At 44.2% G+C, this 72,089-nt stretch overlaps 1 long non-coding RNA gene across 1 annotated transcript; it reads left to right on the plus strand.

Moving 5' to 3' along the window:
• The first annotated feature begins 21,713 nt into the window (after positions 1-21,713).
• On the plus strand, positions 21,714-45,334 carry LOC149984174 (uncharacterized). The gene is made up of 2 exons (XR_016495486.1): positions 21,714-22,281; positions 44,043-45,334. It is a non-coding gene; the product is annotated as an uncharacterized LOC149984174 (long non-coding RNA).
• Positions 45,335-72,089: the final 26,755 nt, after the last annotated feature.

Here is a 72,089-nt window from a genome sequence, read left to right on the forward strand (position 1 = left end):
TGTAAACATATTTTTCCCATGTCAATAAAGCCCTTTGAATTGAATTGAGAGTTCCAGCTAAGCGTTCCAGCAGGATGGGAGGGAGGGGGGGGGGGGTGAGGGGGGCTGGGCAGAGCCAGCAGAACCAGACAGTGGTCTGAAGGGTTAGTTTGTAAGGCTTCCTAGCTCCAGGTCAGGTCAGATAAACTGACAGGCATGCCAATAATGTCCAACACAAACACATGGCTCGCATTACCTCCAAGTGGCTTACTGGAGACCTATCAAACCAGGTCTGTGTTCGAAATGGCATCCTATTCCCTATGTAGTGCACTACTTTAGACCAGAGCCCAATGGCACCCTGTTCCCTATGTAGTGCACTTCTTTAGACCAGGACCCTACTGCACTACATAGGGAACAGGTTGCCATTGGGCTCTGGTCTTAAGTAGTGCACTACATAGGGAACAGGGTGCCATAGGGCTCTGGTCTAAAGTAGTGCACTACATAGGGAGCAGGGTGCCATTGGGCTCTGGTCTTAAGTAGTGCACTACATAGGGAACAGGGTGCCATAGGGCTCTGGTCTAAAGTAGTGCACTACATAGGGAGCAGGGTGCCATTGGGCTCGGGTCTAAAGTAGTGCACTACATAGGGAGCAGGGTGCCATTGGGCTCGGGTCTAAAGTAGTGCACTACATAGGGAGCAGGGTGCCATTGGGCTCTGGTCTAAAGTAGTGCACTACATAGGGAACAGGGTGCCATTGGGCTCGGGTCTAAAGTAGTGCACTACATAGGGAGCAGGGTGCCATTGGGCTCTGGTCTAAAGTAGTGCACTACATAGGGAACAGGGTGCCATTGGGCTCGGGTCTAAAGTAGTGCACTACATAGGGAGCAGGGTGCCATTGGGCTCTGGTCTAAAGTAGTGCACTACATAGGGAATAGGTTTGCCATTTCAGATGTAGGAGACCGGCCCTGCCAGTATCACCATGTGAAATTACAATCTGGAGCGAATGGATGGTAAGTGGAGAGCTGAAGTAGGGAGGCTCTGTCTGAAATGGCACACCATTCTCTCTATAGGCCCTGGTCAAAGAAGTGCACTACAAAGGCAGTAGGATGTTATTTTGGACACACATGGGAGTTCAACGAGCGTAGTGGAAACATGGAATATATATATGGAAGTCAGTGTCATGGTCGATTTCGGTGACCTTGGCAACGGCAAGGACTGGGACCCAAGTTCTTTCATACAGTATGATATGAATTACAAATATATTGCTAAATATAGCTTTCGATTAAACTCACACATTCAATTACAGTACGATAGTATGACCATTTTTGTTGACTTTTTGTTAATTAATGCGTGTACCGTCTGCACTTAATCCCAACTCCATCATACAACATGCTGTTCGAAGGCAACACTAAAACAGAAGCACTGAGGCCACTGGACACTAATGTTATTGAATCAGGCAAAGTAGCCACCCTCTGCCTTGATGACAGCTTTTGCACACTCTTGAAATTTTCTCAACCAGCTTCATGAGGTAGTCACCTGGAATGCATTTCATTTAACAGGTGTGCCTTGTTAAAAGTTAATTTGTGGAATTTCTTTCCTTCATTTTAGACAATCAAATGTGTTGTGACATGGCAGGGGTGGTATACAGAAGATAGCCCTATTTGGTAAAATACGAAGTCCATATTATGGCAAGAACAGCTCAAATAAGCAAAGAAAAATGACCATTACTTTCATCATTACGTTAAGACACGAAGGTCAGTCAATCTGGAAAATGTCTAGAACTTTTAAAGTTCCTTCAAGTGCAGCCACAAAAACCATCAAGTGCTATGACAAAACTACCTGTCATGAGGACCACCACAGGAAAAGAAGACCGAGAGTTGCCTCTGCTGCAGAGGATAAGTTAATTAAAGTTAACAGCAACTCAGATTGCAGCCCAAATAAATACTTCACTGTAACAGCTTTTTTCTGTGGACGAAGGAGAGGACCAAAGCGCAGCGTGGTTAGTGTTCATCATGTTTAATATAGACGATAAACGTGAACACTACTAAATACAAAACAACAAATGTGGGAAAAAAAACTAAACAGTTCTGTCTGGTGCAGACAGACAAAGACAGAAGACAACCACCCACAAAAACCCAACACAAAACAGGCTACCTAAATATGGTTCCCAATCAGAGACAATGACTAACACCTGCCTCTGATTGAGAACCATATCAGGCCAAACATAGAAACGGGAAAACTAGACACACAACATAGAATGCCCACTCAGCTCATGTCCTGACCAACACTAAAACAAAGAAAACATAAAAGAACTATGGTCAGAACGTGACATTCACAGAATTCAAGTAACAGACACATCTCAACATCAACTGTTCAGAAGAGACTGTGTGAATCAGGCCTTCATGGTCAAATTTCTGCAAAGAAACCACTACTAAAGGACACCAATAAGAAGAAGAGATAATGGACATTATACCGGTGGAAATCTCTCCTTTGGTCTGATGAGTCCAAATTTGAGATTTTTGGTTCCAACCGCCATGTCTTTGTGAGACGCTGAGTATGTGAATGGATGATCTCTTTATGTGTGGTTCCCACAATGAAGCATGGAGGAGGAGGTGGGATGGTGGGGGGGGTGCTTTGCTGGTAACACTGACTGTGATTTATTTAGAATTCAAGCATCCTTCAGCGATACGCAATCCCATCTGGTTTGGGCTAAGTGGGACTATTATTTGTGTTTCAACAGGACAATGATCCAAAACACACCTTCAGGCTGCGTAAGGGCTATTTGACCAAGGAGAGCGATGGAGCGCAGTATCAGATGACCTGGCCTCCACAATCACCCAACCTCAACCCAATTGAGATGGTTCGGGATGAGTTGGACCGCAGAGTGAAGGAAAAGCAGTCAACAAGTGCCCAGCATATGTTGGAACTCCTTCAAGATTGTTGGAAAAAGTATTTCTCATGAAGCTGGTTGAGAGAACGTCAAGAGTGTAAAAAGCTGTCATCAACGCAAAGGGTGGCTACTTTGAAGAATCTGGGGTTACTACATGACTAAATATGTATTATTTCTATTATGTCTTCACTATCATTCTACAATGTAAAAAATAGTAAAACAAAAACAAATAAAAGCCTTGAATGAGTAGATGTGTCCAAACTTTTGATTGGTCCTGTACATGTAACTATGAGAGGGGAGAAAAACTACTAAAATATGTCTGCAGTTAGAGTCCCCATCACTGCCTATCCATCCTGTCCACCCTGTCAGTACGTGTCTGTAGTTATAGAGTCCCCATCACTGCCTATCCATCCTGTCCATCCTGTCAGTACGTGTCTGTAGTTATAGAGTCCCCATCACTGCCTGTCCATCCTGTCCACCCTGTCAGTACGTGTCTGTAGTTATAGAGTCCCCATCACTACCTATCCATCCTGTCTATCCTGTCCATCCTGTCCATCCTGTCTATCCTGTCCATCCTGTCAGTACGTGTCTGTAGTTATAGAGTCCCCATCACTGCCTGTCCATCCTGTCCATCCTGTCAGTACGTGTCTGTAGTTATAGAGTCCCCATCACTGCCTGTCCATCCTGTCCACCCTGTCCATCCTGTCCACCCTGTCCATCCTGTCTATCCTGTCCACCCTGTCTATCCTGTCCACCCTGTCTATCCTGTCCATCCTGTCCATCCTGTCCATCCTGTCCATCCTGTCCACCCTGTCTATCCTGTCCATCCTGTCTGTAGTTATAGAGTCCCCATCACTGCCTATCCACCCTGTCAGTACGTGTCTGTAGTTATAGAGTCCCCATCACTGCCTATCCATCCTGTCCACCCTGTCCATCCTGTCCATCCTGTCCACCCTGTCCATCCTGTCTATCCTTTCCACCCTCTCCACCCTGTCCATCCTGTCCATCCTGTCCACCCTGTCCATCCTGTCCATCCTGTCCACCCTGTCAGTACGTGTCTGTAGTTATAGAGTCCCCACCACTGCCTGTCCATCCTGTCCATCCTGTCCACCCTGTCCATCCTGCCCATCCTGCCCATCCTGCCCATCCTGCCCTGGGAACAGAATGTTGAAACAGGTTACATTCTTCACCAGAGGAAAGTGAGGTTGTAATTTGGAGCTGCCAACTTCTATTGCATTGCATGTTTTTCAAACAGTGATTTGTGACTTGAGACAAATGTGGCTATTAATTATGTTGATGAGTGTTGATTAAACAGTGCTTAGCTTTCTGACAGGAAGATGAAGATAAATGTGTAACAAAGTATCTGTAAGTGGACCTCACGGTTTCACTGGGAAGTTTCCCTCTGACATGTCTCCAGCCTCACCACAGAAACAAGACGGGCCAGACTTCCTCTTAGTCAAGGACTAGGGTTAATCTGTGTTCAGGAAATAGGCCCTATACTTTGAAAATATATCAAATGAAACAGACAGTGCAAACAGAACAGAGCAGTACAGAAAATAACAGAGCAGTAAAGAACAGTACAGAACAGAACAGAACAGAACAGTACAGAGCAGTACAGAGCAGTACAGAACAGAACAGAACAGAACAGAACAGAACAGAACAGTACAGAACAGAACAGAACAGAACAGAGCAGTACAGAACAGAGCAGAACAGAACAGAACAGAACAGAACAGTACAGAGCAGTACAGAGCAGTACAGAACAGAACAGAGCAGAACAGAACAGAACAGAACAGAACAGTACAGAACAGAACAGAACAGAACAGAACAGAACAGAACAGAACAGAACAGAGCAGTACAGAACAGAGCAGAACAGAACAGAACAGTACAGTACAGTACAGTTGAAACTGCTAAAAACAGATTGTGGGAGAAAATTTGAGAAGACACTTAGTTCTGCTCTGGGTTATATCCGTCAACATGAACTAACGACCCACTCCAAGCCTGTCAGTCACTCCTAGCATGTTCCCTTATGTGGAACTAAAGACCCACTCCAAGCCTGTCAGTCACTCCTAGCATGTTCCTTTATGTGGAACTAAAGACCCACTCCAAGCCTGTCAGTCACTCCTAGTATGTTCCTTTATGTGGCACTAACGACCCACACCAAGCCTGTCAGTCACTCCTAGCATGTTCCTTTATGTGGCACTAACGACCCACTCCAAGCCTGTCAGTCACTCCTGTAACAATGCATCAACAACAGAAATACGTGATGGCCTAACTGCATAACCATTCTAACATCATAACCATTCTAACATCATAACCATTCTAACATCATAACCATTCTAACATCATAACCATTCTAATATCATGACCATTCTAATATCATAACCATTCTAACATCATAACCATTCTAATATCATAACCATTCTAACAGCATAACCATTCTAACAACATAACCATTCTAACATCATAACCATTCTAACATCATAACCATTCTAACAGCATAACCATTCTAACAGCATAACCACTCTCACATGTCACAATACTGGGTGTACTGAGCGTGCAGAGATATCTGTGTGCTTTCTCTTTTTATGTGGCAAGCTCAGAGCTCAGTGTGCTTTCCAGACCTGGGTTCAAAAACTATTTGAAATCATCTTAAACACTTTATATGTGCCTCATTGTGGCCGCATAATGCACTGTAACTAATAGAAATGTCCCAAACCCGCAAACCCTGCTCGTCTAGCACTCCAGTGCTCCAGTTTAAATTAAATGTTCAATGTTTTTTTTTAAAGATTTCAAATAGTATTTGAACCCAGGTCTTGTGTGCTCTCCCATGTAGATGCCTTCATTGCTATTTATCGTCATAGTAGCCAGCTAGCCCGCCCGCCTGCCTTGAGCCAACTAAGTGAAAAATCACACCGCTTACCTCTACACTCAGCTCCTTCTCAGCGGTCATCACTGCACCCGCCACCACAATGAATTCACCCTCACAATTAATTCACCCTGACAAGTAATTTACCCTCGCAATCAATTCACCCTGACAAGTAATTTACCCTCGCAATTAATTCACCCTGACAATTAATTCACCCTGACAATTAATACACCCTGACAATTAATTCACCCTGACAATTAATTTACCCTCGCAATTAATTCACCCTGACAATTAATTCACCCTGACAAGTAATTTACCCTCGCAATTAATTCACCCTGACAATTAATTTACCCTCGCAATTAATTCACCCTGACAAGTAATTTACCCTCGCAAGTAATTCACCCTGACAATTATTTCACCCTGACAAGTAATTTACCCTCGCAATTAATTCACCCTGACAATTAATTCACCCTGACAAGTAATTTACCCTCGCAATTAATTCACCCTGACAATTAATTCACCCTGACAATTAATACACCCTGACAATTAATTCATCCTGACAATTAATTTACCCTCGCAATTAATTCACCCTGACAATTAATTCACCCTGACAAGTAATTTACCCTCGCAATTAATTCACCCTGACAATTAATTTACCCTCGCAATTAATTCACCCTGACAAGTAATTTACCCTCGCAATTAATTCACCCTGACAATTATTCCACCCTGACAAGTAATTTACCCTCGCAATTAATTCACCCTGACAATTAATTTACCGTCGCAATTAATTCACCCTGACAATTAATTTACCCTCACAATTAATTCACGCTGACAAGTAATTTACCCTCGCAATTAATTCACCCTGACAATTAATTCACCCTGACAATTAATTCACCCTCGCAATTAATTCACCCTCACAATTAATTCACGCAATGCAGATAGTCCGGGCAGCCATTTGATTACCTGTTCAGGAGTCTTTTGGCTGGGGGGGGGGGGGGGGTAAAAACTGTTGAGAAGCCTTTTTGTCTGAGAATTGGCACTCCGGTACCGCTTGCCATGTACATGATCAAAGGCAACATGTTAGCGGTTGTCATTACATAATAATCATATTTTAGAATAAAGACCTTTTCATTTCATGATTTTTATTTATTTTAAATGTTCAACTTTAATATTGAACAGTTTGTGGAACAGTTTGTTTATTGTGTGCAATAAGATAAAAAGTGTATCCTTAAATGTCGTGTTGCGATAATACTATCCATTTAATTTAACCACCTGATACAGGAAACAACCCTGCAACTTTTGAATCATTAAGATTTCAATATAATATACCACAGGTATTGGATTTAGAGATAATAACTAACTGATTACACCTCCCTTAATACAGGATGTAGTTAGAACCCTATCCTCCCTTAATACAGGATGTAGTTAGAACCCTAACCTCCCTTAATACAGGACGTAGTTAGAACCCTAACCTCCCTTAATACAGGATGTAGTTAGAACCCTATCCTCCCTTAATACAGGATGTAGTTAGAACCCTATCCTCCCTTAATACAGGACGTAGTTAGAACCCTATCCTCCCTTAATACAGGATGTAGTTAGAACCCTAACCTCCCTTAATACAGGACGTAGTTAGAACCCTATCCTCCCTTAATACAGGACGTAGTTAGAACCCTATCCTCCCTTAATACAGGACGTAGTTAGAACCCTATCCTCCCTTAATACAGGACGTAGTTAGAACCCTATCCTCCCTTAATACAGGATGTAGTTAGAACCCTAACCTCCCTTAATACAGGATGTAGTTAGAACCCTATCCTCCCTTAATACAGGACGTAGTTAGAACCCTAACCTCCCTTAATACAGGACGTAGTTAGAACCCTATCCTCCCTTAATACAGGATGTAGTTAGAACCCTATCCTCCCTTAATACAGGATGTAGTTAGAACCCTATCCTCCCTTAATACAGGACGTAGTTAGAACCCTAACCTCCCATAATACAGGACGTAGTTAGAACCTTATCCTCCCTTAATACAGGATGTAGTTAGAACCCTATCCTCCCTTAATACAGGATGTAGTTAGAACCTTATCCTCCCTTAATACAGGACGTAGTTAGAACCCTATCCTCCCTTAATACAGGATGTAGTTAGAACCTTATCCTCCCTTAATACAGGATGTAGTTAGAACCCTATCCTCCCTTAATACAGGATGTAGTTAGAACCCTATCCTCCCTTAATACAGGACGTAGTTAGAACCCTATCCTCCCTTAATACAGGACGTAGTTAGAACCCTAACCTCCCTTAATACAGGATGTAGTTAGAACCCTATCCTCCCTTAATACAGGACGTAGTTAGAACCCTATCCTCCCTTAATACAGGACGTAGTTAGAACCCTAACCTCCCTTAATACAGGACGTAGTTAGAACCCTAACCTCCCTTAATACAGGACGTAGTTAGAACCCTATCCTCCCTTAATACAGGACATAGTTAGAACCCTAACCTCCCTTAATACAGGACGTAGTTAGAACCCTAACCTCCCTTAATACAGGACGTAGTTAGAACCCTAACCTCCCTTAATACAGGACGTAGTTAGAACCCTAACCTCCCTTAATACAGGACGTAGTTAGAACCCTATCCTCCCTTAATACAGGATGTAGTTAGAACCCTAACCTCCCTTAATACAGGACGTAGTTAGAACCCTAACCTCCCTTAATACAGGACGTAGTTAGAACCCTATCCTCCCTTAATACAGGACGTAGTTAGAACCCTAACCTCCCTTAATACAGGACGTAGTTAGAACCCTAACCTCCCTTAATACAGGACGTAGTTAGAACCCTAACCTCCCTTAATACAGGACGTAGTTAGAACCCTAACCTCCCTTAATACAGGACGTAGTTAGAACCCTATCCTCCCTTAATAAAGGATGTAGTTAGAACCCTAACCTCCCTTAATACAGGACGTAGTTAGAACCCTAACCTCCCTTAATACAGGACGTAGTTAGAACCCTAACCTCCCTTAATACAGGACGTAGTTAGAACCCTATCCTCCCTTAATACAGGACGTAGTTAGAACCCTATCCTCCCTTAATACAGGATGTAGTTAGAACCCTATCCTCCCTTAATACAGGACGTAGTTAGAACCCTATCCTCCCTTAATACAGGACGTAGTTAGAACCCTATCCTCCCTTAATACAGGATGTAGTTAGAACCCTAACCTCCCTTAATACAGGATGTAGTTAGAACCCTAACCTCCCTTAATACAGGACGTAGTTAGAACCCTAACCTCCCTTAATACAGGACGTAGTTAGAACCCTATCCTCCCTTAATACAGGATGTAGTTAGAACCCTAACCTCCCTTAATACAGGATGTAGTTAGAACCCTAACCTCCCTTAATACAGGACGTAGTTAGAACCCTAACCTCCCTTAATACAGGACGTAGTTAGAACCCTAACCTCCCTTAATACAGGACGTAGTTAGAACCCTATCCTCCCTTAATACAGGACGTAGTTAGAACCCTATCCTCCCTTAATACAGGATGTAGTTAGAACCCTATCCTCCCTTAATACAGGACGTAGTTAGAACCCTATCCTCCCTTAATACAGGACGTAGTTAGAACCCTATCCTCCCTTAATACAGGACGTAGTTAGAACCCTATCCTCCCTTAATACAGGATGTAGTTAGAACCCTAACCTCCCTTAATACAGGATGTAGTTAGAACCCTATCCTCCCTTAATACAGGATGTAGTTAGAACCCTATCCTCCCTTAATACAGGATGTAGTTAGAACCCTAACCTCCCTTAATACAGGATGTAGTTAGAACCCTAACCTCCCTTAATGCAGGATGTAGTTAGAACCCTATCCTCCCTTAATACAGGACGTAGTTAGAACCCTATCCTCCCTTAATACAGGATGTAGTTAGAACCCTATCCTCCCTTAATACAGGATGTAGTTAGAACCCTAACCTCGCTTAATGCAGGATGTAGTTAGAACCCTAACCTCCTTTAATGCAGGATGTAGTTAGAACCCTATCCTCCCTTAATACAGGACATAGTTAGAACCCTATCCTCCCTTAATACAGGATGTAGTTAGAACCCTATCCTCCCTTAATACAGGATGTAGTTAGAACCCTAACCTCCCTTAATGCAGGATGTAGTTAGAACCCTAACCTCCTTTAATACAGGACGTAGTTAGAACCCTAACCTCCCTTAATACAGGACGTAGTTAGAACCCTAACCTCCCTTAATGCAGGTTGTAGTTAGAACCCTAACATCCCTTAATGCAAGACGTAGTTAGAACCCTAGCCTCACTTAATACAGGACATAGTTAGAACCCTAACCTCCCTTAAAACAGGACGTAGTTAGAACCCTAGCCTCCCTTACTACATGACGTAGTTAGAACGCTAACCTCCCTTAAAACAGGACGTAGTTAGAACCCTAACCTCCCTTAATGCAGGACATAGTTAGAACCCTATCCTCCCTTAATACAGGACGTAGAAAGAACCCTAACCTCCCTTAATACAGGACGTAGTTAGAACTCTAACCTCCCTTAAAACAGGATGTAGTTGGAATCCTAACCTCCCTTAATGCAGGACGTAGAAAGAACCCTAATCTTGCTATACAGGATGTACTAAGAACCCTAACCTCCTTTAGATTGAGATGCCCTGCCCTGGTATTGGGAAATTTAGCCTGTAGCTCAGCTGCTAACTAAAGCTTGAGGTTAAGCAAGTCCCTATGCTATCTCTCTCCAAATTAGCCATTTAGAGGGATAGAGAGGCAGCATATTTCAGTGGCAGGCCCAGAGCAGATAAAGCTAACAACATGAAGGAGTAGAACTAATCTCACTGTGCACCTTGTTAGTCCACAGACCAGGAAATGTGATGGAATGCTTACTTTTCAACACACGCAGTGTGATCGTGATTGTATCAAAACCATCAAAACCAAAATAGCTACCAGTGTATATGAAGTCGAGACCGTGGGGCAGTGCTCGCTTCCCCTTTCTCCATCTCTCTCTCTCTCTCTCTCTCTCCATCTCCATCTCTCTCTCTCTATCTGTCTCTCTCTCTCTCTGTCTCTCTCTCTCTCTCTGTCTCTCTCTCTCTCTCACCCTCTCTCTCTCTCTCTCTCTCTCTCTGTGTCTCTCTCTCCTCTCTCTCTCTCTCTCTCTCTCTCTCTCTCTCTCCATCTCTCTCTCTCTCTCTCTATCTGTCTCTCTCTCTCTCTGTCTCTCTCTCTCTCTCTCGCTCTAAATCTCTCTCTCTCTGTTTCTCTCTCTCTCTCACCCTCTCTCTCTCTCTCTGTCTCTCTCTCTCTTTCTAAATCTCTCTCTCTCTCCATCTCTCTCTCTCTCTCTCTCTCTCTCTCTCTCTCTCTTTATTTCTCCCACTAGCTGTCCGTCACTCGCTCCCTTATTTCTCTCACTAGCGCTCCCTCTCTCCATCGCTCTCTCACTAACTCTCTCTCACTAACTCTCTCTCACTAGCTCTCCTAGTTCAATTTCAATTTAAGGGATTTTATTGCCATGGGAAACATGTATTTACGTTGCCAAAGCAACTGAAATACATAATAAACAAAAGAAGAAAAAAAAATGATCAGTTAACATTATAAACAAAAGTTCCAAAATAATAAGGTCATATTATGTATATATAAAGTGGTGCAATGATGTGCAAATATTTAAAGAACAAAAGGGAACATAAATAAACCTACATTTAAGTTGTATTTACAATTGTGTTTGTTCTTCACTTTCACCGGTTGCCCTTTTCTTGTGGTAACAGGTCGCACATCTTGCTGCTGTGATGGCACACCGTGGTATTTCACCCAATAGACATGGGAGTTTATCCAAATTTGATTTTTTTTCTCAAATTATTTGTGGGTCTGTGTAATCTGAGGGAAATATGTGTCTTTAATATGGTCATACATTTAGCAGGAGGTTAGGAAGTGCAGCTCAGTTTCCACCTCATTTTGTGGGCAGTGTGCACATAGCCTGTCTTCTCTTGAGAGCCATGTCTGCCTTCGGCGGCCTTCCTCAATAGCAAGGCTATGCTCACTAAGTCTGTACGTAGTCAAATATTTCCTTAATTTTGGGTCAGTCACAGTGGTCAGGTATTCTGCCGCTGTGTACTCTCTGTTTAGGGCCAAATAGCATTCTAGTTTGCTCAGGTTTTTTTTGTAAATTCTTTCCAACGTGTAAAGTAATTATCTTTTTGTTTTCTCATGATTTGGTTGGGTCTAATTGCTCCCTCTCTCTCTCTCTCTCTCTCTCTCTCTCTCTCTCTCTCTCTCTCTCTCTCTCTCTCTCTCTCTCTCTCTCTCTCTCTCTCTCTCTCTCTCTCTGTCTCTCTCGTATTCTGTTCATCATTTGAAGGAGCTAATAGTCTGTCTAGACCTGAGTCAATCTGACAGCGTAAAGAAAAGAGGAGGAGAGAAAGGAAAAGAAAAACAGGAGGAATGTTTACTCTTAGTTCTTAAGGCAACTCCCTAGGCCTCCTCAAACAGACATGGAGATGGGCATTGGGGCGAAAACCTAAAACTGGCAGATTCTAAAAGTATTTGATCAAATCTACAGAAGGAGAAGAATGCTGTGAAGCTTTGAAAATACTATTAAGTCTGTGATTTCGCAGATGGTTTGAGTTGGTGTGTATTAAAGTATGTAATTTTGCAGATGGTTTGAGTTGGTGTCCTTTAAAGTATGTGATTTTGCAAATGGTTTGAGTTGTTGTGTATTAAAGTATGTGATTTTGCAGATGGTTTGAGTTGTTGTGTATTAAAGTATGTGATTTTGCAGATGGTTTGAGTTGGTGTGTATTAAAGTATGTGTTTTTGCAGATGGTTTGAGTTGGTGTGTATTAAAGTATGTCATTTTGCAGATGGTTTGAGTTGGTGTTTATTAAAGTATGTGTTTTTTGCAGATGGTTTGAGTTGGTGTGTATTAAAGTACGTGATTTTGTAGATGGTTTGAGTTGGTGTGTATTAAAGTATGTGTTTTTGCAGATGGTTTGAGTTGGTGTGTATTAAAGTATGTGTTTTTGTAGATGGTTAGAGTTGGTGTGTATTAAAGTATGTGTTTTTGCAGATGGTTTGAGTTGGTGTGTATTAAAGTATGTGTTTTTGCAGATGGTTTGAGTTGGTGTGTATTAAAGTATGTGTTTTTGCAGATGGTTTGAGTTGGTGTGTATTAAAGTATGTGATTTTGTAGATGGTTTGAGTTGGTGTGTATTAAAGTATGTGTTTTTGCAGATGGTTTGAGTTGGTGTGTATTAAAGTATGTGTTTTTGCAGATGGTTTGAGTTGGTGTATATTAAAGTATGTGTTTTTGCAGATGGTTTGAGTTGGTGTGTATTAAAGTATGTGTTTTTGCAGATGGTTTGAGTTGGTGTGTATTAAAGTATGTGTTTTTGCAGATGGTTTGAGTTGGTGTGTATTAAAGTATGTGTTTTTGCAGATGGTTTGAGTTGGTGTGTATTAAAGTATGTAATTTTGCAGATGGTTTGAGTTGGTGTCCTTTAAAGTATGTGATTTTGCAAATGGTTTGAGTTGTTGTGTATTAAAGTATGTGATTTTGCAGATGGTTTGAGTTGTTGTGTATTAAAGTATGTGATTTTGCAGATGGTTTGAGTTGGTGTGTATTAAAGTATGTGTTTTTGCAGATGGTTTGAGTTGGTGTGTATTAAAGTATGTCATTTTGCAGATGGTTTGAGTTGGTGTTTATTAAAGTATGTGTTTTTTGCAGATGGTTTGAGTTGGTGTGTATTAAAGTACGTGATTTTGTAGATGGTTTGAGTTGGTGTGTATTAAAGTACGTGATTTTGTAGATGGTTTGAGTTGGTGTGTATTAAAGTATGTGTTTTTGCAGATGGTTTGAGTTGGTGTGTATTAAAGTATGTGTTTTTGTAGATGGTTAGAGTTGGTGTGTATTAAAGTATGTGTTTTTGCAGATGGTTTGAGTTGGTGTGTATTAAAGTATGTGTTTTTGCAGATGGTTTGAGTTGGTGTGTATTAAAGTATGTGTTTTTGCAGATGGTTTGAGTTGGTGTGTATTAAAGTATGTGATTTTGTAGATGGTTTGAGTTGGTGTGTATTAAAGTATGTGTTTTTGCAGATGGTTTGAGTTGGTGTGTATTAAAGTATGTGTTTTTGCAGATGGTTTGAGTTGGTGTATATTAAAGTATGTGTTTTTGCAGATGGTTTGAGTTGGTGTGTATTAAAGTATGTGTTTTTGCAGATGGTTTGAGTTGGTGTGTATTAAAGTATGTGTTTTTGCAGATGGTTTGAGTTGGTGTGTATTAAAGTATGTGTTTTTGCAGATGGTTTGAGTTAGTGTACATCAGGGATTCATATCTTTACAAGGTCATATCGCTTTATGTTGATTTGAGAAATGATGCAGCCCCATTATTGGAAATGTTTACTTCTTCTCTCTCTTTCTCTTGAATTAAAATCCACTAACTCGTGAGGTGAACATTACCACAGCGAGCTGCTTCTCAAAGGCTCTGCCGTTCATGGAGAGTTCACAGCACATACCGATCTTGTGGCCTCTCTCAGTCCGTTTGCATGTACCCTCTAAAACTCTGTTACGTAAACTCAATTTCCTACACTGGCAGAAACTGGAAGACTCCTTGGAACACATTACATTCTCCTTAATTAAATTCAATTTTTTTTTAAATCTCCCTCAGACTTTCCGTAACCACCCGTACTGTGGTGGGTTAGGTGAAAGGTAGCGTGACGTTTATTGTTAATGCAGTCAGGGATCACTAAATGAGTACGGAGTGATATTGGCGCGTCGCCTCTTCTCTCTTGCACTCCACTCAATCATATTTAGACACTGCTAATACCCTAGGAGACTAAGCTGAGATATCTTTCCCTGAGTCTTGCGTGGAAGACATTTTTAATTTATAAATGTATCCTTTAATTACGTCCATATCATTTAATATTGTGCATATTATATACTTTAATTAATCATATTCATATCATGTCCTTTAATTCTGTCCATATCATATACTTTAATTCTGTATATATCATATCCTTTAATTCTGTATATATCATATCATTTAATTCTGTATATATCATATCCTTTAATTCTGTATATATCATATCCTTTAATTCTGTATATATCATATCCTTTAATTCTGTATATATAATATCATTAAATTCTGTATATATCATATCCTTTAATTCTGTATATATCATATAATTTAATTCTGTATATATCATATCCTTTAATTCTGTATATATCATATCCTTTAATTCTGTACATATCATATCCTTTAATTCTGTACATATCATATCCTATAATTCTGTACATATCATATCCTTTAATTCTGGTCAGATCATATCCTTTAATTCTTGCCATATCATATCATTTTATTCTGTACATATCATATCCTTTAATTCTTGGGCAGTCTTGAAACCAAATTTTGAACAGCAATGCAATGGTTTATTGGATCAGACTACAACTTTGAACATACACTGCTGACATCTAGTGGCCAAAATCTAAATTAAACATTGGCTGGAATAATACATTATGGCCTTTCTCTTGCATTTCAAAGATGATGGTGCAAAAACATACAAAAAAGTTTGGTTTTTATATTCTCCTACATTCCCTTTTCATTTCCACAAACTTCAAAGTGTTTCCTTTCAAATGGTACCAATAATAAGTATATCCTTGCTTCAGGTCCTGAGTTACAGGCAGTTCGATTTGGGCGTCATTTTAGGCAAAAAATTGAAAAAGGGGCGGATACTTAAGAGGTTTTAAGGGAGGTTAGGGTTAGGGAGGTTAGGGTTAGGGTTAGGGAGGTTAGGGTTAGGGAGGACCAAGATGGCACCAACAACTGTGCTCCTATACTTATCTATTGTTTACTCTTTCTTTAGTTCTTTCCACTGTAAACCTCAGTCTATAACCTATTTCTGTTATATTGTGATAAACTGTGATAAAAGGAGGAGGATGATTGTGAAGTTAGGAGAGTATGTGCCAGAGAGAGAGAGAGAAAGACAGAGACAGAGAGAGAGAGAGAGAGAGAGAGAGACAGAGACAGAGAGAGAGAGACACAGAGAGAGAGAGAGACAGAGACAGAGAGACAGAGAGAGAGAGAGACACAGAGAGAGAGAGACAGGGAGAGAGAGAGAGAGAGAGAGAGAGAGAGAGATAGAGAGACAGAGAGACACAGAGAGAGAGAGAGAGAGATGATTTTGATGGGGCTGCATTAAATTAGTATTTGAGTCTTATAGATGACAGCTAGGGGACCGCTAGAGGATGTTACCACTGAACACTGTGTGTGTGTGTGTGTGTGTGTGTGTGTGTGTGTGTGTGTGTGTGTGTGTGTGTGTGTGTGTGTGTGTGTGTGTGTGTGTGTGTGTGTCTATGTGTAATATAACCACCACAGTCCTTTCATGTACTTTGGAATACTCCATAGCTTAGAAGTGACACACTTTCACAACTTCAGTGAGTTAGGAGGACTGACGAGTGCTCTTTCACAACAATAGTGAGTTAGGAAGACTGACGAGTGCTCTTTCATAACTTCAGTGAGTTAGGAGGACTGACGAGTGCTCTTTCACAACAATAGTGAGTTAGGAGGACTGACGAGTGCTCTTTCACAACTTCAGCGAGTTAGGAGGACTGACGAGTGCTCTTTCACAACAATAGTGAGTTAGGAGGACTGACGAGTGCTCTTTCACAACAATAGTGAGTTAGGAGGACTGACGAGTGCTCTTTCATAACTTCAGTGAGTTAGGAGGACTGACGAGTGCTCTTTCACAACTTCAGTGAGTTAGGAGGACTGACGAGTGCTCTTTCACAACAATAGTGAGTTAGGAGGACTGACGAGTGCTCTTTCACAACTTCAGTGAGTTAGGAGGACTGACGAGTGCTCTTTCACAACAATAGTGAGTTAGGAGGACTGACGAGTGCTCTTTCACAACAATAGTGAGTTAGGAGGACTGACGAGTGCTCTTTCATAACTTCAGTGAGTTAGGAGGACTGACGAGTGCTCTTTCACAACTTCAGTGAGTTAGGAGGACTGACGAGTGCTCTTTCACAACAATAGTGAGTTAGGAAGACTGACGAGTGCTCTTTCATAACAATAGTGAGTTAGGAGGACTGACGAGTGCTCTTTCACAACTTCAGTGAGTTAGGAGGACTGACGAGTGCTCTTTCACAACAATAGTGAGTTAGGAGGACTGACGAGTGCTCTTTCATAACTTCAGTGAGTTAGGAGGACTGACGAGTGCTCTTTCATAACTTCAGTGAGTTAGGAGGACTGACGAGTGCTCTTTCATAACAATAGTGAGTTAGGAGGACTGACGAGTGCTCTTTCATAACTTCAGTGAGTTAGGAGGACTGACGAGTGCTCTTTCATAACAATAGTGATTTAGGAGGACTGACGAGTGCTCTTTCACAACAATAGTGAGTTAGGAGGACTGACGAGTGCTCTTTCATAACTTCAGTGAGTTAGGAGGACTGACGAGTGCTCTTTCATAACAATAGTGATTTAGGAAGACTGACGAGTGCTCTTTCACAACAATAGTGAGTTAGGAGGACTGACGAGTGCTCTTTCATAACTTCAGTGAGTTAGGAGGACTGACGAGTGCTCTTTCATAACAATAGTGATTTAGGAGGACTGACGGGTGCTCCTTCAGACCAATAGTGATTTAGGAGGACTGACGAGAGCTCTTTCATGACTTCAGAAAGTTAGGAGGACTGATGAGGACTGTCAGCTATCTCTTTATTTTTCCAAATTAGGAAAAGTATTTCCTCACACCCTAAGCTGTCAGTGTTTGTGAATTGTTGCGGGCCGTGAGCTGCGGAACAGACTTGGGTAGTTCAGGTTGCAGTAATCCCTTGTTCATATGAGTCTTGTTCTGCAGACACACACACACACACACACACACACACACACACACACACACACATACACACACATGCACCAGCTTAAGTCAACAGCGGGTGAACTATCCAGTTGCGAGAAATCTAACACTAAACTGTCTCACAGATACAAAACAAATATCCTTCTGATCTGTGGTGATCATGTTCTTCGTCTAACTGGAACAATGTCCTCTCTGTTCCTGGTGAGACGACTGCAATCCGTCTTCAGGTCAAGTTGCGTTGCATGTTGAGGCCTCTTCCACTCCAGCCCAAAAAAAGGTCACGACCTGTCTGCTGGCCTGGCTGGTCCTCTGGATGCCTTGGACTCCACATTAGACATGATCTTTCACACGATCTCCTCCTGTCCTCTGTTCACCTGGCACTGACAGAAGTAGACTGCATGATACTGACGATAACACGTTAATAACAACTTCTGATCTGATGATCGTTCTTCTGATGGACTCCAATCACCTGACCCTGAGACAGAGGACACACACACACACAAAATAATAACATGATAACAGCATGTGATAATAAAATAATAACATGATAATAATATGATAACAAGCTAATAACGTAATAATAACATGATGATAGGGTGATAGTAATGTAATAATAACATGATGATAACATGATAATAACATGATAATAACATGATAATAATATGATAACAAGCTAATAACGGGATACTAATTTAATAATAACATGCTAATAACGTAATAATAACATGATGATAGGGTGATAATAACGTAATAATAACATGATGATAGGGTGAAAATAATGTAATAATAACATGATGATAGGGTGATACTAATGTAATAATAACATGATAACAAAATGATAATACCGTGATAATATCGTGATATTAAAATGATAATGGAATAATAACAGGACAACATGAAAATAACACACTAATGTGATAATAACATGACAATAACGCGATAACATGATAATGTTGTTTTAATAACACGATAATGTGATAACAACATGACAATAATGGGATAATGGGACAATAACATGACAATATTGTGATAATAACGTAATAATGATGTAATAATAAGATGACAATGATGTAATGATAACACAATAATAGCGTAATAATTACATGATAATAACGCAATAATAATGTAAAAAATAACATGATAATAACATAATAATAACATGATAATAACGTAATAATAGCATGATAATAGTCTCTGATGGTACTGTAGTCGTGGTCAGTGGAGAGGACCAGCAGTTCAACGTCTTTACAGGAATGAATACCACTAAGTAAGATCCATTTGTTTTATGAAGGGGTTTGGCCAAGATTGTAGAGAATGGCACTGTCCAGGACGAGAGTCTACATTTGTAATATTTCGTGTTTAAGAACCATGAATGGGTGAGAGAACGGACATACAGTATTATATTTCAAGAGTAAAAAGAAGAAAAAGGCAAAATGAAGAATAAAATGTAATTATTTCAAACCCGATTTTTTTTTAAACTTCGTCTCTCGTCCGTTCTGCTGTGTATTGATTGGCCTCTCTCTTTCCAACTTCTCTTATTTCTCCTCTTCCTTTTAGAGGATACTCTCTCTTTCCAACTTCTCTTATTTCTCCTCTTCCTTTTAGAGGATACTCTCTCATGGCTATTATAACACTGAGTGCACAAGAGTTGAAAATAATCACCTAATTTCCTGCTACTAAGATTCCTGACTTGGTCGGTCAGTCAGACTAAATAGGGGCTTGGCATAGGGGTGAGTATGGATGGGACAGATAGCCTTGACTGAAGCCCTTTGGGCCTTTCAGCAGAGGACAATATTTCAATATTGTAAGTAATGATGAGAACCAGTCAGTCTATCAGGGCCGAGAAATCAACAAACTATTCAAAGCTACAACAAAGTCTGTTGTAGAAGGAAAAGTTGACCTTCCTAACGGGTCTTTCGTTTTCAAACTATATTTAGGTATCTAATAATCAAAGGCGATCAGAATGTCCAGAACAGAGGAAAATCCATTTTGGTGAGACATTCTAGTGACAGCAGGAAGGACAGCAACAACACTACTTCCTGAAATGGGTGCCAGTCTGTCGACCGCCCAACTAAGACAGAAAAATTATTAAAATCTCTATCATGAAAGTTCTTTGTACATTAATAAACAGCAGGTGGTGTTGAGGATGGAAACACACAAATTGTGATCTGCTCTAAACATCTCTTTGGAATGGTCTCAGGTCTGGGTAGAGTACCTTCCAGGGTCACACACACACTCCAAACACTCCACACACACAGATGTTTGACATTCCTTCCTGTCCCCGTCACAGGTCCCTCAGGACAGGAACATACACACTTCCTCACATGGCGGCCTCAGAGAGATCCTGTTCCAAGGCGCATCCTCCATCCTCCAATCACAACACCCCTACATCTATTTTCTCCAACTCTTTACTCAATAGATGCTTTATGGTCCGTTTTCATCAAACAAAACCCACCTTTGTCCAGAAACCACAGCATATTTGGATTTGGTCAGAGACATTTTTCCAGGGGAGAGTTTTGATGTCTGCATGTTTCCACTGGAAATGCATGGTGTAATTCTGGGGGAAAAAAATCTCTCTCTCTCTCTCTCTCTCTCTCTCTCTCTCTCTCTCTCTCTCTCTCTCTCTCTCTCTCTCTCTCTCTCTCTCTCTCTCTCTCTCTCTCTCTCTCTCTCTCTCTCTCTCTCTCTCTCTCTCTCTCTCTCTCTCTCTCTCTCTCTCTCTCTCTCTCTCTCTCTCTCTCTCTCTCTCTCTCTCTCTCTCTCTCTCTCTCTCTCTCTCTCTCTCTCTCTCTCTCTCTCTCTCTCTCTCTCTCTCTCTCTCTCTCTCTCTCTCTCTCTCTCTCTCTCTCTCTCTCTCTCTCTCTCTCTCTCTCTCTATATATATATATATATATACATATATAGAGAGAGAGAGAGAGAGGGAGAATGCAAGCTTTTTATTTCCCCCAGAATTACACACAGTTGAAGTTGGAAGTTTACATACACCTTAGCCAAATACATTTAAACTCAGTTTTTCACAATTCCTGAAATGTAATCCTAGTAAAAATTCCCTGTTTTAGGTAACTTAGGATCACCACTTTATTTTAAGAATGTGGAATGTCAGAATGATATTAGAGAGAATTATTTTTTTATGTTTTTATTTATTTCATCACATTCCCAGTGGGTCAGAAGTTTACATACACTCAATTAGTATTTGGTAGCATTGATAATGATGTCATCGCTTTAGAAGCTTCTGATAGGCTAATTAACATCATTTGAATCAATTGGAGGTGTACCTGTGGATGTATTTCAAGGCCTACTTTCAAACTTAGTGCCTCTTTGCTTGACATGTTGGTAAAATCATAAGAAATCAGTCAAGACCTCAGAAAAAACTTGTAGACCTCCACAAGTCTGGTTCATAATTGGGAGCATTTTCCAAATGCCTGAAGGTACCACGTTCATCTGTACAAACAATAATACGCAAGTTTAACCTGTTAGTGATCCCTTCGCGCGCCAATCCCTTTAGCTGGATCGATTTGACAACATCCAGTATAATTGCAGAGCGCCAAATTCAAGCTACAGAAATATCAAGATTCAAGATTCACGAAAACATAAGTACGTTACATCAAAACAAAGCTTAGCGTCTTGTTAATCCAGCCGCAGTATCAGATTTCAAAAAGGCTTTACGGCGAAAGCAGACCATGCGATTATCTGAGGACAGCGCCCCGCATACAAACACATGAAAATGATTTTCACCCAGGCAAAATAATTAACGATATAAGAAATGCCTTACCTTTAAAGATCTTCTTCTGTTGGCACTCTAAAATGTCCCAGAAACATCACAAATGGTCCCTTTGTTCGATAATGTCCTTACATCGGATCCTTACACCGATAATGTCCATACACCGGTTCCAACTCGCCCAACATGACTACAAAGTGTCTAATATGTTACCTGTAAACTTGGTCCAAACATTTCAAACAACGTTCCTAATCCAACCTACCTGTGGACACCTCACCACCTTTAACTGATGTTCTACCTGTGGACACCTAAAGCCTGTTAAGGATATGGCAGACATACGCCCCCTTTGGAGAGATTGGGTACCCCTAGTAAACTGAAAAAAAAATCTGTCAAAAATTGCTAATATATGCAAATTATTATTGGATAGAAAACACTCTAAAGATTCTAAAACCGTTGGAATTATGTCTGTAAGTATAGCAGAACTCACAGGGCAGGCATTCTTCCAAACTAGTTTTTGTGGCCATGAAAGTTGGACCAACTTTGACGTCATGGCCCCCACCCTTCCCAACCAGTTATGATTCTGGGGAGACTTTCTATCTCTTCCGCTAGATGTCCTCTTTCAGTAGAGCTTTGAATCGTTCAAATCCCGCGAGAATTGACCCTATGGGAGTGAAATTAGTGCGTGCCACGAGAAAATAGGCTGTGCGTAGGGGCGCGAATTGGTCCCAGCCATTCCTTTGTTCCAGCACTCAAGAGAAGGGCAGACGATGGCCGATTGAATTGAAGTTTGTTTTGCGTGTCTAAAACATCATAAAGCTTGCTTCTGCACTTAGTTTGACCTGTTTAGTCGACATATAATATGTAATTTTGAAGTTTTGATGCGCAACTTTTCCGGACCAGAGGACGTTTTGGGTGCATTTCAGCTGATGTTATTAGCAGTAGCTAATACAAAGACGCAAGACTTGAAACCAAACGATGTATTGGGTAAGTATGAAGCCTTCCAGAACATTCTGAACGAAGACCATCGAAGGTAAGGGAATATTTATGCTTAAATCTGTGTTTCTGTTGACTCCAACATTACGTAGAAATGTAGCTTGGAACTGAGCGCCGTCTCAGCATATTGAATAGTGTGCGATTTCTGTAACGTTAAAAATAAATCTAACAAAGCGGTTGCATAAAGAAGCAGTGTATCTTTCTAACTATATGTAGAACATGTATATTTAGTCAAAGTTTATGATGTCTATTTACGTTATCTTGCCGCGCTACCTAGATTTCCTGCGGGCATTTTTGGGTAATTTCTGAACGTGAACTCACTGTAAATGGACATTTATGGATATAAATGGCATATTATTGAAAAAAAAATATATGTACTGTGTAACATGTCATATTACTGTCATCTGATGAAGATTTTCAAAAGGTTAGTGAGCGATTTATTTTTTAATCCTGCGTTTGTTGATTGCATGTTTTGGCTATTCAAATGAGCTGTGTCTGGTGGTGGTTTTACATATATATGTGCTATGTTTTCGCCGTAAAACATTTTATAAATCTGACTTGCTGGCTAGATGAACAAGGTGTTTATCTTTCATTTGAGCAATTGGACTTGTTAATGTGTGGAGGTTAAATATTTTTAAGAATATTTTTGCGTTCCATGCGCCACCATTTCAGCTGAACGTGGGAGGGTTGATTCCCAATTGGGAACCAATATCGTAAACAGGTTAAGATTAAGAGGGACTGCAATCGTGCATCTTTAAAGAAATAAAATCAAAGTGATATAACATATGTTTAAGATGTACAGCCCACTTTTTAAAAGACCATTCATATGAAAGTTTGAAAAAATCATTCCTTGGGGTAGACGACATGAATTGCAGTCCGGGAGGGGTTTCTGTAACTTAGCATAACTGTATAATAACCACAAATCCCTCAACCTGTTCTCTTAGATGCCACCATCAAAAACATTAAAAAATATATATCACAAAAATGACATTTGAACAACAAAATAAAAATATATTTTTTGAAGTTGCCAGAGTACATTTAGTTTTCCCCATCATTGAGTATAATGATTTAGCAGGGGGGACTACTGTGTAGATGAGAACCAGCCAAGAGGACCCACTTACATAGTTGGAAACCAGAAGCAGTGAGAGGGAGGCTCAATAAACGTTGAAACCTAAACAGTGGGGGGCTGGGTGAGACAACGCCCAGAGTACAGAGGAATAGATATAACTGTACTTAAAATCCCAGATTGCCAAGAGACATTAAAATACACCCCAGGCTGCTGGCCAGAAACTGTCTTACCTTGAAACGATCCTCTCTCTCTCCCCCTCAGTGACTTAGCTACAGCTCTCAAATAAAACAAAACGTAATACCTGTGTCAAATTAAAATAAACTAGTAAGATGTACTGCTTAGGGAAGGCGGTACATTAAGTTTCATCACTAAGCTACTTGTCCAGCGGTTCCTGCGTGTGCCAAGTGTGTACGCTGTGCTTCGCTCTTCAACCTCCCACACTCTCTCATTCAGCACCAGAGAGAAGTGAGTGATGGTCTTTGGAACATGGAGCATCTAACAGTAGTGATAGTGTCTGATGTGGAGGCCTCTCCTCTCTAACAGTAGTGATAGTGTCTGATGTGGAGGCCTCTCCTCTCTAACAGTAGTGATAGTGTCTGATGTGGAGGCCTCTCCTCTCTAACAGTAGTGATAGTGTCTGATGTGGAGGCCTCTCTAACACTAGTGATAGTGTCTGATGTGGAGGCCTCTCCTCTCTAACACTAGTGATAGTGTCTGATGGGGAGGCCTCTACTCTCTAACAGTAGTGATAGTGTCTGATGTGGAGGCCTCTCCTCTCTAACAGTAGTGATAGTGTCTGATGGGGAGGCCTCTCCTCTCTAACAGTAGTGATAGTGTCTGATGTGGAGGCCTCTCCTCTCTAACAGTAGTGATAGTGTCTGATGTGGAGGCCTCTCTAACAGTAGTGATAGTGTCTGATGTGGAGGCCTCTCTAACAGTAGTGATAGTGTCTGATGTGGAGGCCTCTCCTCTCTAACAGTAGTGATAGTGTCTGATGTGGATGCCTCTCCTCTCTAACAGTAGTGATAGTGTCTGATGTGGAGGCCTCTCTAACAGTAGTGATAGTGTCTGATGGGGAGGCCTCTCATCTCTAACAGTAGTGATAGTGTCTGATGTGGAGGCCTCTCTAACAGTAGTGATAGTGTCTGATGTGGAGGCCTCTCTAACAGTAGTGATAGTGTCTGATGTGGAGGCCTCTCTAACAGTAGTGATAGTGTCTGATGTGGAGGCCTCTCATCTCTAACAGTAGTGATAGTGTCTGATGTGGAGGCCTCTCCTCTCTAACAGTAGTGATAGTGTCTGATGTGGAGGCCTCTCTAACAGTAGTGATAGTGTCTGATGTGGAGGCCTCTCCTCTCTAACAGTAGTGATAGTGTCTGATGTGGAGGCCTCTCCTCTCTAACAGTAGTGATAGTGTCTGATGTGGAGGCCTCTCTAACAGTGGTGATAGTGTCTGATGTGGAGGCCTCTCATCTCTAACAGTAGTGATAGTGTCTGATGTGGAGGCCTCTCCTCTCTAACAGTAGTGATAGTGTCTGATGTGGAGGCCTCTCTAACAGTAGTGATAGTGTCTGATGTGGAGGCCTCTCCTCTCTAACAGTAGTGATAGTGTCTGATGTGGATGCCTCTCCTCTCTAACAGTAGTGATAGTGTCTGATGTGGAGGACTCTCTAACAGTAGTGATAGTGTCTGATGTGGAGGACTCTCTAACAGTAGTGATAGTGTCTGATGTGGAGGCCTCTCTAACAGTAGTGATAGTGTCTGATGTGGAGGCCTCTCATCTCTAACAGTAGTGATAGTGTCTGATGTGGAGGCCTCTCTAACAGTAGTGATAGTGTCTGATGTGGAGGCCTCTCATCTCTAACAGTAGTGATAGTGTCTGATGTGGAGGCCTCTCCTCTCTAACAGTAGTGATAGTGTCTGATGTGGAGGCCTCTCTAACAGTAGTGATAGTGTCTGATGTGGAGGCCTCTCCTCTCTAACAGTAGTGATAGTGTCTGATGTGGAGGCCTCTCCTCTCTAACAGTAGTGATAGTGTCTGATGTGGAGGCCTCTCCTCTCTAACAGTAGTGATAGTGTCTGATGTGGAGGCCTCTCCTCTCTAACAGTAGTGATAGTGTCTGATGTGGAGGCCTCTCTAACAGTAGTGATAGTGTCTGATGTGGAGGCCTCTCTAACAGTAGTGATAGTGTCTGATGTGGAGGCCTCTCTAACAGTAGTGATAGTGTCTGATGTGGAGGCCTCTCTAACAGTAGTGATAGTGTCTGATGTGGAGGCCTCTCTAACAGTAGTGATAGTGTCTGATGTGGAGGCCTCTCTAACACTAGTGATAGTGTCTGATGTGGAGGCCTCTCTAACAGTAGTGATAGTGTCTGATGTGGAGGCCTCTCCTCTCTAACAGTAGTGATAGTGTCTGATGTGGAGGCCTCTCTAACAGTAGTGATAGTGTCTGATGTGGAGGCCTCTCTAACGGTAGTGATAGTGTCTGATGTGGAGGCCTCTCCTCTCTAACAGTAGTGATAGTGTCTGATGTGGAGGCCTCTCCTCTGTAACAGTAGTGATAGTGTCTGATGTGGAGGCCTCTCCTCTCTAACAGTAGTGATAGTGTCTGATGTGGAGGCCTCTCCTCTCTAACAGTAGTGATATTGTCTGATGTGGAGGCCTCTCTAACAGTAGTGATAGTGTCTGATGTGGAGGCCTCTCCTCTCTAACAGTAGTGATAGTGTCTGATGTGGAGGACTCTCTAACAGTAGTGATAGTGTCTGATGGGGAGGCCTCTCCTCTCTAACAGTAGTGATAGTGTCTGATGTGGAGGCCTCTCTAACAGTAGTGATAGTGTCTGATGTGGAGGCCTCTCTAACAGTAGTGATAGTGTCTGATGTGGAGGACTCTCTAACAGTAGTGATAGTGTCTGATGGGGAGGCCTCTCCTCTCTAACAGTAGTGATAGTGTCTGATGGGGAGGCCTCTACTCTCTAACAGTAGTGATAGTGTCTGATGTGGAGGCCTCTCCTCTCTAACAGTAGTGATAGTGTCTGATGGGGAGGCCTCTCCTCTCTAACAGTAGTGATAGTGTCTGATGTGGAGGCCTCTCCTCTCTAACAGTAGTGATAGTGTCTGATGTGGAGGCCTCTCTAACAGTAGTGATAGTGTCTGATGTGGAGGCCTCTCTAACAGTAGTGATAGTGTCTGATGTGGAGGCCTCTCCTCTCTAACAGTAGTGATAGTGTCTGATGGGGAGGCCTCTCCTCTCTAACAGTAGTGATAGTGTCTGATGTGGAGGCCTCTCCTCTCTAACAGTAGTGATAGTGTCTGATGTGGAGGACTCTCTAACAGTAGTGATAGTGTCTGATGTGGAGGACTCTCTAACAGTAGTGATAGTGTCTGATGTGGAGGCCTCTCTAACAGTAGTGATAGTGTCTGATGTGGAGGCCTCTCATCTCTAACAGTAGTGATAGTGTCTGATGTGGAGGCCTCTCCTCTCTAACAGTAGTGATAGTGTCTGATGTGGAGGCCTCTCTAACAGTAGTGATAGTGTCTGATGTGGAGGCCTCTCCTCTCTAACAGTAGTGATAGTGTCTGATGTGGAGGCCTCTCCTCTCTAACAGTAGTGATAGTGTCTGATGTGGAGGCCTCTCCTCTCTAACAGTAGTGATAGTGTCTGATGTGGAGGCCTCTCCTCTCTAACAGTAGTGATAGTGTCTGATGTGGAGGCCTCTCTAACAGTAGTGATAGTGTCTGATGTGGAGGCCTCTCTAACAGTAGTGATAGTGTCTGATGTGGAGGCCTCTCTAACAGTAGTGATAGTGTCTGATGTGGAGGCCTCTCTAACAGTAGTGATAGTGTCTGATGTGGAGGCCTCTCTAACAGTAGTGATAGTGTCTGATGTGGAGGCCTCTCTAACACTAGTGATAGTGTCTGATGTGGAGGCCTCTCTAACAGTAGTGATAGTGTCTGATGTGGAGGCCTCTCCTCTCTAACAGTAGTGATAGTGTCTGATGTGGAGGCCTCTCTAACAGTAGTGATAGTGTCTGATGTGGAGGCCTCTAATCTCTAACAGTAGTGATAGTGTCTGATGTGGAGGCCTCTCCTCTCTAACAGTAGTGATAGTGTCTGATGTGGAGGCCTCTCTAACAGTAGTGATAGTGTCTGATGTGGAGGCCTCTCCTCTCTAACAGTAGTGATAGTGTCTGATGTGGAGGCCTCTCCTCTCTAACAGTAGTGATAGTGTCTGATGTGGAGGCCTCTCCTCTCTAACAGTAGTGATAGTGTCTGATGTGGAGGCCTCTCCTCTCTAACAGTAGTGATAGTGTCTGATGTGGAGGCCTCTCTAACAGTAGTGATAGTGTCTGATGTGGAGGCCTCTCTAACAGTAGTGATAGTGTCTGATGTGGAGGCCTCTCTAACAGTAGTGATAGTGTCTGATGTGGAGGCCTCTCTAACAGTAGTGTTAGTGTCTGATGTGGAGGCCTCTCTAACAGTAGTGATAGTGTCTGATGTGGAGGCCTCTCTAACACTAGTGATAGTGTCTGATGTGGAGGCCTCTCTAACAGTAGTGATAGTGTCTGATGTGGAGGCCTCTCCTCTCTAACAGTAGTGATAGTGTCTCATGTGGAGGCCTCTCTAACAGTAGTGATAGTGTCTGATGTGGAGGCCTCTCTAACGGTAGTGATAGTGTCTGATGTGGAGGCCTCTCCTCTCTAACAGTAGTGATAGTGTCTGATGTGGAGGCCTCTCCTCTCTAACAGTAGTGATAGTGTCTGATGTGGAGGCCTCTCCTCTCTAACAGTAGTGATAGTGTCTGATGTGGAGGCCTCTCCTCTCTAACAGTAGTGATATTGTCTGATGTGGAGGCCTCTCTAACAGTAGTGATAGTGTCTGATGTGGAGGCCTCTCCTCTCTAACAGTAGTGATAGTGTCTGATGTGGAGGACTCTCTAACAGTAGTGATAGTGTCTGATGGGGAGGCCTCTCCTCTCTAACAGTAGTGATAGTGTCTGATGTGGAGGCCTCTCTAACAGTAGTGATAGTGTCTGATGTGGAGGCCTCTCTAACAGTAGTGATAGTGTCTGATGTGGAAGACTCTCTAACAGTAGTGATAGTGTCTGATGGGGAGGCCTCTCCTCTCTAACAGTAGTGATAGTGTCTGATGGGGAGGCCTCTACTCTCTAACAGTAGTGATAGTGTCTGATGTGGAGGCCTCTCCTCTCTAACAGTAGTGATAGTGTCTGATGGGGAGGCCTCTCCTCTCTAACAGTAGTGATAGTGTCTGATGTGGAGGCCTCTCCTCTCTAACAGTAGTGATAGTGTCTGATGTGGAGGCCTCTCTAACAGTAGTGATAGTGTCTGATGTGGAGGCCTCTCTAACAGTAGTGATAGTGTCTGATGTGGAGGCCTCTCCTCTCTAACAGTAGTGATAGTGTCTGATGTGGAGGCCTCTCTAACAGTAGTGATAGTGTCTGATGTGGAGGCCTCTCCTCTCTAACAGTAGTGATAGTGTCTGATGTGGAGGCCTCTCCTCTCTAACAGTAGTGATAGTGTCTGATGTGGATGCCTCTCCTCTCTAACAGTAGTGATAGTGTCTGATGTGGAGGCCTCTCTAACAGTAGTGATAGTGTCTGATGGGGAGGCCTCTCATCTCTAACAGTAGTGATAGTGTCTGATGTGGAGGCCTCTCTAACAGTAGTGATAGTGTCTGATGTGGAGGCCTCTCTAACAGTAGTGATAGTGTCTGATGTGGAGGCCTCTCTAACAGTAGTGATAGTGTCTGATGTGGAGGCCTCTCATCTCTAACAGTAGTGATAGTGTCTGATGTGGAGGCCTCTCCTCTCTAACAGTAGTGATAGTGTCTGATGTGGAGGCCTCTCTAACAGTAGTGATAGTGTCTGATGTGGAGGCCTCTCCTCTCTAACAGTAGTGATAGTGTCTGATGTGGAGGCCTCTCCTCTCTAACAGTAGTGATAGTGTCTGATGTGGAGGCCTCTCTAACAGTAGTGATAGTGTCTGATGTGGAGGCCTCTCATCTCTAACAGTAGTGATAGTGTCTGATGTGGAGGCCTCTCCTCTCTAACAGTAGTGATAGTGTCTGATGTGGAGGCCTCTCTAACAGTAGTGATAGTGTCTGATGTGGAGGCCTCTCCTCTCTAACAGTAGTGATAGTGTCTGATGTGGATGCCTCTCCTCTCTAACAGTAGTGATAGTGTCTGATGTGGAGGACTCTCTAACAGTAGTGATAGTGTCTGATGTGGAGGACTCTCTAACAGTAGTGATAGTGTCTGATGTGGAGGCCTCTCTAACAGTAGTGATAGTGTCTGATGTGGAGGCCTCTCATCTCTAACAGTAGTGATAGTGTCTGATGTGGAGGCCTCTCTAACAGTAGTGATAGTGTCTGATGTGGAGGCCTCTCATCTCTAACAGTAGTGATAGTGTCTGATGTGGAGGCCTCTCCTCTCTAACAGTAGTGATAGTGTCTGATGTGGAGGCCTCTCTAACAGTAGTGATAGTGTCTGATGTGGAGGCCTCTCCTCTCTAACAGTAGTGATAGTGTCTGATGTGGAGGCCTCTCCTCTCTAACAGTAGTGATAGTGTCTGATGTGGAGGCCTCTCCTCTCTAACAGTAGTGATAGTGTCTGATGTGGAGGCCTCTCCTCTCTAACAGTAGTGATAGTGTCTGATGTGGAGGCCTCTCTAACAGTAGTGATAGTGTCTGATGTGGAGGCCTCTCTAACAGTAGTGATAGTGTCTGATGTGGAGGCCTCTCTAACAGTAGTGATAGTGTCTGATGTGGAGGCCTCTCTAACAGTAGTGATAGTGTCTGATGTGGAGGCCTCTCTAACAGTAGTGATAGTGTCTGATGTGGAGGCCTCTCTAACACTAGTGATAGTGTCTGATGTGGAGGCCTCTCTAACAGTAGTGATAGTGTCTGATGTGGAGGCCTCTCCTCTCTAACAGTAGTGATAGTGTCTGATGTGGAGGCCTCTCTAACAGTAGTGATAGTGTCTGATGTGGAGGCCTCTCTAACGGTAGTGATAGTGTCTGATGTGGAGGCCTCTCCTCTCTAACAGTAGTGATAGTGTCTGATGTGGAGGCCTCTCCTCTCTAACAGTAGTGATAGTGTCTGATGTGGAGGCCTCTCCTCTCTAACAGTAGTGATAGTGTCTGATGTGGAGTCCTCTCCTCTCTAACAGTAGTGATATTGTCTGATGTGGAGGCCTCTCTAACAGTAGTGATAGTGTCTGATGTGGAGGCCTCTCCTCTCTAACAGTAGTGATAGTGTCTGATGTGGAGGACTCTCTAACAGTAGTGATAGTGTCTGATGGGGAGGCCTCTCCTCTCTAACAGTAGTGATAGTGTCTGATGTGGAGGCCTCTCTAACAGTAGTGATAGTGTCTGATGTGGAGGCCTCTCTAACAGTAGTGATAGTGTCTGATGTGGAGGACTCTCTAACAGTAGTGATAGTGTCTGATGGGGAGGCCTCTCCTCTCTAACAGTAGTGATAGTGTCTGATGTGGAGGCTCTCCTCTCTAACAGTAGTGATGGTGTCTGATGGGGAGGCCTCTCCTCTCTAACAGTAGTGATAGTGTCTGATGTGGAGGCCTCTCCTCTCTAACAGTAGTGATGGTGTCCAATGTGGAGGCCTCTCCTCTCTAACAGTAGTGATAGTGTCTGATGTGGAGGCCTCTCTAACAGTAGTGATAGTGTCTGATGTGGAGGCCTCTCTAACAGTAGTGATAGTGTCTGATGTGGAGGCCTCTCCTCTCTAACAGTAGTGATAGTGTCTGATGTGGAGGCCTCTCCTCTCTAACAGTAGTGATAGTGTCTGATGTGGAGGCCTCTCTAACAGTAGTGATAGTGTCTGATGGGGAGGCCTCTCATCTCTAACAGTAGTGATAGTGTCTGATGTGGAGGCCTCTCTAACAGTAGTGATAGTGTCTGATGTGGAGGCCTCTCTAACAGTAGTGATAGTGTCTGATGTGGAGGCCTCTCCTCTCTAACAGTAGTGATAGTGTCTGATGTGGAGGCCTCTCTAACAGTAGTGATAGTGTCTGATGTGGAGGCCTCTCATCTCTAACAGTAGTGATAGTGTCTGATGTGGAGGCCTCTCCTCTCTAACAGTAGTGATAGTGTCTGATGTGGAGGCCTCTCCTCTCTAACAGTAGTGATAGTGTCTGATGTGGAGGCCTCTCTAACAGTAGTGATAGTGTCTGATGTGGAGGCCTCTCTAACAGTAGTGATAGTGTCTGATGTGGAGGCCTCTCTAACAGTAGTGATAGTGTCTGATGTGGAGGCCTCTCTAACAGTAGTGATAGTGTCTGATGTGGAGGCCGCTCTAACAATAGTGATAGTGTCTTAAGTGGAGGCCTCTCTAACACTAGTGATAGTGTCTGATGTGGAGGCCTCTCTAACAGTAGTGATAGTGTCTGATGTGGAGGGCTCTCCTCTCTAACAGTAGTGATAGTGTCTGATGTGGAGGCCTCTCTAACAGTAGTGATAGTGTCTGATGTGGAGGCCTCTCTAACGGTAGTGATAGTGTCTGATGTGGAGGCCTCTCCTCTCTAACAGTAGTGATAGTGTCTGATGTGGAGGCCTCTCCTCTCTAACAGTAGTGATAGTGTCTGATGTGGAGGACTCTCTAACAGTAGTGATAGTGTCTGATGGGGAGGCCTCTCCTCTCTAACAGTAGTGATAGTGTCTGATGTGGAGGCCTCTCTAACAGTAGTGATAGTGTCTGATGTGGAGGCCTCTCTAACAGTAGTGATAGTGTCTGATGTGGAGGACTCTCTAACAGTAGTGATAGTGTCTGATGGGGAGGCCTCTCCTCTCTAACAGTAGTGATAGTGTCTGATGTGGAGGCTCTCCTCTCTAACAGTAGTGATGGTGTCTGATGGGGAGGCCTCTCCTCTCTAACAGTAGTGATAGTGTCTGATGTGGAGGCCTCTCCTCTCTAACAGTATTGATGGTGTCTGATGTGGAGGCCTCTCCTCTCTAACAGTAGTGATAGTGTCTGATGTGGAGGCCTCTCTAACAGTAGTGATAGTGTCTGATGTGGAGGCCTCTCTAACAGTAGTGATAGTGTCTGATGTGGAGGCCTCTCCTCTCTAACAGTAGTGATAGTGTCTGATGTGGAGGCCTCTCCTCTCTAACAGTAGTGATAGTGTCTGATGTGGAGGCCTCTCTAACAGTAGTGATAGTGTCTGATGGGGAGGCCTCTCATCTCTAACAGTAGTGATAGTGTCTGATGTGGAGGCCTCTCTAACAGTAGTGATAGTGTCTGATGTGGAGGCCTCTCTAACAGTAGTGATAGTGTCTGATGTGGAGGCCTCTCTAACAGTAGTGATAGTGTCTGATGTGGAGGCCTCTCATCTCTAACAGTAGTGATAGTGTCTGATGTGGAGGCCTCTCCTCTCTAACAGTAGTGATAGTGTCTGATGTGGAGGCTCTCCTCTCTAACAGTAGTGATGGTGTCTGATGGGGAGGCCTCTCCTCTCTAACAGTAGTGATAGTGTCTGATGTGGAGGCCTCTCCTCTCTAACAGTAGTGATAGTGTCTGATGTGGAGGCCTCTCTAACAGTAGTGACAGTGTCTGATGTGGAGGCCTCTCCTCTCTAACAGTAGTGATAGTGTCTGATGTGGATGCCTCTCCTCTCTAACAGTAGTGATAGTGTCTGATGTGGAGGACTCTCTAACAGTAGTGATAGTGTCTGATGTGGAGGACTCTCTAACAGTAGTGATAGTGTCTGATGTGGAGGCCTCTCTAACAGTAGTGATAGTGTCTGATGTGGAGGCCTCTCATCTCTAACAGTAGTGATAGTGTCTGATGTGGAGGCCTCTCCTCTCTAACAGTAGTGATAGTGTCTGATGTGGAGGCCTCTCTAACAGTAGTGATAGTGTCTGATGTGGAGGCCTCTCCTCTCTAACAGTAGTGATATTGTCTGATGTGGAGGCCTCTCCTCTCTAACAGTAGTGATAGTGTCTGATGTGGAGGCCTCTCCTCTCTAACAGTAGTGATAGTGTCTGATGTGGAGGCCGCTCCTCTCTAACAGTAGTGATAGTGTCTGATGTGGAGGCCTCTCTAACAGTAGTGATAGTGTCTGATGTGGAGGCCTCTCTAACAGTAGTGATAGTGTCTGATGTGGAGGCCTCTCTAACAGTAGTGATAGTGTCTGATGTGGAGGCCTCTCTAACAGTAGTGATAGTGTCTGATGTGGAGGCCTCTCTAACAGTAGTGATAGTGTCTGATGTGGAGGCCTCTCTAACACTAGTGATAGTGTCTGATGTGGAGGCCTCTCTAACAGTAGTGATAGTGTCTGATGTGGAGGCCTCTCCTCTCTAACAGTAGTGATAGTGTCTGATGTGGAGGCCTCTCTAACAGTAGTGATAGTGTCTGATGTGGAGGCCTCTCTAACGGTAGTGATAGTGTCTGATGTGGAGGCCTCTCCTCTCTAACAGTAGTGATAGTGTCTGATGTGGAGGCCTCTCCTCTCTAACAGTAGTGATAGTGTCTGATGTGGAGGCCTCTCCTCTCTAACAGTAGTGATAGTGTCTGATGTGGAGGCCTCTCTAACAGTAGTGATAGTGTCTGATGTGGAGGCCTCTCCTCTCTAACAGTAGTGATAGTGTCTGATGTGGAGGACACTCTAACAGTAGTGATAGTGTCTGATGGGGAGGCCTCTCCTCTCTAACAGTAGTGATAGTGTCTGATGTGGAGGCCTCTCTAACAGTAGTGATAGTGTCTGATGTGGAGGCCTCTCTAACAGTAGTGATAGTGTCTGATGTGGAGGCCTCTCTAACAGTAGTGATAGTGTCTGATGTGGAGGCCTCTCTAACAGTAGTGATAGTGTCTGATGTGGAGGCCTCTCTAACAGTAGTGATAGTGTCTGATGTGGAGGCCTCTCTAACAGTAGTGATAGTGTCTGATGTGGAGGCCTCTCTAACACTAGTGATAGTGTCTGATGTGGAGGCCTCTCTAACAGTAGTGATAGTGTCTGATGTGGAGGCCTCTCCTCTCTAACAGTAGTGATAGTGTCTGATGTGGAGGCCTCTCCTCTCTAACAGTAGTGATAGTGTCTGATGTGGAGGCCTCTCCTCTCTAACAGTAGTGATAGTGTCTGATGTGGAGGCCTCTCTAACAGTAGTGATAGTGTCTGATGTGGAGGACACTCTAACAGTAGTGATAGTGTCTGATGGGGAGGCCTCTCCTCTCTAACAGTAGTGATAGTGTCTGATGTGGAGGCCTCTCTAACAGTAGTGATAGTGTCTGATGTGGAGGCCTCTCTAACAGTAGTGATAGTGTCTGATGTGGAGGACTCTCTAACAGTAGTGATAGTGTCTGATGGGGAGGCCTCTCCTCTCTAACAGTAGTGATAGTGTCTGATGTGGAGGCTCTCCTCTCTAACAGTAGTGATGGTGTCTGATGGGGAGGCCTCTCCTCTCTAACAGTAGTGATAGTGTCTGATGTGGAGGCCTCTCCTCTCTAACAGTAGTGATAGTGTGTCTCTCTGTCTGATGGGAATGGGAAGGCCTAACTCCTCACAGCTTTATTAGGAGTACAGTACCAGCTGTGTTAGGGGATGGGAGTACAGTACCAGCTGTATTAGGGGATGGGGAGTACAGTACCAGCTGTATTAGGGGGTGGGGAGTACAGTATCAGCTGTATTAGGGGATGGGAGTACAGTATCAGTTGTATTAGGGGGTGGGGAGTACAGTACCAGCTGTATTAGGGGATGGGGAGTAGAGGAGTACAGTACCAGCTGTGTTAGGGGATGAGAGTACAGTACCAGCTGTGTTAGGGGGTGGGGAGTACAGTACCAGCTGTGTTAGGGGGTGGGGAGTACAGTACCAGCTGTGTTAGGGGGTGAGAGTACAGTACCAGCTGTGTTAGGGGATGGGAGTAGAGTACCAGCTGTGTTAGGGGGTGAGAGTACAGTACCAGCTGTGTTAGGGGGTGGGGAGAACAGTACAAGCTGTGTTAGGGGATGGGAGTACAGTACCAGCTGTGTTAGGGGATGGGAGTAGAGTACCAGCTGTATTAGGGGATGTGGAGTAGAGGAGTACAGTACCAGCTGTGTTAGGGGATGGGAGTACAGTACCAGCTGTGTTAGGGGATGGGAGTAGAGTACCAGCTGTATTAGGGGATGTGGAGTACAGTACCAGCTGTATTAGGGAATGTGGAGTACAGTACCAGCTGTGTTAGGGGATGAGAGTACAGTACCAGCTGTGTTAGGCGATGGGGAAGCCAGGAGTAGCAACAGAAGAGAGCAGGGTAGTGTACGCTACAGATCATCTGGAATTTGACAACCCCAGAGGGAAATATATTTATCTATTCTGAACGTTCTTTTCTTTTTTTCCCTTCACAAGAGCAGGTAGCTGCAAATATACAGCTGGAAAAGAAGGATAAAAAATAACTTAATTAAAATAAAACATTCCTCACATATCTTGGTGTTGAGAAGGAGAGGAGGGGTGGTGTGTCCTTAGCCAGTCAGTCAGTCAGCCCGGTAGGACATGTACCTTCTTATATAAACTGGCAGCTGGGACCCACCAAGCATGTACGCCATGCACGGGTACTTCAGTATCAGGTGCTGCAGGTTACCAACTTCACCTGCACCTGCTGGAGATGGGCAATAACAAAGCTGTGGCTGAAACAACATGTCTGTTTCTTTTACCTGTTGAAATAATGACATACTGTAAATCAAGATTAGAATCAGCGAAGGCGGGTTTAGACACTGTTAGTACAAAGACAACTCTGTATGATTCTAACGCTCTAAAGTTCAGACAGCATTATGATGTCACTCTACAACCGGTCCACTCCGCCCAGTGTGGCTTCTATAGTCTCTAGTAGTACTATCAACTGTAGCAAGGGTTCAGACCATGGTTTAAGTGGTCCACTGATCTCAGAGCAACCAACACAGACTAGTGACATGTTGTTTCACTTCTCAATCGTGGATAGATGGCAGCGTTCGCGGAAAACTGAAAGAGCGAAGCACTGCATTTAACCACCTCCATCCAGTCTGTTGTCTCCACTTGCTTCAAGAGGTCCACCACTGTTCCTGTACCTAAGAAAGCAAAGGTAACTGAATTAAATGGCAATTTCCCTGTAGCGCTCACTTCTGTCATCATGGAGTGCTTTGAGAGGCTAGATGGGATCATATCACCTCCACCTTAGCTGACACCCCAAACCCACTACCATTTGCATACCCCCCAAACAGATCCACGGGATGACGGAATCACCATCACACTGCACAGTGCTCTATTCCATCTGGACAAGAGGGATATTTGTATGAAATACATTACAAAAAGTATGTAACCTGTATTTCACTTGGCAAGTCAGTTAAGAACAAATTCTTATTTACAATAACGGCCTACCCCGGCAAAACCCAGGCGACGCTGGGACTATTGTGAGTCGCCCTATGTAACTCCCAATCACGGTCGGTTGTGATACAGCCTGGATGAACACCTATGTAAGAAAGCTGTTCATTGACTGCAGCTCAACCTTCAACACCATAGAGCTCCCCAAGCTCATCACTAAGCTCGGGGCCTGGGTCTGAACTCCATCCTGTGCAACTGGGTCCAAGACTTCCTGGGGGGCCGACCCCAGGTGGTGAAGGTAGGCAACAACACCTCTGCCACGCTGATCCTCAACATGGGGGCCCTGGGTCTGAACTCCGTCCTGTGCAACTTGGTCCTAGACTTCCTGAGGGGCCGACCCCAGAAGGTAGGCAACAACACACCCGCCATGCTGATCTTCAACATGGGGGCCCCACAAGGGTGCATGCTCAGTCCCGTCCTGTGCTCCCTGTTCAACCATAACTGCGTGGCCATGCACGTCTCCAACTCAATCATCAAGTTTGCTGATGACACAACAGTGGTAGGCCTGATTACCAACAATGACAGTATATATGCTGTATTCTGTTCAAGGCTCATCCTATATAACTACTGATGTAGTCAATTAAGGTACTGTCCATACACACCGTAATACACAAACACACACACACCCACACCCACACCCACACACACACACACACACACACACACACACACACACACACACACACACATATAAATATACCTGTAAAGCCATGGTCCCGTATTCATGTCACTTGTTAAATCCACTTCAGTCAGTGTAGATGAAGGGGAGGAGACAGGGTTAAATAATTATTTTTTTAAGCCTTGAGACAATTGAGAAATGGATTGTGTATGTGTGCCATTCAGAGGGTGAATGGGCAAGATGAGATGTAAGTGCATTTGAACGGGGCTATGGTAGTAGGTGTCAGGTGCACCGATTTGTGTCAAGAATTGCAACGCTGGTGGGTTTTTCCACGCTCAACAGTTTCCCAATTTGATTTGATTTGATTTGGAACATACTGCAGTCTTTACTCTTGGATGTACCCCCCCCCCATTCCTTCAATTCTTTAAAGATTATCATTGAGTTACTGTAAACTACTACAGGCATCAATGATTTATGGATCATTAATTTCTTGTTGTAAGATTTGAGAGTTGAAACAAGTTACTGTACAGAACAATGTAAAACATTAAGTATTCCTTTGGAATCCTCCATCCCAACCATTCAGGTTCTTTTTGACATGTTCTGGGCCTAACAGGCAGATTACTGGCTAATTTTAACCTCATTTAAAGGGATAAATCAACATGGTTGGTTCCCAGAAACACTGCTATCTTGAGCCATTAAAGCCCTGGTTTACGGTACACATAATCTAACCATCGCAGCCGAGTGGCAGACGAGCCAATAGGGTTTCATTGTTCTCAGAGAAAGAGAGGTGATTGGAGGGGAGTGTGGGGACAAAGGTGGTGGTGGTGGGGGAGGGTGGTGGGGTAGATACCCGACAAGTCGCTAATTGACCCCCCCACAATGATTATCTGACTCTTTAAACGTTTATTGTATCGGTGGAGGAAGACGGAACTACGTAAACAAGAAGATAAACAATGACTGTTGGTTGTCGTAGCGACGGACGCCTGACTACTATACCTTCTCTTGTCCTGGATACGCAATCCATGGAACCCTGAGCCGCGTTCCCATTCCAGAACGTTGCTCCCTCCCTCCCCATCTGTGTGTGATCTTTGTGTGATCGAAACAGAGCCATGGCTAGTTCCTACTCTGTTTATTTAAACAGGGCTGAACAGAGAGAGAGCGAGAGAGAGAGAGAGAGAGAGAGCGAGCGAGAGAGAGAGAGACAGAGAGACAGAGACAGAGAGAGAGAGAGAGAGACATAGAGAGAGAGAGAGAGACATAGAGAAAGAGAGAGAGAGAGAGAGACAGAGAGAGACAGAGAGAGAGAGAGACAGAGAGAGAGAGAGAGAGAGAGAGAGCGAGAGAGAGAGAGAGAGAGAGAGAGAGAGCAGTGATGATGATTTGCCTGTAATTAATGAATCCTGTGGGTGGCCCCCAGAATTAGCTGTCGCTTGGATCTGATCCTATTGAGAGAGTATTATACTGAGTATTCAATGGAGCTCTGCTCTGCTGGGTCGCTATAGGGTTTCTGTTTCTTTTATATTTAAATCATTTGTACGGTGAAACAGCTGGTGTGCCACCATAATAATATACTCTGAGTGTACAAAACATTAGGAACACAATTATTGAGTTGCACCCCCTTTTTTCCTTCAGAACAGCATCAATTCATTGAAGCATTCCACAGGGATGCTGGCCCATGTTGACTCAAATGCTTCCAATGTCAAGTTGGCTGGATGTCCTCTGGGTGGTGGACCATTCTTGATACACACGGGAAACTGTTTGAGCGTAAAAAACCCAGCAGCGTTGCAATTGTTGATACACTCAATACGGTGCGCCTGGCAACCCATACCATACCCCGTTCAAAGGCACAATCTTTTGTCTCACCCTCTGAATGGCACAAATACACAAGCCCATGTCTCAACTGTATCAAGGCTTAAAAATCCTTCTTAACCTGTCTCCTCCCCATTCATCTACACTGGATTTAACAGGTTAAATCAATAAGTGATCATAGCTTTCACTTGGATTCACCTGGTCAGTCTATGTCAAGGAAAAGAGCATGTTTTGTAAACTCAGTGTACAGTGCTTTAGGAAAGTATTCAGACCCCTTGACTTTTTGCCAAGAGTGTTCTAAGCTGTCATCAAGGCAAAAGGTGGCTACTGGAAGAATCCCTGCCACGGTCATCCCCCTCTTCAAAGGCCGTGACACTCTAGACCCAAACTGTGATAGACCTATATCCATCCTGACCTGCCTTTCTAAAGTCTTCGAAAGCCAAGTTATTCAACAGATCACAGACCATTTCGAATCCCACCGTACCTTCTCCGCTGTGCAATCCGGTTACCGCGCTGGTCACGGGTGCACCTCAGCCACGCTAAGGTACTAAACGATGTCAAAACCGCCATCGATAATAGACAGTACTGTGCAGCTGTCTTCATCGATCTGGCCAAGGCTTTCGACTGTCAATCACCGTATTCTTATCGGCAGACTCAACAGCCTTGTTTTCTCAAATGACTGCCTCGCCTGCTTCACCAACTACTTCTCAGACAGAACATCAGTTTTTGAAATCGGAGGGCCTCTGGCAGTCTCTATGGGGGTACTACAGGGTTCAATTCTCGGGCCGACTCTTTTCTCTGTATACATCAACAATGTCGCTCTTGCTGCTGGTGATTCCCTGATCCACCTCTACGCAGACAAAACCATTCTGTATACATCTGGCCTTCTATGGACACTGTGTTTCAGAGCTTCAATCCCATAAAACTCTCCTTCCGTGGCCTCCAACTGCTCTAAAACGCTAGTAAAACCAAATGCATGCTTTCAACCGTTCGCTACCCTCCCGACTAGCATCACTACTCTGGACGGTCTGACTTAGATTATGTGGACAACTACAAATGCCTAGGTGTCTGGTTAGACTGTAAACTCTCCTTCCAGAATCATATTAAACATCTACAATCCAAAATTAAATCTTGAATCGGCTTCCTATTTCGTAAACAAAGCCTCCTTTACTCACGCCGCCAAACATACCCTCGTACAACTGATTATCCTGCCGGTCCTCGACTTCGACGATGTCATTTACAAATTAGCTTCCAACACTCTACTCAGCAAACTAGATGCAGTCTATCACAGTGCCATCCGTTTTGTCACCAAGCCCCTTATCCCACCCACCACTGCGACCCTGTATGCTCTAGTCGGCTGGCCCTCGTTACATATTCGTATGCTAGGTAAAGCTCCGCCTTATCTCAGCTCACTGGTCACGAAAACAACACCCACCAGTAGCAGGCGCTCCAGCAGGTATATCTCACTGGTCATCCCCACAGCCAACACCCCCTTTGGCCGCCTTTCCTTCCAGTTATTTTCTGCCAATGACTGGAATGAATTGCAAAAATCTACCTACCTCATCCCCATGTTGTTTTTATGTACTTTTCTGCTCTTTTGCACACCAGTTTTTCTACTTGCACATCATCATCTGCTCATCTATCACTCCAGTGTTCATTTGCAAAATTTTAATTACTTCGCTACTATGGCCTATTTATTGCATTACCTCCTCACACCATTTGCACACACTGTATATAGACTTTCTTTTTTTCTATTGTGTTATCCTCTCTGGGATGCTGCTTTTTAGTTATGAGTATCAAAAAGAAATGTCGGATTGTTCTTATTTTCCTCAATTAAGTTGGAAAAATAGGATGATGGAGCAGCAGTGAGGCCTCTTCGATACTGCACGGTACTGTCTTTCCAGGCTAGTAGGAAGACTTCCAGTTTGGTGTAGCGCCATTTCCGTTCAAATTTTCTGGAAGCTTGCTTCAGAGCTCGGGTATTTTCCGTATACCAGGGAGCTAGTTTCTTATGACAAATGTTTTTAGTTTTTAGGGGTGCAACTGCATCTAGGGTATTGCGCAAGGTTAAATTGAGTTCCTCGGTTAGGTGGTTAACTGATTTTGTCCTCTGACATCCTTGGTTAGGCAGAGGGAGTCTGGAAGGGCATCAAGGAATCTTTGGGTTGTCTGAGAATTTATAGCACGACTTTTGATGCTCCTTGGTTGGGATCTGAACAGATCATCTGTTGCGATTGCAAACGTAATAAAATGGTGGTCCGATAGTCCAGGATTATGAGGAAAAACATTAAGCTCCACAACATTTATTCCATGGGACAAAACTAGGTCCAGAATATGACTGTGACAGTGAGTAGGTCCAGAGATATGTTGGACAAAACCCAAACAGTCAATGATGGCTCCGAAAGCCTTTTGGAGTGGGTCTGTGGACTTTTCCATGCGAATATTAAAATCACCCAAAATTTGAATATTATCTGCTATGACTACAAGGTCCGATAGGAATTCAGGGAACTCAGTGAGGAACACTGTATATGGCCCAGGAGGCCTGTAAACAGTAGCTATAACTGCCTTTGAAGTGAGGGATCTAACATTAAGTAGCCCTATTTTGAGATGTGAGGTATCACGATCTCTTTCAATAATGGCAGGAATGGAGGAGGTCTTTATTCTAGTGAGATCGCTAAGGCGAACACCGCAATGTTTAGTTTTGCCCAACCTAGGTCGAGGCACAGACACAGTCTCAATGGGGATAGCTGAGCTGACTACACTGACTGTGCTAGTGGCAGACTCTACTAAGCTGGCAGGCTGGCTAACAGCCTGCTGCCTGGCCTGCACCCTATTTCATTTTGGAGCTAGAGGAGTTAGAGCCCTGTCAATGTTGGTAGATAAGATGAGAGCACCCCTCCAGCTAGGATGCAATCCGTCACTCCTCAGCAGGCCAGGCTTGGTCCTGTTTGTGGGTGAGTCCCAGAAAGTGGGCCAATTATCTACAAATTCTATCTTTTGGGAGGGGCAGAAAACAGTTTTCAACCAGCGATTGAGTTGTGAGACTCTGCTGTAGAGCTCATCACTCCCGCTAACTGGGAGGGGGCCAGAGACAATTACTTGATGCCGACACATCTTTCTAGCTGACTTACACGCTGAAACTATGTTGCGCTTGGTGACCTCTGACTGTTTCATCCTAACATCGTTGGTGCCGACGTGGATAACAATATCTCTATACTCTCTACACTCGCCAGTTTTAGCTTTAGCCAGCACCATCTTCAGATTAGCCTTAACGTTGGTAGCCCTGCCCCCTGGTAAACAGTGTATGATCGCTGGATGATTCGTTTTAAGTCTAATATTGCGGGTAATGGAGTCTCCAATGACTAGGGTTTTCAATTTGTCAGAGCTAATGGTGGGAAGCTTCGGCGTCTCAGATCCCGTAACGGGAGGAGTAGAGACAAGAGAAGGCTCGGCCTCAGACTCCGACTCGCTGCTTAATGGGGAGAACCGGTTGAAAGTTTCTGTCGGCTGAATGAGCGACAACGGTTGAGCATTCCTGCAGCATTTCCTTCCAGAAGCCATGAGAAAGTTGTCCGGCTGCGGGGACTGTGCGAGGGGATTTATACTAATGTTACTATCTGTACTTATTGGTGGCACAGACGCTGTTTCATCCTTTCCAACACTGAAATTACCCTTGCCTAACGCTTGCGTCTGAAGCTGGGCTTGCAGCACGGCTATCTTCACCATAAGGCGATCATTCTCCTGTATATTATGAGTACAGCGACTGCATTTAGAAGGCATCATGTTAATGTTACTACTAAGCTTCGGGCTTTTGGAGGTCCTGAAGAACCATGTCCAGATAGAGTGTCCGGGGTGAAAAAGTTGAATGAAATAAGTTGAATGAGGGAAAAACTAAAAATATAAACGGTAATTAAAAAGTAAAAACCGTAAAGTTGTCAGGTAGCAAAGTAAGGTTGGCAACAAAACGCACAGCAACACGTGAACAAGTCTGCAAGTTGTGACCGGAAATGACGAATCTGGTCAGAGGCAACAGAGGCAAGGGCTGATTTCAAGGTTTTACTGCTAACCTACAAAGCTTTACATGGGCCTGCTCCTACCTATCTTTCTGATTTGGTCATTCCGTACATACCTACATGTACGCTACGGTCACAAGACGCAGGCCTCCTAATTGTCCCTAGAATTTCTAAGCAAACAGCTGGAGGCAGGGCTTACTCCTATTGAGCTCCATTTTTATGGAAAGGTCTGCCTACCCATGTGAGAGACGTAGACCTTTAAGTCTTTACTGAAGACTCATCTCTTCAGTAGATCATATGATTGAGTGTAGTCTGGCCCAGGAGTGTGAAGGTGAACGGAAAGGCTCTGGAGCAACGAACCGCCCTTGCTGTCTCTGCCTGGCCGGTTCCCCTCTTTCCACTGGGATTCTCTGCCTCTAACCCTATTACAGGGGCTGAGTCACTGGCTTACTAGGGCTCTTTCATACCGTCCCTAGGAGGGGTGTTTCACTTGAGTGGGTTGAGTCACTGACGTGATCTTCCTGCGTGGGTTGGCACCCCCCCTTGGGTTGTGCCGTGGCGAAGATCTTTGTGGGCTATACTCGGCCTTGTCTCAGGATGGTAAGTTGGTGGTTGAAGATATTAGTGGTTTGGGGGCTGTGCTTTTGGGTGGGGTTATCTCCTGCCTGTTTGGCTCTGTCTGGAGGTATCATCGGATGGGGCCACAGTGTCTCCTGACTCCTCCTGTCTCAGTTGTTTATGCTGCAGTAATTTATGTGTCGGGGGGCTAGAGTCAGTCTGTTATATCTGGAGTATTTCTCCTGTCTTATCCGGTGTCCTGTGTGAATTTAAGTATGCTCTCTCTAATTCTCTCTTTCTCTCTTTCTTTCTCTCTCTCAGAGGACCTGAGCCGTAGGACCATGCCTCAGTACTACCTGGCATGATGACTCCTTGCTGTCCCCAGTCCACCTGGCCGTGCTGCTGCTCCAGTTTCAACTGTTCTGCCTGCTGCTATGGAACCCTGACCGTTTCACCGGACGTACTACCTGTCCCAGACTTGCTGTTTTCAACTCTCTAGAGACAGCAGGAGCGGTAGAGATACTTCTCAATGATCGGCTATGAAAGGTAAACTGACATTTATTCCTGAGGTGCTGACCTGTTGCACCCTCTACAACTACTGTGATTATTATTATTTGACCATGCTGGTCATTTATGAACATTTTAACACCTTGGCCATGTTCTGTTATAATCTTCACCCGGCACAGCCAGAAGAGGACTGGCCACCCCTCATAGCCTGGTTCCTCTCTAGGTTTCTTCCTAGGTTTTGGCCTTTCTAGGGAGTTTTTCCTAGCCACCGTGCTTCTACACCTGCATTGCTTGCTGTTTGGGGTTTTAGGCTGAGTTTCTGTACAGCACTTTGATATTTCAGCTGATGGAAGAAGGGATATATAAATACATTTGATTTGATTTTGATTTGATCTGCAATATGAAAACAGTATAACTCTGCTTCATAGGCACATGATTACTGCATACAATAGCTGTAGGATCGACAGAGGCATTCAGAAAAGTTAGAGCGACATATATTAGGTTACATACATTGTGTCTCACCCTGATCTGTTTCACCTGTCGTGTGCTTGGCTCCACACCTCTCCAGGTATCGCCCATTTTCCCCATTATCCCCTGTGCATTTATACCTGTGTTCTCTGTTTGTCTTTTGCCAGTTCATCTTGTCACATCAAGCCTACTAGCGTGTTTCTTTCCATACTCCTGTTCTCTTTAGTCCCTGTATTCCAGTTCTTCTGGTTCCGATCTATTCTGCCTGTCCTGATCCCGAGCCTCCCTGAAGTACTGTACCTATCAGACTCTGACCCGGTTACAAACCTCTGCCTGTCCTGAGCCTGCCTGTCGCCCCGTACCTGTCAGATTCTGACCTGGTTACAAACCTCTGCCTGTCCTGAGCCTGCCTGTCGCCCTGTACCTGTCAGATTCTGACCTGGTTACAAACCTCTGCCTGTCCTGAGCCTGCCTGTCGCCCTCTACCTGTCAGATTCTGACCTGGTTACAAACCTCTGCCTGTCCTGAGCCTGCCTGTCGCCCTGTACCTGTCAGATTCTGACCTGGTTACAAACCTCTGCCTGTCCTTGACCTTTGACTGCCCCATGTTGTTATAATAAACCACTCTGTATATTGAACCCTCCATCTCCTGTGTCTGTATCTGGGTTATATCCTGAGTCATGTTACATTTTCACTGATTTTAACTGATATTGCCTTTTTCCCGCCTGCCTTCCATCATTGAGGACACATATTTTCATAGTTTAACCTTGACTTATCAATATAATAGCTCATTTTTGACTGTAGTGACTAAAGACTCTCATGTCAGATTAAGCTACGGTACATATCCACAGCCATTGGAGGCTGGAAACTATTGCCAAAAATGACATTCCCTCATCGAAAGGAAGCTTTCACATAATCAAATGAAGCACAATGCTGGAAATCTGTCCCTATCCACAGAAACTAGTCCCAGCATTCTATGACAAACACAGATGGTTTTATATCAAATGAATAGCAGAAAGCAGAGTGAGGAAGAGAGACTCTGATACAGATGTACTGCCAGTTCCTTAATGTTTTGGCTGTATACATAGCCTAATATTAAACAGAGCTAAGTGGGCATGAGTTACACATGACACGCCAATGGTAATTTAACAGAGTTTTAAACCTATCTGCCAAGAACAGCTGGTTTTCTGTTTTCGTCTCCCCAATCAGACCACACCCAGACAACATTCTAACAACATTCTTGCTTGAGAAATTTCTCTGGGCTAAGAAGCTATTTTTATTTATTTATGACCATTTTATTTGAAAACAGAAAGGTACTTCATTGTTACCCAGAGATGATTTGATGTTGATATAACAAATGGCTGCATTGGATCTGAAATATAACAATGATCAATGAAATCTCCAGGGAGCCGATTGTTCTGGCAAAGGTGCGTCCGTAGCAGATGTACGTACGTATAATATGAATGAATATAGGCTACCCTGTTTTTGCCAGACAAAACAGGAGAAACAGGTGCTTTCTGGTCACTAATCAGGATATGTGGAAACGCCTTTGGGTGCCAATGCTGAAGACTGGTCTGTTGTCTACAGTCAACACGCACAACTTTGTTGGTTCTGAAGCACATACAGTATTAGATGTTTTTGAGACAAGAAATTGGTGCAATGCTGTAGCCTATGTTACTGACTAGATTAAATAGGCAATGTTATAACTATAAAATACAAATGGTAGCCTACACGTAGCCTGTAAAAACATGTACATATTTTTTTATATATCTTACAGTTCAACATTTTGGGGTCACTTAGAAATGTCCTTGTTTTTGAAAGAAAAGCACATTTGTTGTCCACTTAAATAACTTCAAATTGATCCGAAATACAGTGTAGACATTGGTAACGTTGTAAATGACTTTTGTAGCTGGAAACAGATGATTTTTAATGGAATATCTACATAGGCTTACAGAGGCCCATTATCAGCAACCATCACTCCTGTGTTCCAATGGCACGTTGTGTTAGCTAATCCAAGTCTATCATTTTAAAATGCCAATTGATCATTAGAAAACCATCTGCAATTATGTTAGCACAGCTGAAAACTGTTGTTCTGATTAAAGAAGCAATAAAACGGGCCTTCTTTAGACTGGTTGAGCATCTGGAACATCAGCATTTGTGGGTTCGATTACAGACTAAAAATGGCCAGAAACAAAGAACTACCTTCTGAAACTCATCAGTCTATTCTTGTTCTGAGAAATGAAGGCTATTCCATGCGTGAAATTGCCAAGAAACTGAAGATCTCGTACAACACTGTGTACTACTCCGTCACAGAACAGCGCAAAGAGGCTCTAACCAGAATAGAAAGAGGAGTGGGAGGCCCCGGTGCACAACTGAGCAAGAGGACAAGTACATTAGAGTGTCTAGTTTGAGAAACAGATGCCTCACAAGTGCCTCCTGGCAGCTTCATTAAATAGTACCCGCAAAACACCATTCTCAACGTCAACAGTGAAGAGGCGACTCCGGGATGCTGGCCTTCCAGGCAGAGTTGCAAAGAAAAAAGCCATATCTCAGACTGTCCAATAAAAAGAAAAGATTAAGAACTGAAAAAGAACACAGACACTGGACAGAGGATCTCTGCCTAGAAGGCCAGCATCCCGGAGTTGCCTCTTCACTGTTGACGTTGAGACAATCAACATGTTTAAGACTAATTCCCTAATGGACATTTTCACTTCTGCTCTCTCAACCTCTCCCCCTGCCTCGTCTTTCCACCCCTTTCCCTCCCTGTTTCGCTATCGCATAACCTTTCTTTTCCCCTCTCTGTAGCTCGCTCCCCATCTCTCTGTCACTCTGTCTCTCCAGTCACCCCCCCTCACCCTCTCTCTAACAGACCGCTAGGAGACACAAGGCATCACCCTCTGTTAGAATGAGGAGGAAACCCATGTGACCTCTGAAGATATCAAAACAACGTCTTCAAGTGTTGAGTGGACCTTTTCAGTCTAAAGCCTTTATATCTAGAAGGAAGTATTCAGTCTCCTCTCCTCTGTAGAATCTTTCCACTGATTAAACCACTGTCTCTCTCTCACCCCTATCTGTCATTGAGGGACAAACTTTCCCAGGGACGACTGAATTCTCCCATTGGCTGAATTTGGCTCAATCAAACAACCAATCATGGCATCTCTAGCACTTGTCCTTGGTTACCGTGGTTGGCACGTCAACACAGAAAAACTTCACCTAACTGTCATTGAGTTCTAATCCTTCTCTGACCTCTTTGAGGGGAAAGAGGACTCTGAGACTCTGTGTGTGTGTGTGTCTGTGTCTCATACAGGTCAGTGTCAGCCTCACAAAGGGGCCATTCTGTTCTATCAGTTCAGCAGTTCTATTCTGCTCAGCGTTCTACACCGACCTCGTAAATGCTTGGCCCAGGTCATTAAGCAGTTTAACGATGCGTGGAGGCGTGAAAGAGATTTCAAAGAAAGCCGAAAATTCCTGTCCATGAATAAAAGTTTAAAACATTTCTCAAAATACAGATTTTTTTTTAGGTATTAAAGAAAATGTTTTATGGACTAAACATGGAAGTTATATCAAATGTACTATCCAATTAATTTCCACATCAAATTCTTGTTTCATAAGATCAAAAGCATATCGCTGTCTCCTTGTGGAAGGAAAACATGTCTAATTGAAGCTCTAATTCCACTCCAAGACTTCTGTTTTTGTCGTTCGGGATTTTATCAGTCATGTAAAAGGGGGAGTAATCTCATTAAGTGATATGGGGGAAACTTAGGCATCAGCGGAATTAAAAACTAACACGGGAAACTATTTGTAACGTATACTACTGGCTGAGAATAAATGATGTACACTGAAAACAAATGATTAACGTTCGTCTGCTGTCTACGACTAGAGACGGGGTGAACAGACATATGGAAAAAGGACAGTGATGGATTTTGGCTTCCTGGGAGCTGGTTTAGTGACAATTACTTTGGATAAAGTTAGGAGATGCAGCAGAAAACAAAACCAAGGAATGTCTAGTACAATACTATCCTAGGGAAATGTCTAGTACTATACTATCCTAGGGAAATGTCTAGTACTATACTATCCTAGGGAAATGTCTAGTACTATACTATCCTAGGGAAATGTCTAGTACAATACTATCCTAGGGAAATGTCTAGTACTATACTATCCTAGGGAAATGTTTAGTACTATACTATCCTAGGGAAATGTCTAGTACTATACTATCCTAGGGAAATGTCTAGTACTATACTATCCTAGGGAAATGTCTAGTACAATACTATCATAGGGTAATCGCTAGTGATAACATTTCAAGATGGAGTTGCATAACAGCAGAATAAAAATGTCAATGTATAAAACAATGATGCAATAAACTTAGTGTCTATAATTTAATCTGAACCATATTTAGGTTTTGCTCTTTGTCAGTAACCTAATAATGCTAGTGAATTGAACACAATTAAAATTTAAATAAAAAACAATATTTGCCCTAATACAATCAAGACATAATGTAAAACACACACTCATTATAACAACCCATTAGACACAGGCTAGCTGTCCACTTTTGTATTTGTGCTACCATTGTGTAACCAATGGCCTTTTGAACAGCATTCAACAGCTTTGTGTTTGGCAGGCTAAAGCCAGACCAGTCCAAGCAGGGCAAAGCAGAGCTAAGCAGAGCAGAGTCAGTGGAAAACCAAGTTCACGGGGTTTAGCATGTCATGTAACTGAGGAGATATGGAGAGAAGAAGACTCCCTGTGCAGTGGGGTGGGGGGTGGGGGGGGTGGGGGGGGCAACAATCAGCTGCTGTCAGAGGATGAGGAAATATAAATCAATAAGTGAATGATTGCGATTGGTCTTTGAGAGAGAATTCTTTCCACAGCTCACTACTGTTGGACATACTGAAAACAACAACACCCAGATCCTAAGATACACATGACAGTCATCATTGACAGGGAAGTGCCTTTTAAATCATATGGCTTAACAGTCCATATGATTTATGTGGGGCCATGTCTTTAAAGGCCCAATGCATATTTTTTTTTTTTTTATCAAATCATTTATAACAATTAACTACCTTAAATTAATGTAATAGTTTCCCATAATATATATATATTTTTTAAATAACTTCCCAACTAGTCTTCGTAGCAAGGGGTAGCTTACAATATCTCAGGAATAGCCTTCATTTCTCAGTGGTAGCTAGCTAAGCAGGCTAGCTAGCTAATATTAGCACTACAGCTACTACTAAATTAGCTAGCTACCTCAGGTAATTGGATTTAGTTTACGTTACTTCCCATAGAAAACTCACCCAAGGTTAGCAAGCTGAGCTGACAGTTTTTCCTCAGTGTGTTACAGCTCATCTGAGCGTCTTCAGTTTCAACTGTCTTCATTATATCAGGGCAGGTCACGTGATCAGACCGGCAGATCACGTTGTCAGGCCAGCTGTGTGAACTTAGCGTTGCCTTTCCTATCTAGTGAACTAATTCTGACCAGAACAGGTCAATGTCTTGGTCAGTTAAGAATGTATTAGCACACTCTGGTGTTAACAGCATTATGCCCTGAGGGGAATGCTGCATCTTTAGCCTCCTGACCTAGACACACAATGTCTATTCTCTCACACCATAGTGGTTACAAGATCAGGGTAGACCCTGTCTGTCATCAAAACACTGATCTAAGGTCAGTTGTGTTGTATTATCCCTCAAACTTAAGGTTAGGACTTGGAGAGCAAATTCTGATCCTTGAACTGTGGCTAAAGGAGGAAATTATATCCCTAGCTCTGTCAGTTGACCCTGATCTCTGAAAAGGTCAGAGGTGAATAAGCACTCAGGAGAGGTCAGGGGTCAAGAGACAAAGATGACCTAGTCAGCTATCTGCTCCTGACAACAGCACCGGGCATCAAGTGCAACTTCAACACAAATTGTAACCAATCATGGACAAGCCTGTAAAGGACGAAGGCTGATGGACGAGGCTTATCTGTTTTCTTCTAACATTCTAATGTCAAGTGCCACCGCTGCCGGGACTTTAACACCCCTCCTCACCTCTTCAAACACACACACACACACACACACACACACACACACACACACACACACACACACACACACACACACACACACACACACACACACACACACACACACACACACACACACACACACACACACACACACACACACACACACACACACACACACACACACACCTTTCCAAACATTGCTGCCAACTCCTGCTCACTACAGAGCATCACACAACCCTTCCTGGTATAACTTGCCCAAGACTCCCCCATTTCTCCTTCACCCATATCCAGATGGCCGATGTTCTGAAAGAGCTGCAAAATCTGGACCCCCTCTTCAAAGTGGGAGACAATCTAAACCCAAACTGCTACAGAACTATATCTATCCTACCCTGCCTTTCTAAGGTCTTCGAAAGCCAAATTAACAAACAGATCACCGACCATTTCGAATCCAACCGTACCTTCTCCGCTATGCAATCTGGTTTCCGAGCTGGTCATGGGTGCACCTCAGCCACGCTCAAGGTCCTAAACGATATCTTAACTGCGATCGATAAGAGACATTACTCTGCAGCTGTATTCATGGACCAGGCTAAGGCTTTCGTCTCTGTCAATTACAACATTCTTATCAGCAGACTCAACAGCGTTGGTTTCTCAAAAGACTGCCTCGCCTGGTTCACCAACGACTTCTCAGACAGAGTTCAGTGTGTCAAATCGGAGGGCCTGTTGTCCAGACCTCTGGCAGTCTCTGTGGGGGTGCCACAGGGTTCAATTCTCGGGTCAACTCTTTTCTCTGTATACATCAATGATGTCGCTCTGGCTGCTGGTGATTCTCTGATCCACCTCTACGTTGACGACACCATTCTGTATACTTCTGGCCCCTCTTTGGACACTGTGTTAACAACCCTCCAGACGAGCTTCAATGCCATGCAACTCTCCTTCCGTGGCCTCCAACTGCTCTTAAATGCAAGTAAAACTAAATGCATGCTCTTCAACTGATCGCTGCCCGCACCTGCCCGCCCATCCAGCATCACTACTCTGGATGGTTCTGACTATGTGGACAACTGCAAATACCTAGGTGTCTGGTTAGATTGTAAACAATCCTTCCAGACTCACATTAAGCACCTCCAATCCAAAATTAAATCTAGAATCGGCTTCCTATTTCGTAAACAAAGCATCCTTCACCCATGCTGCCAAACATACCCTTGTAAAACTGACCATCCTACCGATCCTTGACTTCGGCGATGTCATTTACAAAATAGCCCCCAACACTCTACTCAGCAAATGGGATGCAATCTATCACAGTGTCATCCGTTTTGTCACCAAAGCCCCATATACTACCCAACACTGCGACCTGTATGCTCTCATTGGCTGGCCCTCGCTTCATATTCGTCGCTCCAGGCCGTCTATAAGTCTTTGCTAGGTAAAGCTCCACCTTATTATCTCAGCTCACTGGTCACCATGGCAGCACGCGCTCCAGCAGGTATATTTCACTGGTCACCCCCAAAGCCAATTCCTCGTTTGGCTGCCTTTCCTTCCAGTTCTCTGCTGTCAATGACTGGAATGAACTGAAAAAAACACTGAAGCTGGAGACTCACATATCCCTCTCTAACTTTAAGCACCGGCGGTCAGAGCTGCTCACAGATCACTGCACCTGTACATAGCCCATCTGTAAATAGCCCATCCAACTACCTCATCCCCATACTGTTATTTATTTTTTTGCTGCTTTGCACCTGAATATCTCAACTTGCACATTCATCTTCTGCACATCTGTCATTCCAGTGTTTAATTGCTTAATTGTAATATTTTTCGCCACTGTGGCCTATTTGTTCCCCTATCCTCCCATATCTTACCTCATTTGCACACACTGTATGTATCCTTTTCTATTGTGTTATTGACTGTATGTTTGTTTTATTCCATGTGTAACTCCGTGTCGTTGTATGTGTCGAACTGCTGTGCTTTATCTTGGCCAGGTCGCAGTTGTAAATGAGAACTTGTTATCAACTGGCCTACCTGGTTAAATAAAAGTGAAATTAAATAAAAAAAGAACTCTTCCCCTGTGATCTTGGTGTTTGTCGTCTGCTTGAGGTTACACTGTGTGTTGTCTTAGCCCTGTCGTCTGCTTGATGTTACGCTGTGGGTTGTCATAGCCCTGTCGTCTGCTTGACGTTATGCTGTCTGTTGTCTATGCCCTGCCGTCTGCTTGATGTTACGCTGTGTGTTGTCATAGCCCTGTCGTCTGCTTGAGGTTACGCTGTGTGTTGTCATAGCCCTGTCGTCTGCTCGACGTTATGCTGTGTGTTGTCATAGCCCCGTCGTCTGCTTGAGGTTATGCTGTGTGTTGTCATAGCCCTGTCGTCTGCTCGATGTTACACTGTGTGTTGTCATAGCCCTGTCGTCTGCTTGAGGTTACGCTGTGTGTTGTCTTAGCCCTGTTGTCTGCTTGATGTTACGCTGTGTGTTGTCATAGTCCTGTCGTCTGCTTGATGTTACGCTGTGTGTTGTCTTAGCCCTGTCGTCTGCTTGATGTTACGCTGTGTGTTGTCTTAGCCCTGTCGTCTGCTTGATGTCATGCTGTGTGTTTTCCCGTCTATCACGTTCAAGCCTTTGTACTTAGATCACTGACTGTAACAGCAGGATAAGGCATCACATTAAGACTTCTCTAACCGATGTGAATGAAGAGGTCTGTATTTGTGTGTGTCTCTGTGTGTGTGCAAAACAGGAAGAAAGTATCAGACCAACAAACCATTAATTAGCAACATAAACCATGACGTGCTGCCTGTGAAGAAGACAGCAGGTAGCCTAGTGGTTAGAGCGTAGGGATGGCAGGTAGTCTAGTGGTTAGAGCGTAGGGATGGCAGGTAGCCTAGTGGTTAGAGCATAGGGATGGCAGGTAGCCTAGTGGTTAGAGCGTAGGGATGGCAGGTAGTCTAGTGGTTAGAGCGTAGGGATGGCAGGTAGCCTAGTGGTTAGAGCGTAGGGATGGCAGGTAGCCTAGTGGTTAGAGCGTATGGATGGCAGGTAGCCTAGTGGTTAGAGCGTAGGGATGGCAGGTAGCCTAGTGGTTAGAGCGTAGGGATGGCTGGTAGCCTAGTGGTTAGAGCGTAGGGTTGGCAGGTAGCCTAGTGGTTAGAGCGTAGGGATGGCAGGTAGCCTAGTGGTTAGAGCGTAGGGATGGCAGGTAGCCTAGTGGTCAGAGCGTTGGGCCAGTAACCGAAAGGTTGCTGGATTGAATCCCCGAGCTGACAAGGTAAAAATCTGTTGTTCTTCCCCTAAACAAGGCAGTTAACCCACTGTTCCCCGGTAGGCCGTCATTGTAAATAAGAATTTGTTCTTATTAACTGACTTGCCTAGTTAATTAAAGAAAGGCTACATTTTTTTAAGAAGACGTATCTCACAGCATGATGGCCCACAGGTTAACACATGTTAGGCACGGGAGGTTGTTTTTTTCCCCGTAAGGTGTGCACGTGCTTGCGTGTGTGTGTTCGCATCCGTGTGCATGTGCCTATACGAGTGTGTGTGTTCACATGTGAGTATTAAGCTGTGTGTGGGCGTGTGATAGATGACAATATCCAAATGGAAAACGCAGGTTGTAACTCGTCTATCTCTCCCCCAGATGTAGTCTCTCGATGTTCCTCATATTTCATTTCTCTGTTTTCCACTGAACTTTAATTCCGTTCTGAAAAATAAAACCACTGTTTAGGACATTCATCTTTTAGGACATTCATCTTATTTATGGTTATCGGTTGTTCTCATCGTGCAAACAGCAACTTGTTACTTATTTTATCTGGAAAAGCACTCCTATTGTTTTGTCAGAAGGAAGACTTATTGTCTTGTAAGACCAGACACCAAAACACAGGTCTGGTCTTGAGCCCCGACTCTGAGAATCTAAAGAGTTCTTCTCTCTCTAGACGCAGTGTAGACTCACCATCATGACTTGCATGCTGTGTGGACGCTGTGGGGACTCGCCATCATGACTTGCATGCTGTGTGTGGACACTGTGGGGACTCGCCATCATGACTTGCATGCTGTGTGTGGACACTGTGGGGACTCACCATCATGACTTGCATGCTGTGTGTGGACACTGTGGGGACTCGCCATCATGACTTGCATGCTGTGTGTGGACACTGTGGGGACACACCATCATGACTTGCATGCTGTGTGTGGACACTGTGGGGACTCGCCATAATGACTTCATGCTGTGTGGACGCTGTGGGGACTCGCCATCATGACTTATATGCTGTGTATGGACGCTGTGTGGATGCTGTGGGGACTCACCATCATGACTTGTATGCTGTGTGGACGCTGTGGGCACTCACCATCATGACTTGCATGCTGTGTGTGGACACTGTGAGGACTCACCATCACGACTTGCATGCTGTGTGTGGACACTGTGGGGACTCACCATCATGACTTGCATGCTGTGTGTGGACGCTGTGTGGATGCTGTGGGGACTCGCCATCATGACTTGCATGCTGTGTGTGGACGCTGTGTGGATGCTGTGGGGACTCACCACACACAGGGACTCGCTGTGTGTGGACACTGTGGGGACTCGCCATCATGACTTGCATGCAGTGGATGCTGTGTGGACGCTGTGGGGACTCGCCATCATGACTTGCATGCTGTGTGTGGATGCTGTGTGGACGCTGTGGGGACTCGCCATCATGACTTGCATGCTGTGTGTGGACACTGTGGGGACTCACCATCATGAAATGCATACTGTGTGTGGACGCTGTGAGGACGCTGTGGGGACTCACCATCATGACTTGCGTGCTGTGTGTGGACACTGTGGGGACTCGCCATCATGACTTGCATGCTGTGTGTGGACACTGTGGGGACTCGCCATCATGACTTGCATGCTGTGTGTGGACGCTGTGTGGATGCTGTGGGGACTCACCATCATGACTTGCGTGCTGTGTGTGGACACTGTGGGGACTCGCCATCATGACTTGCATGCTGTGTGTGGACACTGTGGGGACTCGCCAACATGAGTTGCATGCTGTGTGTGGACGCTGTGTGGACGCTGTGGGGACTCACCATCATGACTTGCATGCTGTGTGTGGACACTGTGGGGACTCACCATCATGACTTGCATGCTGTGTGTGGACGCTGTGTGGACGCTGTGGGGACTCACCATCATGACTTGCATGCTGTGTGTGGACACTGTGGGGACTCACCATCATGACTTGCATGCTGTGTGTGGACGCTGTGTGGACGCTGTGGGGACTCACCATCATGACTTGCGTGCTGTGTGTGGACACTGTGGGGACTCGCCATCATGACTTGCATGCTGTGTGTGGACGCTGTGGGGACTCGCCATCATGACTTGCATGCTGTGTGTGGACGACGCTGTGTGAACGCTGTGGGGACTCACCATCATGACTTGCGTGCTGTGTGTGGACACTGTGGGGACTCACCATCATGACTTGCATGCTGTGTGTGGACACTGTGGGGACTCGCCATCATGACTTGCATGCTGTATGTGGACGCTGTGTGGACTCGCCATCATGACTTGCATGCTGTGTGTGGACGCTGTGGGGACTCGCCATCATGACTTGCATGCTGTGTGTGGACGCTGTGTGGACGCTGTGGGGACTCGCCATCATGACTCGCATGCTGTGTGTGGACACTGTGGGGACTCGCCATCATGACTTGCATGCTGTGTGTGGACGCTGTGTGGACGCTGTGGGGACTCGCCATCATGACTTGCATGCTGTGTGTGGACGCTGTGTGGACGCTGTGTGGACTCACCATCATGACTTGCATACTGTGTGTGGACACTGTGGGGACTCGCCATCATGACTTGCATGCTGTGTGTGGACACTGTGGGGACTCGCCATCATGACTTGCATGCTGTGTGTGGACGCTGTGTGGACGCTGTGTGGACGCTGTGGGGACTCGACATCATGACTTGCATGCTGTGTGTGGACGCTGTGTGGACGCTGTGGGGACTCGCCATCATGACTTGCATGCTGTGTGTGGACGCTGTGGGGACTCGCCATCATGACTTGGATTATAACAGCCTGTAACTTGGATTATAACAACCTGTAACTTGGATTATAACAACCTGTAACATGGATTATAACAGCCTGTAACTCGGATTATAACAACATGTAACTTGGATTATAACAGCCTGTAACTTGGATTATAACAGCCTGTAACTTGGATTATAACAGCCTGTAACTTGGATTATAACAGCCTGTAACTTGGATTATAACAGCCTGTAACTTGGATTATAACAGCCTGTAACTTGGATTTTAACAGCCTGTAACTTGGATTTTAACAACATGTAACTTGGATTATAACAGCCTGTAACTTGGATTATAACAGCCTGTAACTTGGATTTTAACAGCCTGTAACTTGGATTATAACAGCCTGTAACTTGGATTATAACAGCCTGTAACTTGGATTATAACAGCCTGTAACTTGGATTATAACAGCCTGTAACTTGGATTATAACAGGCTGCCCTAGACCACGTGAGGAGTTATGTGTGTATTTCCCCGTCTCTGATAGGAGATCTAGCCTTGCATTCCACCCTTTGATGTCCACACCCATTTAGCCCTTCATTCTGAGTGCATGCTCACAATTCCTGGAATAAAAGAGGAAAAAAACCATTATCAGATTCAGAGAAGTAATTTCTCCTCGCTGGCTTCCTGTTTTTTAGATTCTAGACCATTTAGAACATTCCGTAAATAGACCCAGACTGCATCAGACATGCTAATGATGCTCCTTTCAGAATCATATGTTTCCCTATTCCCTATATGGGCCTTGGTCAAAAGTAAACAAACATCTCAGTCTTCAACCTTGAAAGGCATTGTTCATCATTTCTCCAGTTTCTCTGGACTATTTATGATAAGTGTACTATATTACGGATGGGTTTCTAAAATATGTTAATTTTAAATTGCTATGTGGTCTCCCAAATACACGGGCGGATGGCGAAGTTGGTGTCCTTGGTGTACATATCCCGGAAATGTCTAGCGATCTTGCAACTATTAACTTTAATAGAAAAGTTGCCAAAATACACTACATAACCAAAAGTATGTGCTTCCAAAACATCTCAAAACATCTCAATCCAAAATCATGGGCATTAATGCGGAGTTGGTCCCCCACCTTGGCTGCTATAACATCCTCCACTATTCTGGGAAGGCTTTCCACTAGATGCTGGAACATTGCTGCAGATACTTGCTTCCATTTAGTCACAAGATCATTAGCGAGGTCGGGCACTGATGTTGGACAATTAGGCCTGACTCGCAGTCGGTGTTCAAATTCATCCCAAAGGAGTTCAATGGGCTTGAGGTCAGGGCTCTGTGCAGGACAGTCAAGTTCTTCCACACCGATCTCAACAAACTATTTCTGTATGGACCTCGCTTTGTGCACAGGGACATTACCATGCTGAAACAGGAAAGGGCTTTCCCCAACATTACCATGCTGAAACAGGAAAGGGCTTTCCCCAACATTACCATGCTGAAACAGGAAAGGGCTTTCCCCAACATTACCATGCTGAAACAGGAAAGAGCTTTCCCCAAACTGTTGCCAAAGTTGGTGGTGAAGCGGGATTCATCAGTTGACCAGGGCAGCTCCAGTATCACAGACATTTGCCAAACTGACTTGTTGGAAAAGTGGCATCCTATGACCGTGCCACGTTGAAAGTCACTGAGCTCTTCGGTGAGGTCATTCTACTGCCAATGTTTGTCTATGGAGATCGCATGGCTGTGTGCACGATTTCATACAACTGTCACTAACGGGTGTGGCTGAAATAGCCGAATACACTAATTTGAAGTGGTGTCCACATACTTTTGTATGTATAGTGTAGATAGGATCTTAAAACTGTGGAGAGGGAAACAACTGTCCATTGACAGGAAAATTCCCCTGATTAATTTTCAGTAATACCTCAGTTTACATATTTATCCATTACTCTACTGAATCCAGGAGAATCCTTTTTCATATAATTTGAGAAATAAATTTTACCTTTTATTTGGAATGGCAAACCAGATAAAGTTAAACAAGTATTTTTATATAGAGAAAGGGTTAAAACTATTTTAAATATTATGCTATTAAACCTCTCTTGTCCATTGTACCAAAATTATATTTAAATCCAAACTGGTTTTCTAGCAGGCTGCTAAAATAGGCAACATCCAATGATCAAAACATACATTTTTTGCCATTATACGGATTAAAACCAACCAACCAATTTCCGGTGGATTGACAATGGATCCCTGTTTAAAGTATCCTCCTTTTAAACGAAGCAACACACTCCAGAAGAGGCAAAATAAATGTTACAGGAAATTATATCTCCAAAGTACTGATATGTAAACTCATCAAAAAAAGAAACGTCCTCTCACTGTCAACTGCGTTTATTTTCAGCACGTGTAAATATTTGTATGAACATAACAAGATTCAACAACTGAGACATAAACTGGACAAGTTCCACAGACATGTGACTAACAGAAATGGAATAATGTGTCCCTGAACAAAGGGAGGGTCAAAATCAAAAGTAACAGTCAATATCTGGTGTGGCCACCATAGGGGCAGCATTTTCACTTTTGGATGAATAGCGTGCCCAGAGTGAACTGCCTCCTACTCTGTCCCAGATGCTAATATATGCATATTATTATTAGTATTGGATAGAAAACACTCTGAAGTGTCTAAAACTGTTTGAATGATGTCTGTGAGTATAACAGAACTCATATGGCAGGTGAAACCCTGAGAAAAATCCAACCAGGAAGTGGGAAATCTGAGGTTTGTAGTTTTTCAACTCAGCCCCCATTGAAGATACAGGGTGATATTAGTTGTCCACTAGATGTCAACAGTATTTAGAACCTGTTTTGAGGATTCTACTCTAAAGGAGGGCTCTTTGAGTGAGTGGTCTGGCAGAGTGCCACAGCCTCGGTCTGGCGCGCTCACGTGAAAGGTAGCTACGTTCCACTTCATTTGTACAGACAAAGGAATTGTCCGGTTGGAACAGTAACTTTTTATGGCTGCAGGGACAGTATTGAGTAGCTTGGACGAAAAGGTGCCCATTGTAAACGGCCAGCTCCTCAGTCTCAGTTGCTAATATATGCATATTATTATTAGTATTGGATAGCAAACACTCTAAAGTTTCCAAAACTGTCAAAATATTGTCTGTGAGTATAACAGAACTGATATTGCAGGCGAAACCCTGAGAAAAATCAAAACAGGAAGAGGCTTCTATTTTGAAAACTCCATGTTCCATAGCCTCCCTTTGCTGGATTTGAAGGGATATGAACCAGATTCCTCTTCCTATCGCTTCCTCAAGGTGTCAACGGTCTTCAGACATAGTTTCAGGCTTTTATTTTGAAAAATGAGCCAGAACGATAACATTGCGTCAAGTGGTCACATGAGTTTTGCTCGCGCAACAGAATTTGGACAGCCATTGTTTTCCCCTCTCCTACTGTGAAAGACATTTGCGGTTGATATATTGTCGATTATATATTTAAAAAACAACCTGAGAATTGATTATAAAAAACATTTGACATGTTTCTGTGGACATTATGGAAACTATTTGGAATTTTCGTCTGCGTTGTCGTGACCGCTCTTTTCTGAACATAACGCGACAAACAAAGGGAGGCATTTTGGATCTAAAAATAATCTTTATGAAACAAAAGGAACATTTGTTGTGTAACTGGGTGTCTCGTGAGTGAAAACATCCGAAGATCATCAAAGGTAAACGATTAATTTGATTGCTTTTCGTGACCAAGCTTCCTGATGCTAAGTGTACTTAATGTTTTGTCATGCGATCAATAAACTTACACAAACGCTGTAACGATTCTCTTCTTGTGGAGTAGAGGCGGACCAAAACGCAGCGTGGTGGTTGTTCATTGTAGTTTAATGAAGACACTATACATGAACAAACTAACGAAAACAAGAAACGTGAGAACTCAAAACAGCCCGATCTGGTGTAAACACAAAGACAGGAACAATCACCCACAAACACACAGTGAAACCCAGGCTACCTAAATATGGTTCCCAATCAGAGACAATGACGAACACCTGCCTCTGATTGAGAACCATATCAGGCCGAACATAGAACTAGACAAACTAGACATGAAACATAGAATGCCCACTCAGATCACACCCTGACCAACCACAACATAGAAATATACAAAGTAAACTATGGTCAGGGTGTGACAGTACCCCCCCCCCAAGGTGCGGACTCCGGCCGCAAAACCTGAACCTATAGGGGAGGGTCTGGGTGGGCATCTGTCCGCGGAGGCGGCTCTGGCGCTGGACGTGGACCCCACTCCATAATAGTCTTTGTCCACCTCCTTAGCGTCCCTAGATAGGTGACCCTCCTAAGAGACAGCTCGGGACAGAGGGACAGCTGCTCGGGACAGAGGGACAGCTGCTCGGGACAGAGGGACAGCTGCTCGGGACAGAGGGACAGCTGCTCGGGACAGAGGGACAGCTGCTCGGGACAGAGGGACAGCTGCTCCGGGCGGAGGGGCTCTAGCGGCCCCTGGCTGACTGGCGGCCCCTGGCTGACTGGCGGCCCCTGGCTGACTGGCGGCACTGGCGGCCCCTGGTTGACTGGCGGCGCTGGCGCTGGGCTGACTGGCGGCACTGGCGGCCCCTGGCTGACTGGCGGCACTGGCGGCCCCTGGCTGACTGGCGGCACTGGCGGCCCCTGGCTGACGGGCGGAACTGGCGGCCCCTGGCAGACGGGCGGCATTGGCGGCCCCTGGCAGACGGGCGGCACTGGCGGCGCTGGGCAGACGGGCGGCACTGGCGGCGCTGGGCAGACGGGCGGCACTGGCGGCGCTGGCGGCGCTGGGCAGACGGGCGGCGCTGGGCAGACGGGCGGCGCTGGCGGCGCTGGGCAGACGGGAGGCTCCGGCAGAGGCGCCGGGCAGAGGCGCCGGACAGGCGGGAGGCTCCGGCAGAGGCGCCGGACAGGCGGGAGGCTCCGGCAGAGGCGCCGGACAGGCGGGAGGCTCCGGCAGAGGCGCCGGACAAGCGGGAGGCTCCGGCAGAGGCGCCGGACAGGCGGGAGGCTCCGGCAGAGGCGCCGGACAGGCGGGAGGCTCCGGCAGAGGCGCCGGACAGGCGGGAGGCTCCGGCAGCGGCGCCGGACAGGCGGTAGGCTCCGGCAGAGGCGCCGGACAGACGGGAGGCTCCGGCAGAGGCGCCGGACAGACGGGAGGCTCCGGCAGCGCTGGAGAGGAGGAAGGCTCTGGACGGATGGGCCGGAGAGACAGCCTGGTACGGGGAGCTGCCACCGGAGGGCTGGGGTGTGGAGGTGGTGACGGATAGACCGGGCCGTGCAGGCGCACTGGAGCTCTTGAGCACCGAGCCTGCCCAACCTTACCCGGTTGAATGGTCCCGGTCGCCCTGCCAGTGCGGCGAGGTGGAATAGCCCGCACTGGGCTATGCAGGCGAACCGGGGACACCGTGCGCAAGGCTGGTGCCATGTAAGCCGGCCCAAGGAGACGCACTGGAGACCAGATGCGTAGAGCCGGCTTCATGGCACTTGGCTCGATGCCCACTCTAGCCCGGCCGATACGCGGAGCTGGAATGTACCGCACCGGGCTGTGCACCCGCACTGGGGACACCGTGCGCTCCACAGCATAACACGGTGCCTGCCCGGTCTCTCCAGCCCCCCGGTAACCACAGGAAGTTGGCTCAGGTCTCCTACCTGGCGTAGCCATACTCCCTGTTAGCCCCCCCCCAAGAAATTTTTGGGGCTGACTCCCGGGCTTCCATCCACGACGCCGCGCTGCCTCCTCATACCAGCGCCTCTCCGCTTTCGCCGCCTCCAGTTCTTCTTTGGGACGGCGATATTCTCCTGGCTGAGCCCAGGGTCCTCTTCCGTCTAATTCCTCCTCCCATGTCCATACCTCCTCGCGCTGCTCCTGCTGCTGCTTTTTCCGTTGCCCATTACCACACCGCTTGGTCCTGTTGTGGTGGGTGATTCTGTAACGCGGTTCTCTTCTTGTGGAGTAGAGGCGGACCAAAACGCAGCGTGGTGGTTGTTCATTGTAGTTTAATGAAGACACTATACATGAACAAACTAACGAAAACAAGAAACGTGAGAACTCAAAACAGCCCGATCTGGTGTAAACACAAAGACAGGAACAATCACCCACAAACACACAGTGAAACCCAGGCTACCTAAATATGGTTCCCAATCAGAGACAATGACGAACACCTGCCTCTGATTGAGAACCATATCAGGCCGAACATAGAACTAGACAAACTAGACATGAAACATAGAATGCCCACTCAGATCACACCCTGACCAACCACAACATAGAAATATACAAAGTAAACTATGGTCAGGGTGTGACAAACGCTTGGATTGCTTTCGCTGTAAAGCATCATTTCAACATCTGACACGACAGGTGGATTAACAAAAGGCTCAGCTGTGTGTGTTTTCCAATATTGCACTTGTGATTTCATGAATATAAATATTTGTAGTAATATTTATTGTAGGTAGCGCTATGCTATTCAGCGGTTGTTGATGACACTTATCCCGATATGGGGATCACAGCCATAACAAGTTAAACAGCCATCACTAGCATTGAGTGGCTGCTGCCAACATACTGACTCAACTCCAGACACTTTAATAATGGAAAAATTGATGTAATAAATGTATCACTAGCCACTTTAAACAATGCCACTTTATATAATGTTTACATACCCTACATTACTCATCTCATATGTATATACTGTACTCTATACCATCTACTGCATCTTGCCTATGCCGTTCGGCCATCATTCTTTCATATATTTGTATGGACATATTCTTATTCATTCCTTTACACTTGTAAGGTAGTTGTTGTGAAATTGTTAGATTACTTGTTAGATATTACTGCATTGTCGGAACTAGAAGCACAAGCATTTCACTACACTCACATTAACATCTGCTAACCATGTGCATGTGACAAATACAATTTGATTTGATTTGATAACAATCCTTGCACAGGTGCATGTTCATTAATTGTTTATGGTTCATTGAACAAGCATGGGAAACAGTGTTTAAACCCTTTACAATGAAGATCTGTGAAGTTATTCAGATTTTTACGAATTATCTTTGAAAGGCAGGGTCCTACAAAAGGGAGTATTGTAAATACATTGTAAATAAGAATGTAAAAAATGTATAAGGAAGGTGTAATGTTTATGAATTACATTGTAAATAAGAATGCAGAAAATGTGTCACACAAGCAATTAACAAACGTGTACGGAGAAATAGGCTTGATACAAAAGTACTGTATAACAAATTAAATCACAGCTCTGCCACAAAAGAAATGGAAGAGGCAATTGCAAAAAAAGAGAAAGGAATGAATTTCCATCTCTCACCTCACACTTGTACAGGTTACCCATTTGTACATACAGTGAATCAGGACAATTATAGGCACCCCTATTTGACCTTTGGCAAACGCTGAGTAACAGTCAAGCGTTGGCACCTCTGGGATCTAAAGGTTAAGAATGTGGAGGAGGAGGAAGAAGAGGAGGAGGAAGTGGAGATGGAGGATGAGTAAGAGGAGGAGGAGGAAGAGAAGAAGGATGAAGAGGAAGAGGAGGAGGAGGAGTGGGAGGAGGAGGGGGAAGAGGAGGTGGTTTAACGAAGTAAGCTATGTAAGATTCTGGGAGAAGGGCCACACGTGATTGAAAGATCACAACACACTGAATTCTGATAATCACACATTGCTGCCTCTGGGGTACAGAGGTTAAGGAAGACAAAGAGGAAGGGAGAAGTTAAGGAAGAATGGTTTAGGAAGTACGGAGGATTAAGGTTGGGGAGGCGAGTACTCACCTGCGTGAGGTGTCAGGATGTGTTTCACAGACCGTCAGCACACATCAGAGGAAGCTCAAGTGTGTGTGTGTATGTGTGTGTGTGTGTGTGTGTGTGTGTGTGTGTGTGTGTGTGTGTGTGTGTGTGTGTGTGTGTGTGTGTGTGTGTGTGTGTGTGTGTGTGTGTGTGTGTGTGTGTGTGTGTGTGCGTGCGTGGTTCGTCAGTACACATCATAGGAAGCATAGCTCAGCTGTCTCTCTGTCAGTCCAATCACAAGGCCAGACTCCAAGGAACTTTAGAAACTCACGTGCCCCTTTAATCACCTAAGAAAAGTAAGTAGCCTCTCATGAGCCTTGGCTTGTGTGAGCCAGAAGGTCTCATAGGAACCACATAAAATCAAATCAAATTTGGATGAGGAATAACGAGAAGGGGAAAGAAGTAATAAGGGAATTGTTTTGGTGTTTCATAATGTAGCTCATTAGATTGGATCTCGGCTATAGATTTTAAAACTCTTATATATGTTTGACCCCAAACATCAAAGTCTATATGATTATAGTTAGAGGAATTCATATTCCAAGCATTCCTGTAGACATATCTTCATCTACTAACCCAAGGAGAGACATCACAACATGTGTGTAGATGTACTAAAGGGTCATGTCTCTGTCAGTGATTGCCCTCCTCTTATGGTTTGGCACTCATCTCAAATAAAGCAACCAACATGAGATTATGGTGCAGAATTTGCTGTAAATAAAGTAACCAAAATGAGATTATGGTGCAGAATTTACTGTAAATAAAGTAACCAAAATGAGATTATGGTGCAGAATTTACTGTAAATAAAGTAACCAAAATTAGATTATTGTCACTTCCTGATCTGTTTCACCTGTCCTTGTGCTTGTCTCCACCCCCTGCAGGTATCGCCATCTTCCCCACTTATCCTCTGGGTATTTATACCTGCGTTTTCTGTCTGTCTGTGCCAGTTCGTCTTGTTTGTTCAAGTCATCCAGTGTTTTGTCTCAGCTCCTGTTTTTCCCCAGTCTATCTTTTTCTCGTCCTCCTGATTTTTGACACTTGCCTGTCCTGACCCTGAACCCACCTGACCACTCTGCCTGTCCCTGGCCCTGAACCCGCCTGACCACTCTGCCTGTCCCTGACCCTGAACCCGCCTGACCACTCTGCCTGTCCTGACCCTGAACCCGCCTGACCACTCTGCCTGTCCCTGTCCCTGAACCCGCCTGACCACTCTGCCTGTCCCTGTCCCTGAACCCGCCTGACCACTCTGCCTGTCCTGACCCTGAACCGGCCTGACCACTCTGCCTGTCCCTGTCCCTGAACCCGCCTGACCACTCTGCCTGTCCTGACCCTGAACCCGCCTGACCACTCTGCCTGTCCCTGACCCTGAGACTGCCTGACCACTCTGCCTGTCCTGACCCTGAACCTGCCTGACCACTCTGCCTGTCCCTGACCCTGAACCCGCCTGACCACTCTGCCTGTCCTGACCCTGAACCCACCTGACCACTCTGCCTGTCCCTGTCCCTGAACCCGCCTGACCACTCTGCCTGTCCTGAACCTGAACCCGCCTGACCACTCTGCCTGTCCCTGTCCCTGAACCCGCCTGACCACTCTGCCTGTCCTGACCCTGAACCCGCCTGACCACTCTGCCTGTCCCTGTCCCTGAACCCGCCTGACCACTCTGCCTGTCCTGACCCTGAACCTGCCTGACCACTCTGCCTGTCCCTGACCCTGAACCTGCCTGACCACTCTGCCTGTCCCTGACCCTGAGCCTGCATAACCACTGCCTGTCCCTGACCCTGAGCCTGCCTGCCGTCCTGTCCCTTTGCTCCACCTCTGGATTATCGACCTCTGCCTGCCCCTGTTACAATAAACATTGTTTCTTCACCCAGTCTGCACTTGGGTCATTCTTGATAATTATGGTGCAGAATTTACTGTAAATGAAGCAATCAAAATAAGATTATTGTGCACAATTTACTGTAAATAAATCAACCAAAATGAGACTATGGTGCAGAATGTACTGTAAATGTAATGGCAACACAGAATCCAGAGGCTTTGAGGCTCAAACCCCAGACGCTATAGCCTCATATCTGTTATTACGGACAACCTTAAAATGTGCTGTTTTTAACCCACACTAAAATAAATGGAAATAAAAAGTGAAATCAAATAGAATCAAAACATTTATATTTTGGTCTGTATAAATATGTTTGTGTATAGCTTTCTTCCCTAGAGCTTGTGGTTCAAACCCTTTTCTCTGGAACGGCTGAGAGCGGGGATCCAATGCATTGGATGTACGCCAAGCCAAAACTATAATACCGTATCGTTAGCCAGGAAAGCAGCAGCAGCTCCCATAATGACATGATGCTGACATGATGCTGCTCCATAGAGAGTAGTTAGCATCCCAATCAGGGGCTTTAAATGTAATAATACTTATATACTGTTTGGCATTTGGCAGATGTTTTTCTTACACTAGTAGTGCGATTTCATGTGGGTTAGCCCCAGCGGGAATCTAACCCACGACCCTGGTGTTGTAATAACATCCTATAACCAACTGAGCTACACAGGACCACAATATCTAGTTGGGATTGATATCATCAATCCTCTCCCCTTCCCTGGTAACAGCTATCATTCCCAACATCCTGGAAGTCAAAGACATAATGAATGGGAAAGAAAACAATAAACGTTGCCCTAACAGATCCAAATGCAATAAAGCATTAATACCAAACCGAGTTTATCAAAACATGCGGTGAAGGTGTGGCTCAAGCTTCATAATCTGACCATTTAACAATGTTGTTTGATTGCACCACACTCGTGTCTTGGTCAATGGCTGACTTTTTCCAGACTTGGTTTCAGGATCTAGGGAGTGATTTGTGGCTAATCCAGACATCACAAGTATTATTTTCAACTTCATGCTCTGGCAGTGTTCTGACAGCATTGTGGCAACATAACGGCTGTGTTCAGGCTGTGTTTCTGCTATAAGGATCAACCTTTCAGCACCTCGGAGCAGGAGGGCTCAGAATCAGGATCAGGATGAAGATCAGAGATAGTGTGCCATTAACTCTTAGAAAAGGGGTTCTATAGAAACCAAAAAGGGTTCTATATAAACCAAAATGGGTTCTATAAAAACCAAAAAGGGTTCTATCATATGCTTCACATATGGCAACGTAAAATGTTCTATATGCAATCCCTTTGTTTACTAATATATATAGAACATAAAGAACCACAAGGTTCTACATTTTTTATTTAACCTTTATATAAACATTATTTTAACTGGGAAGACAAATTGAGACCTTGGTCTCTTTTAGAAATGTGCCGTGTCTTTGTGAGACGCAGAGTAGGTGAACAGTGGTTCCCACTGTGAAGCATGGAGGAGGAGGTTTGATGTTGTGGGGGTGCTTTGCTGGTGACACTGCCTGTGATTTATTTAGAATTCAAGGCACACTAAACCAGCATGGCTACCACAGCAATCTGCAGCGATATGCCATCCCATCTGGTTTGCTCTTAGTGGGACTACTGTTTTTCAACAGGAAAATTACCCAACACACCTCCAGGCTGTGTAGGGGCTATTTGACCAAGAAGGAGAGTGATGGAGTGCTGCATCAGATGACCTGGCCTCCACAATTACCCGACCTCAACCCAGTTGAGATGGTTTGGGATGAGTTGGACTGCATAGTGAAGGAAAAGCAGCCAACAAGTGCCCATCATAAGCATTCCAGGTGAAGCTGGTTGAGAGAATAAGAGTGTGCAAAGCTGTCATCAAGGCAAAGGGTGGTTAATTTGAAGAATATAAAATATATTTTGATTTGTTTAACACTTTTTTGGTTACTACATGATTCCTTATATGTTATTTCATCGTTTGGATGTCTTCACTATTATTCTACAATTTAGAAAATAGTGACAATAAAGAAAAACCCTTAAATGAGTAGATGTGTCCAAACTTTGACTGTTGCTGTATGAACATTAAAATGCAAAAACACAGTCGTGGGAAGCACAAAAAAAAACATCACAAATCACACTGTTACATTCCTCCACAAATAAATCCCCAATTAAAACTTTAAATTGCCTTGGATGGCATCAGCACCTCCAGTTTAAATATATTTAGAATTTTGTTCCAGCAATACGGTGCAATAAAACTGAAAGCAGATTTACCTAGTTCGGTGGAGACCCTTGGAACCTCAAGAGTTAACCGATCCTGTGAACGGGTTAGGCAACTCAGGTGTCGATACTTCAACAGCAAAGTTGAACAGATAAGACAGAAATTGATGAAGTAGGGCATTGTAAACAAAAAAGGGTGCAAATGTAGAGACCTACAGGTCTTTAGAGAAGTCCAGACAACTTTTTGATACAGGATGCAGTGATGACGATCAAAACTGTCACCTGTAACAAAATGAAGGGAACTCTGGTAGATGGCATCCAAACGTTTAAGAAATAGTAGCAGCTGCACTTTGAGAAATAAAATATTCATAATCAAGATAAAAAGGTTGACTGAATAATCTGCTTCCGACTGCTTAGAGAAAGTCACAATCTGTTTCTGTAGAAAAAGCCAACAAATCTTATTAAGCAGCTCATCTACAGTGTATGTTTTTTAAACGTGAAATCCATTTCAATCCAAATGCCTAAGTGTTTATATGCGGGAACACGTTCAATTGTAGAACCATCTAATGATGGTAATCACTTACAAAAGTTTGAAAACAACATGTATTTCGTTTTGCCCATTTTTAAACATAAGTTTTAAATCATCAAGGGATTCCTGCATAGCTGTAAAACCTGACTTAGAGTTTTGACACAGGCAGATCAACAGTCAGGGCAATAGCAAACATAAGAGTATCATCAACATTTACAATTGTTTACAGATCAACCAATGGTGTTTATAAAAATAAGAACTCATCCCAAAATCAACCCCTGTGGTACGTTTTTATGTACTTCAAGAAATTCAGACTTCACTTCACTAGGGTAGGGGGCAGCATTTGGAATTTTGGATGAAAAGCGTGCCCAAAGTAAACTGCCTGCTACTCAGGCCCAGAAGCTAGGATATGCATATACAGTGCCTTGCGAAAGTATTCGGCCCCCTTGAACTTTGCGACCTTTTGCCACATTCCAGGCTTCAAACATAAAGATATAAAACTGTATTTTTTTGTGAAGAATCAACAACAAGTGGGACACAATCATGAAGTGGAACAACATTTATTGGATATTTCAAACTTTTTTAACAAATCAAAAACTGAAAAATTGGGCGTGCAAAAATATTCAGCCCCTTTACTTTCAGTGCAGCAAACTCTCTCCAGAAGTTCAGTGAGGATCTCTGAATGATCCAATGTTGACCTAAATGACTAATGATGATAAATACAATCCACCTGTGTGTAATCAAGTCTCCGTATAAATGCACCTGCACTGTGATAGTCTCAGAGGTCCGTTAAAAGCGCAGAGAGCATCATGAAGAACAAGGAACACACCAGGCAGGTCCGAGATACTGTTGTGAAGAAGTTTAAAGCCGGATTTGGATACAAAAAGATTTCCCAAGCTTTAAACATCCCAAGGAGCACTGTGCAAGCGATAATATTGAAATGGAAGGAGTATCAGACCACTGCAAATCTACCAAGACCTGGCCGCCCCTCTAAACTTTCAGCTCATACAAGGAGAAGACTGATCAGAGATGCAGCCAAGAGGCCCATGATCACTCTGGATGAACTGCAGAGATCTACAGCTGAGGTGGGAGACTCTGTCCATAGGACAACAATCTTGCACAAATCTGGCCTTTATGGAAGAGTGGCATGAAGAAAGCCATTTCTTAAAGATATCCATAAAAAGTGTTGTTTAAAGTTTGCCACAAGCCACCTGGGAGACACACCAAACATGTGGAAGAAGGTGCTCTGGTCAGATGAAACCAAAATTGAACTTTTTGGCAACAATGCAAAACGTTATGTTTGGCGTAAAAGCAACACAGCTGTACACACCATCCCCACTGTCAAACATGGTGGTGGCAGCATCATGGTTTGGGCCTGCTTTTCTTCAGCAGGGACAGGGAAGATGGTTAAAATTGATGGGAAGATGGATGGAGCCAAATACAGGACCATTCTGGAAGAAAACCTGATGGAGTCTGCAAAAGACCTGAGACTGGGACGGAGATTTGTCTTCCAAGAAGACAATGATCCAAAACATAAAGCAAAATCTACAATGGAATGGTTCAAAAATAAACATATCCAGGTGTTAGAATGGCCACGTCAAAGTCCAGACCTGAATCCAATCGAGAATCTGTGGAAATAACTGAAAACTGCTGTTCACAAATGCTCTCCATCCACCTCACTGAGCTCGAGCTGTTTTGCAAGGAGGAATGGGAAAAAATTTCAGTCTCTCGATGTGCAAAACTGATAGAGACATACCCCAAGCGACTTACAGCTGTAATCGCAGCAAAAGGTGGCGCTACAAAGTATTAACTTAAGGGGGCTGAATAATTTTGCACGCCCAATTTTTCAGTTTTTGATTTGTTAAAAAAGTTTGAAATATCCAATAAATGTCGTTCCACTTCATGATTGTGTCCCACTTGTTGTTGATTCTTCACAAAAAAATACAGTTTTATATCTTTATGTTTGAAGCCTGAAATGTGGCAAAAGGTCGCAAAGTTCAAAGGGGCCGAATACTTTCGCAAGGCACTGTAATTGGTAGATGTGGATAGAAACCACTCTAAAGTTTCTAAAACTGTTACAAATAATGTCTGTGAGTACAACAGAACTGATATGGCAGGCGAAAACCTAAGGAAAATCCAACCAGGAAGTGCTATTATTTTGAAAGGCTGTTTTTCCATTGAAAGCCTATCCACCATACAAAAACTTATGACCCAGTTCACGATCCCTATGACTTCCACTACATGTGGCCAGTCTTTTGGGATTGTTTCAGGCTTTTACTCTGAAAAATGAGGGAGAAACACCACTTTCAATGAATGGACAGTGGAGATTTCCAGACATGAGTCCTGTGCGTGACCGGGAGCGCACCTTTCTTGTTTTTCCTTTTCTATTGACTAAGCTGTTATCCGGTTGAAATATGATCGATTATTTATGACAAAAACAACCTGAGGATTGAATATAAACATTGTTTGACATGTTTCTACAAACTTTTATGGTACTTTTTAGATTTTTCGTCTGCCTGCTGTGACCGCGCTTTGTTCCAATGGATTACTGAACAAAACGCACCAACAAAACTGAGGTTTTTGGACATAAAGAGGGACTTTATCGAACAAAACAAAAATGTATTGAGTAAATGGGAGTTTTATGAGTGCAAACATATGAAGATCATCAAAGGTAAGTGATTAATTGTATCACTATTTCTGACTTGTGTAACTCCTCTACTTGGCCTCTTACTGTTTGTAATGATTAGTCTGCTGGGCGATGTTCTCAGATTATCGCATGGTCTGCTTTCGCCGTAAAGCCTTTATGAAATCTGACAGCGTGGTTGGATTAACAAGAAGTTCATCTTTAAACCCATGTTTAACACTTGTATGTTTTATGAATTTTTATAATTAGTATTTCTGTTTTTGAATTTGGCACTCAGCAATTTCACTGGATGTTGGCCAGGTGGGACGCTAGCATCCCACGTACCCTAGTGAAGTTAACATCAGATGGCACCCTGTTCCCTACATAGTG

Source organism: Oncorhynchus mykiss, chromosome 4 (assembly GCF_057628025.1).
Source record: "Oncorhynchus mykiss isolate SJ-2025 chromosome 4, ASM5762802v1, whole genome shotgun sequence".
NCBI classification, from domain to species: Eukaryota; Metazoa; Chordata; class Actinopteri; order Salmoniformes; family Salmonidae; genus Oncorhynchus; species Oncorhynchus mykiss.